This window comes from Juglans microcarpa x Juglans regia, chromosome 2D (genome assembly GCF_004785595.1).
Source record: "Juglans microcarpa x Juglans regia isolate MS1-56 chromosome 2D, Jm3101_v1.0, whole genome shotgun sequence".
Taxonomy (NCBI): Eukaryota; Viridiplantae; Streptophyta; class Magnoliopsida; order Fagales; family Juglandaceae; genus Juglans; species Juglans microcarpa x Juglans regia.
Window position 1 is genome coordinate 38,695,910 of NC_054596.1, and position 67,752 is coordinate 38,763,661.

The 67,752-nt window shown below is 35.6% G+C and overlaps 10 protein-coding genes and 1 long non-coding RNA gene across 12 annotated transcripts in view; 8 read left to right on the plus strand and 3 right to left on the minus strand.

Moving 5' to 3' along the window:
* The window catches only part of LOC121249198 (nudix hydrolase 19, chloroplastic), a 10,879-nt gene extending 7,929 nt beyond the window's left edge, over positions 1-2,950 (plus strand). The window contains exons 5-6 of the mRNA XM_041147921.1: positions 1,729-1,821; positions 2,365-2,950. Of these exons, the coding sequence (XP_041003855.1) occupies positions 1,729-1,821; positions 2,365-2,654 (383 nt within the window). The 3' untranslated portion in view covers positions 2,655-2,950. The remainder of the gene's footprint in view (positions 1-1,728; positions 1,822-2,364) is intronic.
* A 1,226-nt stretch (positions 2,951-4,176) lies between these two features.
* LOC121249199 (broad specificity amino-acid racemase RacX-like) lies at positions 4,177-7,300 on the minus strand. The gene is made up of 2 exons (XM_041147922.1): positions 6,022-7,300; positions 4,177-4,583 (listed from the first exon to the last, which is right to left on the minus strand). The coding sequence occupies exons 1-2, from the start codon at positions 6,721-6,723 to the stop codon at positions 4,302-4,304; spliced, it is 984 nt and encodes a 327-aa protein (XP_041003856.1). The 5' UTR covers positions 6,724-7,300; the 3' UTR covers positions 4,177-4,301.
* An 8,329-nt stretch (positions 7,301-15,629) lies between these two features.
* On the plus strand, positions 15,630-26,837 carry LOC121250331 (NADH-cytochrome b5 reductase-like protein). Its single transcript, XM_041149434.1, has 13 exons — positions 15,630-15,968; positions 17,211-17,253; positions 17,698-17,773; positions 18,861-18,920; positions 19,025-19,075; positions 24,106-24,160; positions 24,275-24,345; positions 24,430-24,481; positions 24,572-24,649; positions 24,978-25,067; positions 25,167-25,280; positions 26,254-26,322; positions 26,418-26,837. Exons 1-13 carry the CDS (start codon positions 15,798-15,800, stop codon positions 26,472-26,474), a joined length of 987 nt encoding a protein of 328 aa, XP_041005368.1. The 5' UTR covers positions 15,630-15,797; the 3' UTR covers positions 26,475-26,837.
* Positions 26,838-28,176: 1,339 nt separating this feature from the next.
* Positions 28,177-32,154, plus strand: LOC121250407 (zinc finger CCCH domain-containing protein 32-like). Its single transcript, XM_041149535.1, has 3 exons — positions 28,177-28,412; positions 29,095-29,205; positions 30,705-32,154. The coding sequence occupies exons 1-3, from the start codon at positions 28,341-28,343 to the stop codon at positions 32,127-32,129; spliced, it is 1,608 nt and encodes a 535-aa protein (XP_041005469.1). The 5' UTR covers positions 28,177-28,340; the 3' UTR covers positions 32,130-32,154.
* A 1,468-nt stretch (positions 32,155-33,622) lies between these two features.
* LOC121249504 (uncharacterized protein At1g15400) lies at positions 33,623-33,988 on the plus strand. Its single transcript, XM_041148204.1, has one exon. It carries the CDS (start codon positions 33,623-33,625, stop codon positions 33,986-33,988), a length of 366 nt encoding a protein of 121 aa, XP_041004138.1.
* Positions 33,989-34,488: 500 nt separating this feature from the next.
* LOC121249965 lies at positions 34,489-42,879 on the plus strand. Its single transcript, XR_005937675.1, has 4 exons — positions 34,489-34,499; positions 40,735-40,738; positions 42,650-42,652; positions 42,750-42,879. It is a non-coding gene; the product is annotated as an uncharacterized LOC121249965 (long non-coding RNA).
* On the minus strand, positions 35,985-38,308 carry LOC121249963. Its single transcript, XM_041148848.1, has 2 exons — positions 37,665-38,308; positions 35,985-36,290 (listed from the first exon to the last, which is right to left on the minus strand). Exons 1-2 carry the CDS (start codon positions 38,076-38,078, stop codon positions 36,129-36,131), a joined length of 576 nt encoding a protein of 191 aa, XP_041004782.1. The 5' UTR covers positions 38,079-38,308; the 3' UTR covers positions 35,985-36,128.
* LOC121249961 (metallothiol transferase FosB-like) lies at positions 42,796-44,315 on the minus strand. The gene is made up of 3 exons (XM_041148847.1): positions 43,861-44,315; positions 43,385-43,490; positions 42,796-43,240 (listed from the first exon to the last, which is right to left on the minus strand). The coding sequence occupies exons 1-3, from the start codon at positions 44,004-44,006 to the stop codon at positions 42,917-42,919; spliced, it is 576 nt and encodes a 191-aa protein (XP_041004781.1). The 5' UTR covers positions 44,007-44,315; the 3' UTR covers positions 42,796-42,916.
* Positions 44,316-46,573: 2,258 nt separating this feature from the next.
* LOC121249505 (mediator of RNA polymerase II transcription subunit 17) lies at positions 46,574-54,603 on the plus strand (the record flags this gene model as incomplete). The annotated part of the gene is given in 13 exon segments (XM_041148205.1): positions 46,574-46,710; positions 47,054-47,094; positions 47,097-47,230; positions 48,589-48,628; positions 48,631-48,689; positions 48,943-49,031; positions 53,150-53,165; positions 53,167-53,538; positions 53,616-54,068; positions 54,167-54,233; positions 54,236-54,265; positions 54,268-54,360; positions 54,460-54,603. Coding segments are annotated over 13 exon segments (1,569 nt in total), but the record flags the coding sequence as incomplete, so codon positions are not given.
* Positions 50,815-52,105, plus strand: LOC121249960 (calcium-dependent protein kinase 19-like). Its single transcript, XM_041148846.1, has one exon. The coding sequence runs from the start codon at positions 50,936-50,938 to the stop codon at positions 52,088-52,090; it is 1,155 nt and encodes a 384-aa protein (XP_041004780.1). The 5' UTR covers positions 50,815-50,935; the 3' UTR covers positions 52,091-52,105.
* Positions 54,604-55,886: 1,283 nt separating the features above from the next.
* Positions 55,887-59,419, plus strand: LOC121249964. 2 transcript variants are annotated; one of them, XM_041148849.1, is made up of 5 exons: positions 55,887-56,252; positions 56,664-57,034; positions 58,630-58,794; positions 58,884-58,935; positions 59,023-59,419. In XM_041148849.1, the coding sequence occupies exons 2-5, from the start codon at positions 56,778-56,780 to the stop codon at positions 59,110-59,112; spliced, it is 564 nt and encodes a 187-aa protein (XP_041004783.1). In that variant the 5' UTR covers positions 55,887-56,252; positions 56,664-56,777; the 3' UTR covers positions 59,113-59,419. The 2 variants fall into 2 exon arrangements, with proteins under 2 accessions (XP_041004783.1, XP_041004784.1); XM_041148850.1 differs by having other exon boundaries at positions 55,887-56,209.
* Positions 59,420-67,752: the final 8,333 nt, after the last annotated feature.

Here is a 67,752-nt window from a genome sequence, read left to right on the forward strand (position 1 = left end):
TTTGCGACACAAATTTGGAAACGTGCTTGCAGTCACTTAGGCATGCCTAATTTGATTGGTCATACTTGGAAAGAACGGGTGGAATGTTGGTTCCGCAGGGTAAAACGTTCATCTTTTGGCGGTCAGATTCTTGGTATTCTTCCTATGATTATCACATGGCATTTATGGTGGAGGAGATGTAAGGCTCAGATGGAGGGCTCCCTTGAATCTATTGACACGGTATGGATTTCTATTAAATATTGGTTGTCATGGGTGGCCTTAAAATTTAAAGATCAAAGAAATCTCAGCAAAAGGGATGAGGAGTTGCTACAATCTTTACATCTTCCTATCCCGAGGCTCTGTATGAGGGGTGAAAAGTTTGTGAGGTGGGAGAAACCAAAGTTTGGGTGGTACAAACTTAATGTTGATGGTTTCTCTCTGGGAAACCCGGGTGCTTTAGGAGTGGGAGGAATAATTTGTGATCATGATGGGGATTTGCGTATGGGTTTTTCGGTGCCTATTGGTTGTGGTTCTAATAACAATGCTGAGGTTATGGGCTTGCTCTATGGTTTGAGGCATGCTAGGTGTATGGGTTTTGATGCTATTGAGATTGAGATGGATTCCAAACTGATTATTGACTGGATTGGAAGTCGTAGGTGTGGTTTGTGGTACCTTGAAGATTACTGGGAGGAAATCATGAGTTCTCTTAGTCAGATTCGTTTCACTAGTAGACACATCTTTAGGGAATGCAATGCACTTGCTATTTTTTGGCTAAATCTGGTGCTAAAGGGAGTAATGTTATTTACTATTCTGCTTTGGAGCTTCCACGGATGGCTAGAGGTTTCCTCAGACTTGATAAGGGAGGTTTGCCTTATTTACGTAGGAAATAAGTCTTCATGCGCTTCGCTTTTAGGCGGTCAATAAGGTGATCTTGGATAGAATAAGAGCCAGTTTAACTTGTTTTATTTATTTTTAGGCTTGTTAGAAGTTTATTATGTTTTATTGGCTTGTTTTCGTCACTTGTTTTTGGGTTAGTTTATAGATTTATATTTTGTAAACCCCCAAGTGTAGTGATGTTACCACGGTATTCCTCCGCCATAAGTGAGGGCTTTATTAATAAACTTGGGACGGGGCTGCTATGTGTGTGGCTACCGGCTCTTCTATTAAAAAAAACCATCTGAAAGATTGTTTATCTTAATCCTTTTTTTCAATTCCCTTGGGTTTCCAATTAAAAGTTTTTGAGTATTTTGATAATTAATAAAATTTATTTATCCTCATAATTAGGCATAGCCCAAATACACAGATAGTATACAAGAGAGAAATAGAGAAATACCTAATTACAGCCTACAGACAAAAAAGTATTTAAGTATTATCAAAATACAGGGCCATGAACACTCTTTCTTCTGTTTTTTTTTATTTTTTTTCCTTCTTCGGATGTTATGTTCAATAATAGAACCATAAGCTCACTGATCAAAAAAAAAAAAAAAAAAGGAGAACCATAAGCTTCCTAATTGTTCTGTCAGCATTTGTTTGTGTAAAGAGACACTTTATAGCATCGGTTTGTTTTGCAGTATCTGTATCTTTTGGATTTATTAGTTGATTTTTCAGCCCCGCGCGATTCTGTAATGGCCATTGAGTTTGATGTCCTCTATTTCCCTGGTAGTATAGATGCAACAATGTAGACAATTTCCATATTAATTTTCAATTTTTGTCTGTTGATATTATTCTCTTGATTTTGTTTATTTCCAGTTGGACCAAGTAGCATTCCATGCCAGTTGATGGTTGGCTTTCATGCATATGCAAAATCACTAGAAATAAACGTGGACAAGGAAGAGTTGGAAGGTATTTTGAACATTCAGCAATGTTTCAATTGACCTTTTTTCTTCTTTTTTTAATTCCTTCGCATTTTCTCGAGAAAAATGAAAATCCTATTTCTAGTTTATGTGAGGGCACTTATCAAAAAGAATATGTGAAGGGTAATTTTTACCTGACCTCATGAAAATGAGTCAGCTTAGTGGTAAGGCTAGAATTACCACATAAAGGTACATTGAGATTCAGTGTTCTTTACAATACGGGGGATTGGTCCATTTGGACGGGGCTTTGTTAATGTGTAATTGATCTGTATCATTTTGTACGGATATTCATTTCACAGCAAAAGCATGGCTTGTGGAACTTCTTGGAGAGAAACTAGAATTAATATTTATTTTGACTGCATAGTTTACTAATGTTTAACTTGAATTGAATTGACAAATAATCATTTTTACAGTGATTACAGATGCGAATACTCGAATAGGCATCTGCAAAGTTTTTTTGTACCCCTTTTGCCCTCACGGCACATGTTAGAAGTTAAAACTATAAATAATCTTGCTATATCTATTTGTCTAGATGCTCAGTGGCACAGTAAAGAAGATGTAAAAAAAGCTCTGGCATTTGCCGAATACAAAAAAGCTCAAGAAACTGCAGCAGTCAGGGTAGAACAGATGTGCAAGGGAGTTAAGAAAGGACAGAACTTGGCTGCGGACTTCAATGTGGAAAGTGGTGAACTTACTCCCATGTTTATCCCTGGGCCATTTGCCATTGCCCATCACCTCATCTCTTCCTGGGTCTACCAAGATGCTATCAATGGCGTTGAAGCTCATTCAAAAGAACCTAGTGGTTCTCTATCGAATTTGTAGTAGTGGCTCAATTCAGTTTTAAGACAGCATAAAAGTCCAGAATCCCCCACTCATGGAGTGAGTTTCTTTTTTTGACCAAAGGTTAGCCTCCCCCACATTGTTTCTCAAGACGGTAAAGGGTAGTCGGAGCCTCGGCGACGTGGATATTCTATCCTGTTCTAGTCATAAAAGATTCTGCCGCCTCTGGAATGATAGGGCGGTTTTCTTTATTTGTTATACAAATATAACTCATTTCTTGTTGAATTTTTTTATTGTTACACCTACTCATGTTCAAAAACCTGTGATTCTATCTTGTATCCACATGTTTCAGTTGTATGGTTGGTTGCTCCATATAGGAATAGAGCCAGCGATGCACACAAGTCCTAATATCGATTTAGAGCATCTGTCTCGCATATCTTTTCTTATATCTGAGCTTCCTCAAAGTGCAAGGATCTTGTGCCTTTTCTCCATTTTTCAATTTGTGCGGCTGATCTAGTAGTCACCCACTTTATTTGAACATCCCAGTAGCATTTCCATGGGACATGCGTAGCTTGGTTGCAGGAGTCAACAATGTGCTATAAAAGAGGGGGGAGAAAGTGAATGATCAGTGTCACAGGGTGATTGTTGTGTATGTTCTTATCTGGATAAAGAAACTGTTGTGATATAGAACTTTTATGCAGGTTCTGTAAGAGTAATATTTTTGACAGATTATGGCTGTTTGGGGTTTGGAGCTTGATATTTGATGACAACATTCACAATATTTGTAGCCAATCTAATGATGCTGCCCTGTGATGCTGGAGTACTATTTAAATGGTTAAATGCAATCTCGCTAGGAATTCCACATAATGTTTAAATGATTATTACCAGAAAGATCAAATGCATGACCTTTTTCGAATGGATGTTACGAGTTGAATTAAGATGCAAAAGATAAGAACCAAAACTTAAAAGTGAACAATGATAAGCTTCAAGTGGCTTCATCTTTGATCTGCTTAGCTCCCTGGCAACACACTCACATACATGAAGCTCCTCACTGCTCAAGAAACACCCTTTTTCCGCTGCAACCCATAGATTTATTCTTGTTCTTATTCTTCTTCTCTTCTTCCTTTTCTTCATTGCTGTCTTGTTAGCTGTACCAAATATAACCTATGCATGGAATGAGTGTACGCCATACATACAAAGGATGCAGATAACCCAAGTCAGACAGTTTTAAGTTGATTTAACAGTGATAATATGGTATGGTCTCAGTACTACTTTGGGGTGGGCTCTTCATGAAGATAACCAAGTGCTTTACATTGAAGTTTGATTTTGATTACATTAAGGACTCAAATTCCACCATTTATTACATTAATTAATTGCTCATATCAAAATTTGATCTTATTCAATAGCTAATCACAGGTTGATAGCATATTACTAGAAGCCCTGATGACACAAAAACTAGACCAAACTCTTGATCATTTTCTGGAATCATAAAACTCTCAAACCATCTCATCTCATTATTACAATTTTTTCAAATTTTTATACAAAATATAATAAACAATTCAACTTTTTCAAATCTCAAAACAATAATAATATTAAAAAATAATATTCTAACAATATTTTATTCAATTCATCTAAAACTATCTCATCTCAATATCCAAACAAGTCCTGAAAATATAATGGTCTGAAAAATCAACAGTCCGATTTGATTGATTTCGTCCATTTTATAGTTGATCTGGCTAAAGAATCCATGGGGTCAATACATTTCTTGAGAAGAGGATCGTCGTGAGGGAGAAGACCCTGCATTTCATCTGAAGCAATGACAACAGTGTTCACAGCCCTGACTAAGAGAATTTGGACAGCAATTCTTAAGAGATTCCTTGCCCCTTCAATGTCCCTTCTATTCAATGCTTCATTTGCAGGAATGACAATGTGCTGCATTGTTGCTTGGTCTGGCAACACCACTTCAAACCCCTGCATGCAGATTAAAGTTTATCATCGTCTCAACTGTTATAAAAATCAATACATTTGTCTACAAAACAAAATGTGGAGACGATAATAATTGTGATGAATAAATTGAAAAAAGAATGTTCATCATCTTTACCAATCAAAATCTCGGTTTTTTTTTTTTTTTTGGTATCCCTTCGGTAGGGGTAAAAAAAAAAACTGATGAACCGGATAAACGGATTGGACCGAAGGGTTCGGTTCGGTACTAGTTCTATTTTTCTCAAAACCGGCCGAAATCGGTCCGCCTCCGGTTTTCCTTTTTGTAACACTAAACCGGACCGGACGGGTTCATATATATATATTTTAATTTTTTATATTGTATAAAAAAAATTTTACATGATTTTGTATATTATATGATAAATTACTAATTACTATAATATTAAATTTTAAAATCTTATATAAATAACTATATATTATCACTATAGTTTATTGTATTAGTAGTTATACTAATTCTATATCAATAATCATTGTACATTATAATATACTATAATGTATCACTATATTATATATTTATATTATATCATTATAGTCTATAATACAATTATAATATACTACAATATATTATCACTATATTATAATATAATATGTATACTATATAATATACTGGAAAAAGACCAGACCGAAAGTACCGGTTTAGGAGTGTAACCGGTACGGTATCGATTCTTCAAATCTCAAAACCGGTATATATCAATTCGATTCTAAAATATATCTAAAACCAAATCGAACCGAACCGATTACACTCTTACAGGATTTTTGTCTAAAATTATTGTTTGTAAAAAAGGATTAGAAAACAGGGTCCCAGATTTCATTGTATCGCAGAATAGGAGTTGTGCCAGAAGAAAGAGAGAGGATATATATGTTTGATGTAAGAACGGTGCTATTTTGTAAGGAGTTGCACTGATCCCAGCCTTTCCATGTCCAAAACTAGATCCCACATTGATGAGAAGCAACCAAATTCTACACTTCATAACACCACATTGAGGTTGGTCAGATTGCCGGGCTTGGCAACGCGAGCCTGTAACCCATGTGGGGGCTTCAAAGTGATGGAACGCTGGCATATTCCATTCGGGTCGGGTTCTGGAGGCTTCTTGCTGGCCTGCCCATTCCAAGCCAAGAGACTGAGGCACGTGATTGGGGCGAAGGCCTCTTGGTCACGTACTTCCTAGAGGATGGGGGTATAGCGTCAGGCTGGTTTCACAGAGCAGCGACAACCCCCCGCTCTTGACGGTGGAAGGATAACGGACCAGTGTCTCTCAGACCCCAATAAGACCCGATGGATTTGACATAGCTGGACCATCACTTTTTTTACTCATTTTTGCAAGTTCATATCCATAAAACCAACGTGCAAAGCTCATATAATTTGTTTGCTAGAATGGTTGGAAAAGTAAAGTTGGGATGGGGATACCTGAGTTTGCAGTTTTTCCTGGTAAAAAGCAGCGACTGAAGTTGCATCTGTAAGCACCCCAATCCGAACATTACTCCCAGCTTCAAGTGGCTTCATCTTTGCATTACTTAGCTCCCTGGCAACACACTCACCTATATGAAGGAAAGGCAAAGAACATCCCTTGGAAATCTCACCGTGCCATGCATGTGACAGATGGCATGGCATGACTATGCAAGAAGCTCCTGACTGCTCAAGAAACACCCTTTTCCGCTGCAAATTTCCGACAATTGGGCCATGATTGAATTGGATTTGAGAGTTTCTGCTTTTAAATGAATGAAATGAGCTAAGAACAGGAAGCTCTTTGCTTAAACCTGGGTCGTTGCACACAACGAAAGGTACACATTCTTGTCCATTTTTAGAACTCCATCGGACGAGCTTTTCCAAGAAAATTAGAGTAGAAAAAACAGATACTCCTCCAATGATTCCAACTGTATTTGGTTGGCTGAGCAGGGAATTTGGGGCCTGATATCTTTTTATAGCCATAGCCGAGCCCAAAACCCTTTTGGAGTCGAGTGATTTTCCACTTTCATCGGTTGGTTGGGTGGCTGAAGATATTTGTGCAGCTGCGGATGGATTTGATCTGGTTCTGTACTGGGTTTTATTCTTATTTACGCTACCTAGAAGAACTGCTGGGCAATTTAACGACTGGCAGGACATTTTCATGGCCACTAACTAACTGCTTCTACAATCTAGTATTTCTTTGTATGTACTCTTCAGCCTTTGCCACTGAAGCTGCAAAATTTGAGTCCCTAAATATCTTTTGCTTGTGACCAAACCCATCGCTTGAATTCTTTGAGACTCTCCATCTTCACACACTAAACACCAAGTAAATATTTCCACCTCTAACAGCAAGAATCTTCTGTGTTGTGGCTTTCAATATACAGATCAGTATGAACCCTATATCACTCCTAAAAACCCCAAATATAGCAAAGAAGCAATAGATCTTGACCCTGTTTCTATTGCTATTCCTTATAAACACAAGTCTCACCTCATAAAACTAGCACACGGTTCATCTATAGAAAGATTTCAGAATCAAAACCCAGAAAAACTGCAGAAACAGAATTTTTCTGGGGCATGGGGACTAAGGAAGGCAACTGAGCATATGATCCACCGACTTCTGAGTTCTGAGACAGTTTATATATGCAGATATCTCATTGCATGTCCAATCACGAGCAGTTAGGAGGAATCTGAATAATTGTTATCGTGTCAGCATTGGCCACTGCAACAAATATAGTTTAAGATGTAATGTTTAAATATCCAGAATAAGACAATATTTATCAAATTGGCATGCATCTACTTTATATGTCTGTCGGATAGAGTAAATATATATATTGTTGAGGACATGTTTCATTATTAGACTCTCGATCTCCTGCAATTAAAGAGTAAGATAACTTGGAGGGTTGGATGAGGGCACTTCTAATGTCTAAGTCAGTAATGATATAAGTCTTCTTAGACCTAATTATTCCAGAGAGCTTCATTAGTGTACCTGGCTTCTTTAAATAGAGGATTTACCTTTTTGGGATCACCCGAACTAACTGTCTTCCCCGCTAGTTGAAATTCAAACCCCGGAGCCTTTGGGTTATCCACTCCTTTTGAATAAGTGAATATCCTAATTGCTCCGAGATAAACAAGCGGACGTTCTTATCTTTAATAAACTAGCTTGAGCTTTAATGGGCCAAAGGGGTTTGAGCCTTGAGTGACGTGATTTGTCAGGCCCCCATCACTCAGGCCCGGGATGGTGAACCGAGCTACCCTATTTCTTGCCTCTTCCCGAGAAGCAGGCAACTCCACATCCTTTAAGTACCTGATGATGTTATTTGCCCATCCTGGCAAGTTTCCTTCGATCTCAAAAACTTCCTCACCTTTGGCCGCCGTGTCCACTGCCTTGGGGGTCACTTCCCATGGCAGCATCTATTCCTACCTTGTCGATGCCACTCGTGCTAACTGATCTGCCTTACAGGATTTCTCTTGTACATGACGGAGGTACCTTATTAACTTCGGTCCATTCGCCGAATATTCTCCCCTGATTTGGCCAACTCATATTTTGTTGGCCAAATCATATTCTACCGTGTCTGCTTTCATTACTACTGTCATTCCACTTGACATTTCAGCTACAACCAATTCCATGCGCACCAACTCATATTTTGTTTCATTATTCGTCACCTTGAAGTCCAATCGGACAACATGAAATGACTATGCACTGTCTTCTATTATCATATGGACGCCCACACCCCCACCTGCCCGACAGGATGAACCATTGACATGCACTAGCCACAGTTCCTTCTTGGGTGCCTTTGGTGTCTCCTTGGGAAAGTTCATCAGTTTTGTGGCAAAATCGGCCTGGACTTGTCCCTTGACAGTGGTTCTAGAGACATAGCTGATGTCATACTCGCTCAACTCGAAGGACCATTTCACCAGTCACCTCGAAGTGTCAGGCCTTTGAAGCACCTTCTGCAAGGGTGTGGAAGTGATAGCCCTTATTGGGTGGGCTTGGAAATAGAGGCGTAATCGTCGTGCCGATGTCACAAGTGCGAAGGCGATCAACTCTAGCTTTGGGTATCTCTTCTCGGCTCCTCTTAAGGCTTTGTTGACATAATACACCAGCCTCTGCTCTTTGTCCTCATCTCTGACTAGAGCAACGAAAACCACATCTGGGGTGGCGGCTAGATATAGCGACAAAGGTTCTCCCTGCTTGGTTTGGTTAAGCAGTGGTGGGTGGGTCAAGTATTCTTTCAGGTGCGCAAAGGCTTCCTCACATCGTGCATCCCATTCTTGAGCCTTCTTCAACACTTGGAAAAAGGGCATGCATTTGTTTGTTGAGGGGGACACAAACCTGATGAGGGTCGCTACTCTGCCTGCTAGTTTTTGGACTTAATTAAGAGTTGTAGGCAACTTTATCTCTATGATCGCCCTAACCTTTTCTGCATTAGCCTCATTGCCCCTCTCGAACACCATGAAGCCCAAAAACTTTCCCAACTATATCCTGAATGTGCATATGGTTGGGTTGAGCTTCATCTTGTACTGATGCAGCACACTAAAAGCTTCATTCAGGTATTCTTTATGCTACCCAAACTTCATGATTTTCACTAAAAGGTCGTCTACATACACTTCCATGTTTCAAGCTATCTGATTCTTGAACATTTTGTTGGCAAGCCTTTGTTAGGTTGCTCCTACATTCTCAACCCAAAGGGCATGACCATGTAACAGTACATGCCCCTATTTATGAAGGCCTTCTTATCCTAGTCAGCACGGCCCATTTTGATTTGGTTATACCTGGAGTAGGCATCTATGAAACTCAACACATTGTGACACACCATGGCATCGACTATTAGATCTATTCGAGGAAGAGGAAAGCTATCTTTTAGGCAAGCTTTGATGAGGTCCGTGAAGTCTATACACATTTGCCACTTGCCATTGGACTTCTATACCAACACAATGTTTGACAACCAATCAGGGAACTGAGTTTTCCTGATAAATCCTACCACCAGTAATCGATCAACTTCTTCTACTATCGCCTTGTACTTCTCAGTGCCGAAATTCCTCTTCTTTTTCTTAACAGGCCTTGTGTCTATGTTAATGTTCAGTTGGTGCTCTATAACCTCTTTGCTGATTTCTGCCATATCTTGATGATTCGATGGGAAGATGTCTTTGTGCTCCAAAAGGAGCTGGATTAGCCGTTTTTTTTTTCCTTCTTTGCGATTGTAGTTTCGATCCTCATGTGGCTATCCAGCTGGGTTGGATCAAAGGGAACGAGTTTCAATTGCTCATCGACTTCTCCTTGTCTCAGCGTTTCCTCGTCCCTTGTTTCTGCCTCTGTCATAAAGACTTCATGCAGAGGAGGTGGGAGTGTCTCATCACGCTCTGTTATTTTGGCATATCACTCTCCTTTCCTCAGTTCCTACATGTAACACTCTCGGGCAAGTACCTACTTGCCACGCACTTTGGCAATTCCCGCTTTCGTGGAAAACTTCATTTTCAGATGGTATGTGGATGTGATCGCCCTCAAGGCATTCAATGTTGGTCGGCCTATTATGGCATCATACACTGATTGCATCCTTACAACTAAGAACTCGGTCAAGGTGGTGGTGAAGTAAGGGTCAGTTCCCACCGACACTAGTAGCGTAACGTACCCTATGGGTTGAACTATATCTCCCGTGAATCCCTTCAATGTGATTGGTGCTAGGTGAAACTGACTCATACTTAACCCCATCTTCGTGAAAGCGTCCCAAAATAGGATGTCTGCGTAACTTTCATTCTTTATTAATATTCTCCGCATCATGTAATTTGCTACCAGCATTGTTATCACCAATGCATCATCGTGTAGGTATACTACCCCTTAAGAGTCCTTATCCCAAAAAGAAATTGTGGGGGAGGTTTGTACCTGTGCCTGCTTGACAGGCTTCTCCACGCTGTATATTTCCTTATATCTTGCCCATCTCGCATAGGCCTTTCTTCCCGACGAGGTCAGTCCACTCCCCGCATAACCCCCAGCTATGGTGCAAATCTCCTCTAGAGGTGGGTTTCTTCGATCCGTATCCTGCATGGGTCGTTGATTCCTCAGTTCTTGCGATCTTCTCACCTTCTTAGGTGAATTTCTCCTCCTTGAGCGTGTGGCAATCATTGGTTCGGTAACCATTCACTCTTTGGTACATACAGTACCTTTGGGTTTGCCACCCGCAGTCTCATCACGCCTAGCTCCCTTCGCCTTGTCACTGTCTTGTACACTAGAATAGTATACATGGTTGCTACTATATCGCCCCACATGTGTCTTTCGTTTCCCCTCATATTGACTATTTCTCAGCCTTACACCACTTTCTTGAACCTTCTTAGGGCCTTCTTTCGATGTGCTCTCCTCTTTCTGTCCTGGCCTGGTGGTAAGGGCAATCAACGTATCCTTAACATTTACAAAATCATCTGTCTGGTCCATAAATTCCCACAAAGTGGAAGGGGTTTTCCTTGCCAATTCAGCCATAAAAGGACTCATTGGCCAAATTCTCCCGAGTAGTGTGGCCAACATGATTTTCTTATCTTGGTTGTCAGCTGTCATTCTTTCCCTATCAAATCGTGCCAAATATGCTGTTAAACTCTCATCCTCCCTCTACTTTACTGTTAATAAGTATGTTATTGGCCGCCTCCTTCGTCAGCTGGCCATGAATTGAGTAATGAACTGCCTACCCAGTTCCTCAAAATTCTCTATAGAGTTTGGCTATAATGCTCCGAACCAACCCCGGGCTGCTCCCTTTAATGTCAAAGGAAAAGCCCTACATGCAATTTCTCCTGAAAATTCATGGAGAGTCATGTGAGCTTTAAAAGACTCCAAGTGGTCCACCAGGTCCTTGGAACCGTCGAACATGTCTATCGACAAAATCTTGAATTTAGTTGGTAGCAGTACCAATATGATCTCCGAAGTGTATGGCAAGTTGGTGCTGGTCAGCAACTGATCAACTGAAGACGAGGTTCCTATCTTTTTGGTCATTTCCTCGTATTTATCCATCAAGCTGCATAGATCGTGGTGCATCTTCTTTGTCTCCTCGTTCTCCTGAGGGGTTTTACTTGCGCCCGCGCTGTGAGCCTCCATCTCCACCCTGTCAACCTGACTAGGCGTCATATCTTCTCCTGATGGCCCGTTCTTTGTCTTGAGAACCTCTTTCTCCTTTTGTAATGACTCAACTTCGGTGTTGAGTCTCCTCACTACTTCTTCCATTTCTACTAGCCTTCCTTCCATGTTTCGCTACGTCTCTTCCTGATCTCTAATTGCCTGAGATCGAGTGGTGGTGGGCATGTGAAAAACACACTGATTGTAAGATAACTAAATCCCACAAATGACACCAACTGTTGAGGAAGTGTTTCATTGCTACGCACTCCCAATCTCTTGCTACCAAAGAGTAAGATGGCTTGAGGGGTTGGATGGGGCCCCTCCTATGCCTAAGTTAGTAACGATATGAGTCTTTTTAAAGCTAATTATTCCAGAGTGCTTCATTAGCGTATAGAGGACTTGCCTTTTTGGGATCACTCGGACTAACTGTCTTGCCTACTATTTGAAACTCAAACCCTGGAGCCTTCAGGTTATCCACTCATTTTGAATGAGTGAATATCCTAATTACTTCGGGATAAGCAGGCGGGCATTCTTATCTTTAACAAACTAACTCGAGCTTTAATGGGTCAGAGGGGTTTGAATCTTGAGTGGCGTGATTTGTCGAGCCCCCATGACCCAGGCTTGTGATGGTACTCTGCGGGCCCTTATGGTGGTATTAAAGTCATTCCATATATATATATATATATATAGCCTAAGCCAATAAAAAATACCACTAAGAAGAACTTTTCTAAACAAGTATATTATAAATATATTTATCAATTACAAGATACAAGAATCAAGAGAGTGAGAGGTCACAATAATCATTTCAAATTAGCTAATACAACACAAAAAAAATAAAAAGAAGAAGAAGAATTTAGAACCAATAATTTGGCCCCACGTATTTTCCATTAAGGAGAGCTGCTTAAAAGTAGCCTTGATACAGTCGAATATATTGACACAGAGCTTGATCATAAACGAACAAAATATTAACACATAATTTGTATTTGAATTGCTTAGAGCAGAACAGAATGAAAAAACTTGTTATAAAAAAATAAAAAAAAATAAAAATAAAAAAAAAAATTTGATGTTTCGTCCTTGTCAGCAGAGACAGACGTGAGTCACCAAAACTTTGACACGAAAGTATTTGATTCATCAGAATACGATGAGTTTTCAAGTACACATGTTCTGAAGTCTTTCTCAGTACGTTTCTAGTTTGAGGAAGTCCGTATTTAAATTCATCTCAATTTATTATTATGATTATTTTAAATTTTAATATAAAATATAATAAAAAAATTTAATTTTTTTAAATTTTAAAATAATAATAATATTAAAAAATAATATTCTAATAATATTTTATCATCTCAACTCAATTCAATTCAATATCCAAATTAAAAAATGATTAAAATTTAGATAATTTATATCAAAAAAATCTCATATTAAATTGAGCATCTTTAAAATAATTTGAATTTCAGTTACAGTATTTTATCAAAGAGAAAAGATATTTACAATTGTAAATTATGCAATCGTCGCATAATAATTTTAAAAAAATGAATAAAATATGAGATTTACATTAAAAAAATTAATTTTTTAATAGTAGACCTTACTATTTTTTAAATCAATTTCGCTCCGTTTACGCACTTCATAATTATATGTAGATCTACTCTTTACCAAATATATCTAATTACATTTATTTCATCAAACAGTAAAATACTAATTTCTCATTCCAAATAAATAAATTAAATTAATTAGAATATAATTATTATTAATTGATAGAACTATAAAATGTGATAAAAGTAAATTAAATAAATAAATGATTAAATTAATAATATTTTATTATGATATAAAAATTAAATAGATAATTTAATGTAAAAATTGAATTTAAATAAAATAAATAAATATAAATTTATATAATATTAACTAAAATTTAAACATACATTTAACCAATCAGAATGCTCTTATAAATAAGTCTCTCGTTCTTATCAAATGTCAGATAGTTATCCCCATAACACCCAAAGGCTGTGAGAAAAGTCGTATTTCTACACATGCTTATCCAAACTTGATATGTCATTGAGCTCAAATAAGCTTGTAGTACAACCACTCTCGTTCTTTGTCTTGCGATTGTGGTGACTTTGAGGCGCCAGAATCTTCTAATTAATGGGTTTTTTCTTCTTGAAAATGATGTCTATTTCGAATAGCAAATTAGAAATAATTAACATGTCATCATTTGTCCAGAATTGATATCCCAGTCTTACAATTCATTATCCTACCAAAAAAAATATGTCATACTGATATGATTTATTATGCGGTTTCATTTTATTCTCTCATTTTAATTGTTCATGAATTTTATTTTTTTTTTTTGGTTTTATTTATTGATTGAGAAAATGACTATTAATATATTAGTATTTTTTTTTATATTTTTTAAAAATATTTAAAAGTACTAAAAAAATATGAATAAAAAAATTAAAAAAAAAATTTATTTAGAGAGCACGTTCAGCGGTCACTGTTGGACAGCACTCTAACATCACTTTATAAAGTTCTAATAGTTTGGAGGTGGGATGAGATACAAAATTCTCATCCCATCTAATCATTATACTTTTTTTAAATCTCCATACAAAATATAATAAACAATTCGATTTTTTCAAATCCGAATTCACTTTTTTCAAATCTCAAAATAATAATAATATTAATATTTTAAACTCTCAAACAAAATACAAAATTCTCAACTCTACCAGCTCTATTCTTTTTCTTTTTTCCTCTGCCCTCTCTTTCTGTGCGAGAGAGACATCTTCTTACTCCCCCGTCGCTGTCTCTCGTGAGAGAGAGGCGCATCTTCTTGTAATGATAAACAAAGAGGAAATAAGCCAACTTTAAGACGTTGGAAGGTAAGTTTTGTCTTTGTTTTGAATGTAGGCCTATTATAATTAGCACCATCAATCTTTTTCACAATTTTAAATATGACCAATCAATAAAAAAGATGTGTCTGGAGATGATGGAACCCAACAAAAAAACCTGGTCCTAAGTCGTTTTCAGACATTAGCTAGTCTGGCTTTACTGAAATCTTAAGATTTGTTCATGTGCTCCTAAGATTTTCAACCACCATAACAAAATATTTTAAACTGTGAAAATATAGTATATTTTTTTTAAAAAAAAAATAAGATAAATTTAAGATCCATATTAAAAATTAATATTTTTTAATAATATATCTCAATTTTTTTAAAAGAAAGTACGTAAATTTTTTTTTTTTTATAAGTAAATAGATAGTTTTATTGAATAGAATGAAATTAGGAAATGCCTAAATACACAGAAAGTATATAAAGTGAGATATCTAATTACATTTTAGTGAGCTAAATAGAAGATAGAAACTCATAGACACTCCCACCCATCAGTACAATAGCAGAAAACTACTGTAAAAGAGAAAATACAAAAAAAATTTCAAATTTTCCCCACTGCACTCTCCTTGTTGTTAAAGCACATATCATTCCTTTCTGATCATAAACACCACATTAGACACAAAGGTAACATATGCCACACTACTGCCAATTGTGCACTATTACTCATTCTAAAGCCCCGTTTGGAAATTGGGCTGAATTGAGATCAAAAATCAGTCTAATTTTAAACTAAATTTAATATCAAAACACTAAACTCTCAAATTATTAAATTCATCTCAACTCAAAACTTCTTTATACGTAGGACTCACAAATTTTTTTTTTAATTCAATATCTCTTTATACACAGGATTCACAACTTTTTTCAATTTATCATAAATACTTCTAAATTTATATTAATTGCCACCACACTCGTTCCACCATCCTAACTTGAATAAAAAACTCATAACTCAAAAGAATATTTGATGAAACTGTAAGAAAAAGTCCAACTTAGGCCCGTATTAACTTTGTCAAGCTTAAGCCCTTCCGTGCATCTTGAGGCCTACTCAGGCCCGAACTCCAAACACACGTAGCAGCATTTCCCTCCTCCGATATACGAGGCCGTACAATCCGTCAAAATAGAGTCCACACCATTTACAATAGGTTATACCGCACTCTATATTTCCTCTTGCTTTCTCGATGAAGAAAGGCACAAACACCGTAGTCACAGACCATAACGGTAAAACCCTCCGACTTTGAGCGTCGTTCTTTTGCTTATTAGTTATTTCTCCATCGACAATGGCTACTTTCTTCAAGAGGCTCGCTAGGGCCTCTCCGATCGCGTTGAACAATGTATTTCCAGGCCAAAACAAGTACAGCTCCACTCCCTTTCGGATACCCTTCGGAGCAATCGCAGCAGTTTCCGGTGGAATCTCCTACTACTACTACTTCTTTTCCTCGTCGAATTTGGTAAAATCTCTTTATAATTCCATATGGGTTTTCTTCTAATTGATCTTGGTTGTTGTTGGCTGTTGTTGAGTATGTTTCTGGCTACATTTATTATGTCGTGAAATGTAATGCTCAGTTGCTGATAATGTGTGCGTGTGTGTGAATGGTGAGGTAAAACCAGTTGTGTTTTTTTTTTTAAAAAGTGTTTGCCTCATTATTTGGATGTTTTTGAACTTGGAATCATTAGCGAGGATTTTTCTGGGATATATGGATTTCAGATATTTGGAACGATGGACCTGTTTAAGTTTATGCAAATAGCATATGTTCCAATTTATTGATTGGTTATATTTTAGGGAAAATGATACTTAGCGCCCCATTTGACCACCGACAATAAAAGTATCTTCTTTTTCTTTTTTCAAATCCCTGGGTTTTTTTAGAGAGTAATGCTACATCTACTTACAATTTTATGTACAAGACCCATTTTGTCAGTTTTTTTCTAAATTGAAATTTTGAATTTCAAATTTCATAATTTTGAACTTATCAATAGCTGGCACGTCGTGTGGAAAGTAAGATTTAAGTATAGTTAGCATTTTTCTCTTTTAAAATGAAAGGTCAATTTCATTTGAGAAAATTATAAAAAATAAAAATAAAAATAAAAAAAACTGAAAAACTATTTTTGTTGATGGTTGTAAAATATGGTCGTCAAATTGGATGCTCCCTAACACGACCCTTATTTTAGATTATGTATATTTTGGAAGTGATTGGGCACTGCTTTGAAATTGAATAAGAGCTTATCCTTATTTGAAAGAAAGGAAAAAAAAATGTAGCAACAACTTCTATTTTGGTTAAATACCAAACAAGATTTACAAAATTTTCTGAGGAATGGTAATTTTCATGACATGATCTTCAAATGCATGCCCAACTCTTCCATCAACATGGGATTTGAACTTGTGGCCTCGCCCTCCACATATCTGTAATGGGCTTTACATCCTTGAAATTTCTATGGTGCAATTCACAGGTATCAATTTGAGTTCCCTAATAGATATATCATAATGTGACATGTTTATGTCTCTGAACGTAATTTACTACTAATATTTATATGATCCGTTTTTATCTGGATATTTCAAGTGTTCTCATGAAGTTTATGGTTTTTTTTTTCTCATGCTCATAATGAGGATTCAACATATAATTTTTAGATTTCTGATTACCATAAATGACCCATGTATGCTAGTCCACTGTAATTGCTATGCCTTTTATTTACAGGTTCATCTAGATCAAATCAATGAAGATTCAGAATCAAAAGCTGGTGAGTCTTTTGGCCAACTAAGCAAGTTCTAACGAAGTTGTAGAAAGAAGGCCGACTTGAAATTTCTCAACATTAATAATTAGAGTGTAGCTACTGGGCCATCTCAAGCTTACCGCTTAGATGACCCTCTTGACGTGGCACCACACGGGGTTTATTAAAAAAAACATATTCAAAATAAAAGGGTGTCCGAAAACACAAAAAGAGGAAGACTGAAACCCTAGGTTCCAAAGGGGCCATCTGAGTGGTCAGCTTCAGATGACCAAGTAACATTATTCTAATAATTAATTTTGAAGGTTTCTCTGATTTCACTAAACTGATTAAGCTTTTAGCAACTTCAAACGACATCATACCAGTACATATTTTCCCTAAAGTGCCTGATACATGATTTACATCCTTTACCATGTTGTATCTATAAGCTCAATTGATATTTTCCCTCATTTTCAGTGCTTAATCCAGATAAATGGATTAAATTTAAGTTGCAAGACACTGCAAGGGTCAGCCATAATACCCAACTATTCAGGTATAATGATCTAGCCTCAATATTTTTTTCCCGGTTTTATTGAAGATTAGCTACTGGGGAATCACCTTGATAGGTGAAATATGAATTTCAAAGTGAAATTACTAATTCAGTTAGGGTTAATGTAGCAAAACTTGGATTTTTTTTTCAAAAATGAAGGAAAACTTGAAACAAAGAATAGAAAAGTGAATGGAGAGAATCACAAAAGGAATTATTTGCAAATGGTTTTTGGAGGAAGTAACATATATTTTGTTATTAAAACATCTAAATGGAGGATTTTGTAAATGATGAATAACTAAAGTGAAGTCTATATCACAGCAATGGAGCCCTTTGTGATCTCTGTCTGGCTTCTTATAACGAACAATTATGTCTCAACATTTACGTGTTTTAAAGTTCACTAAGGCTCCGAGTTTCTCCTGGAGTGTTATTTTCATTGTTAGAGTGCCTTTCTACCTGATGTACTGTAGAGCTTCGGTTAAGTTCTGTTGTATTTGATCATGCTTATATTATGTCCCAAATCCCAGTGTTTGGACATTTTTAACTTAAGATTTTAGCCTTTTTGGGCGGGTATAGCCATGCTTTCTTTTTTAAGAAGCTACATATAGAAGCATATTGGATTTCTTTAGTGTCCTCACTACCATGACTGAATCAATTTGTAACTTGACTGTCAACACCCTGGTCTTACAATTCGGTGTCCGCTTGACACGACGTAATATAATATTATTGTATTAGTCTAGTGTTTTCCAACGTATTCTTCACTGAAACTTGTTATTATCTGACAGAATTTGGACGGTAATATTTAATACATCCATTATATTTTGCATAGCATCTACAGCTCAGGTTGAAATTTGCAACATCATCGCATTTTGAAGATAAAACACCAAGAAAATTGTTTGTAGAAATCGAGTAGTTTCTTTAATTTGATAAACAGAAAAAAGAAAAAGTCATTGGAATGCCGTCAAAATCACAGTACAAGTTTTAATCTATATGTGGGTTTTGCATATTGAATGGGGCTTCCAAATGCCTCGTTGATAGTTTGAAAAGGATTGTTCAGTGTAACTTATTTTTTGTTATTTCTTGCAAATGATAGGTTTTCATTTGATCCTGCTGCTAAGTTGGGTTTAGATGTTGCTTCATGCCTCCTTACTAGGTATGTTCTATTATTTGTGATGAGAGAACTTCACTGTAAAAATGTTGGAGCTGGAAGAAATCTGCCCCTGAATTCAATGTCTTGATGCATTCTTGTCACTGTAGGGCTCCAATAGGACAGGATGCTGAAGGACAGCCAAAATATGTCATACGCCCGTAAGCCTTCCACTCTTATTTACTGATAGGAAACCTGATCTGAACTTATCTAAATGACATACATGCATATGCACTCGGTGCCTGTTTAGGATTGCTATAGGCAATAGAGCTTTTCATTGTAGAATTTTTAATTGTAGAGTTTTGTTAAAAAGCTTTAGTTCCGAAAAATTATTTACTAATCGGTAAACATACGCCTAAAGTTTTTTTTTTTCTTATTTGATAAGTAAGAGATAAATATTATTGATATGAATGAAATAGGCATAGCCCATGTACACGGAAGTATACAAAAGAACCCTAAAGAATTTTTAAAGTTAGTTACGGTAGTTTTTGGCATTTTCTGCAGGAGCTTTTCAACAAAAGCTTCACTTTGGTGCTTTTTAAAAAACTGGATTTTCTGCTTTTTCTTAAATGCTTAAAGCACTTTTTGTAAATTTACCAAAGATACCATTTTTAAACAAAAAATGTTTTAGACTGTTAAAAGTACTTTTTAAACTTCCAAACTCAAAACCAAATAGGCACTTAGTTCCACTTTCCTTGTTGGCTGATACCCACTACTGACCCCGTGAGTTAGGGTTAGCGATCCTTACAATCTTGATTCTGCCTGTAGCCTTGTGTTAGGAATCCATACAGAAGGGCAGATTGCAATGCCTATCCTGGCATTGCAATCTACCCTTATCTTATGGTACCATCATATTTATCATACATAGGCCATTATTTTTCATACATTCAATCACGATCGTGCTTTCTTGTCACATCTTGTCTTATCATATCTTATCACGTCCTTGCACTTCGTTCATGCATGACGTAGTATAAATAGCCTTAATATCACTTCTACCTGCTTTTTGTCAATTTTGTTATTCTTATAATAAAATAGCCATTATATCACATGCAGAAGCATTCATAAAAATCCATTGCATACATTGTCTTCATAGATATTTAACATTGGTGCATGGAACTAGGGCTACCAAAGAATAGGCCATGCAACAAAGTAATAGATCAAAACATGTGCATATCATATAAATTAGAAAAAGATGATCACATTGTTGTACAAAAAGATTGTTATCTTAGCAAAAGGCCGTGATCATGTTTTCTTATATAAAATAGCGATAAGGTGTGTTATCATGGTTACTTACCTTGAAATTTATGCAATTAATCACTGTCACATCAATAGCACGTATACATAAACCTATCATTATGTTAAAATCTACTTAACCGCACCATAAATTTTAAAACTAAGACGACTCTTAGTGAGACTACCCCTGACATTGGCCTATATTGCGTCCTTAAATTATTTTTACATAGCATCATGACCCCATGTTAATCTTCTCCTCATATTAGACATAATACTCCTCCTTACATTACACCAAAATAAAGCCATGCAAAAAATCACGCGCAGCAGAAATTCATAAATCAGCAGATCAGACAAATATATATATATATATATATATAGGTAATCATAGATATCAAACCAAAATCTAAAAAGCAATAAAACAATGAGCACAAGATTTTGGTCATGGAGGCATTTGGTGTGGGAGTGAGGCATTTGGTGAGGGGATCCCGTATTAAGTTTTGGGAGGACATTTGGTGTGGGAGTGAGGCCCTAAAGGAGGCATTTCCAGCTGTTTTCCGTGTGGCTCGCAACCAGGAAGCATCCATTGAGGACCTCATGATTATATCAGGGGATCATGTGCAGTGGAACGTGACATTTAGTAGAGCGGCACAAGATTGGGAAGTAGACATTTTTGAAGCCTTTTTCAGCCTCATATATTCTGTGAAGCCGAATAGACAGCAAGCTGACAGCTTATGGTGGAACCCGACGGGTAAGGGCATCTTCTCTGTTAGATCCTTCTATAAGTCCCTTTCCCACACCACAACCATTCAGTTCCCGTGGAAGAGACTTTGGAGAAATAAGGCGCCTCCGAAAGCGGTTTTCTTTACATGGACAGCAGCATGGGGGAAGATTCTGACCATTGACAACCTGAGGAAGCGACGGTTAGTTATAATAGACTGGTGTTGCTTGTGTAAGAGATCAGGTGAGACAGTGGATCATCTATTGTTACATTGCGAGATAACGAGAGCCTTGTGGGTGGAAGTTTTCAGTCGAGTAGAGTTACCCTTCGTGATGCCAGAAACTGTGGTTGATCTGTTGGCCAGTTGGACACTCCCGAGAGGCGTTCAACAAATTAAGGAGGTGTGGAAAATGATCCCGATCTGTATCATGTGGTGTATCTGGCAAGAGCGCAATGATAGGACTTTTGAAAACAAGGAGCGGTCGCCGGGGGAACTTAGAGCTTTACTTTTCCGTACTTTAACGTTATGGGCCATTGCTATAGATTTTAATGGCCTGAATGTACATGACTTCTTAGCTTCCCTTTCGTTGACCTAGATAGGTTTTATCTCCTGTATCCATCTTGTGTACTTGGGTTTTTGCCTATCTCTATTTATAATATTATCGATTACTTATCAAAAAAAAAAAAAGATTTTGGTCATGGAGGGAAAACTTTTGAAGAACTCTTCAAAAGAAAAAGCTATTCCGGGTGCTCAGCCACCACCTTTAAATTCATTATAGAAGTATATGATTATAACCAGATTTAGATATTCGCAAAACCTTTTCCAACTGTAAATCTGACAGAATCCCACAAGTGACCCACTCGATTTCTGCAATAACGGCAACTCCAGAACTCAGGCCTCTTCTATAGCTTTCTCCATGTATGAACCTTGTCCACTCCAATGGAATTCCAGTAGCATGCCAATGAATCCACTAGCAACAACCCAAGAATAAAGTGATCAAAAGATCAACAGGGTGATGGTTTATATGTAGGAGAGAAACTGTTTGGCTTTTAGGCTCAGTAGCTCACAATGGGTTTCTCTTACCGGAAAAGAAATATTATATCTCTGAAAATATGCCCAAGTCTGTGGCAAAACAATCGTGCATCATTATGCTTAAATAGGTAGGGTTAAGAGTAGGTCAAATCCAGAATGCAGAAGCATGATTTAACTCAAATTCTGTCATGTTTGCTCAACCGAACATCTTACGTGAGGTCTATTGAATTTAATGATGAACCTTTTTGACTTAGTAAACATTGGAATTTGAAGATCTTCACCTTCAATTAGCTTTCCAACACCACCAAGATCGCCTTCATCCAATGATGGGATCAAAAGATATAACTGTTTTACTTTGATTGGGTTGATATCACCAAGTCTAACAAACTTCTATTTTTGCGATTTTTGCTCCAATCTCAACCTAGATTTTACCCAACATATTTACAAACTTGTAACCAGGTGTTCTCTTTCGTATACTTCCTGTGTACTTGGGCAATACCTATTTACTTGCTCAATAAAATTTTATTTTACATCTAAAAAAACATATTTACTACTCAATTGGACTAGGTTTTATCATAAGAATATGTCAACATGTTATTTTTTAAATTAACACCATGAAACCCAATTTACCTGTCCAATCCTGACAATCTGCTGGACCCATGTTGCGTATGCAACCTATACCATGAACCTGTTCGCCCATGACCCATAATACTTAGATAATCACTTAAATAGCTTTTTATCACCTTATCAACAGAACACCCATGTTATCCTCCCTTACACCAATGAGTGTGTTACTGAGAGATGGGGAGAACTGTTCCTGTGAGATGAATGAGACGCATAAGTTTCCAAATAAAAGCTTTCAGGTTATGAACCTGACAACAAATGTTTCATAACTTCTAAACCAGAGAACAAAGGGTGAGTTAGCATAGACTATATGCTTTAGTAGTGGCTGTGTCATTTAAAGCTACTTATTAAAAAGTGTTGTTTAAAGCACTCACCTCTACAGTTTTTTTTTTTTTTTTGTGATCATTATTTAATTATTGATGTTGCTTATGTCATGGATAACTTTATTATCTATGAAATATTAGCAAATATTTCTTATAAGGGTCTGCCACTTATTATGCCGAATCAAAAGGTAGCATTTGAAGTCGATCTTATTTATTTTTTTCTATTCTTGCTGTGCCCATCCTCTCGTTCATTTCGGGGTGCCTGACTTCAAACCATTGCTGATTTATATATACTGTTTGTGTTAAAAAAATCAGAATTCTCTTAGGCCTCAGACACTTACCTTCAATCCCTGAAACAGTTTTTCTGGTATCCTGTTGTCAGTGTCTTCTGATTTTTCATTTGCTTGAGAATTCTAAACTTCATAGATGTAGTCATATCTTGAAATAGAGGGCTTTAAGGAAATGAAATATGAATTGATACTACAATCCTTAGGGTGTTGGAAAAAGAACCTATGTTGCATGCTGTTGTTTTAACCCCTAGGGGTTGGCTCAAGTGGTAAAGGCCTTGGGCTTGGGGGTATGCTCTCCCCAGGTCTAAAGGTTCAAATCCCCTTGGGTGCAAACAATCTCTAGGGGCCATTGGACTAGGAGATTTTCCTTTGATTTTCCTGAGGTGCATTTGCGGAAAACTTCTTGTTGAGGGTCTGTTCACCCTCGGAATTAGTTGGGATGCTGTTCCCAGACACCTGGTGCTAATAAAAAAAAAATGTTGCATGCTGTTGTTTTGAAGTTGCAGAAAGAATTAGCCAAAGCTGCCTGTGGTCAGAGAGATGCTTTTCTAGGGAAAGTTTGTCACAAGTTCTAAATGCATTTTTATTTTTTTATGAATTATTTTCCATCACTTATAAAAAAGTCTTTACCCATCTCTGTCAATCCTTCTTGTATCTCCTTTTTTACTGTTTTACCTGGTTGTGTCACAAAACCTCATTGTTTCTGAATGCTGGATGTCCTGATAGTCTGGATTTGTTGTACAGTGTAAATTAATTTAATATTACTTGTTGAACTTGGATGCATTTAGATTTTATGACAACCATAATTTGAGATAGTAGGTGTTTTTTACTTATAAAAAAAAACGATAGCAGGTGTTTTTTTTTTTTTTTTTTTTTGTCAAGAGCCAACTAGGAAAGAGGCACACATATAGTGTTAAAATGTAGTGATCAGATGGTGATCATTACTTGCCACGTTGTTGTGTGCTTTCAGGTATACTCCTATATCAGATCCAGATTCTAAGGGATATTTTGACTTATTAATCAAGGTATTGGATTACTTAATTCTCACGCTCCTTTCTCTAAATGCTTACAGTCTGAAAACACGCTGGTTCGCACAGGTAATACCGTTTGTATGAAATGCTTTTGTCATTTTCTTTCAGGTGTATCCTGAAGGAAAAATGAGTCAGCATTTCGCAAGCTTAAAACCTGGTGATGTAGTTGAAGTCAAAGGGTAGGGCAGACTAGTCATGTCCACAAATATTAGCCAGATGATATGCCGTATATTATCTTCATGGGGAGCTTTCATTTCTTGCAGGCCCATTGAGAAGCTAAGATATTCACCCAATATGAAGAAACACATTGGCATGGTAAGAGATGTTTATTTTGAACATTGTTGAAAATTTAACTAATGTGTGTGATCTTCTTTATTTGAAGCTTATTCTATTTTCTTCATTCAGATTGCTGGTGGCACAGGCATAACTCCAATGCTTCAGGTTATTGAGGCTATACTGAAAAATCCTGATGACAAAACTCAGGTGATTCCTATCTTCTTGTCTTTTATTTTTCTATAAGATAACTCAGGTGAGTTCTATGTTCTTTTTTTTTTTTTTTGATAGGTAAAGTTCTATGTTCTTGTTATCTGTATAACCATAATCAATGTGCTTTTCTTAACGTATGATGTGTGAGTGCTCGCACACATCTATCCCAATTATGGTGTTAAAGACGTTATGGTTTGGTTTTCATGCACATGGATATGTGCCAATGTCACTTGGTTCTGTAGATTTTAATGTCGATCAATCTTACTGTGTATTCTCTATGCAAACTTTGTAGAATTTTGCTGATGATGGCTTACTGTCATTACAGGTATCACTGATTTATGGTAATGTTTCCCCAGATGACATACTGCTTAAACAGAAGCTTGACATACTTGCCACTAGCCACCCAAATTTGAAGGTGCAGTTGTTACAGTAGGCAAATTCTGCTGCTGTTTTGTCCAAATTGCATATTTTTCTCAAGAATTTTTGTTTATTTTGTTATGAAAAAAAACTTCAGGTGTTCTACACCGTCGATAATCCATCAAAGAATTGGAGAGGAGGTTCAGGTTACATATCAAAGGATATGGTTGTCAAAGGCTTACCTGGTCCTAGTGACGATACTCTAATCCTTGTAAGTGTGACTTTGTTACTCCAGCATCTCCACTTTTACATGGTTATCCACTTAATCATGATATGGCATCAGGTTAAACCCGCAATGGATAGCCCTTCCAAGTGGAAGTAAGAGTAATTGCAGAAAAGAGAAATGCATACAGTAGACCCCAATTGGTTTTGGAAGGGCTCCATGGAGCTGACCCAATTGGTTGGATCAATTTCTTACGACACTTGCACTCTTTTTGTTAGCTTAGGTAATATTCCCCCTTGAGTAATCAAGCCAATCTGTACAAGTTGGATTGGTTTCACCGTGAACATACAGTTATCAACTTACTGCATACATCGACCAGATCTTTGTTCGTGTCAAATTGAGAGGTAACATTGTTTAAATGCCCACCGACTGCTTGAGAGTCAACTGTTCTAGTACTTTCCGATACCACTCCTTCCAAGCCAGATTGAGGCCTTTCAGAGTGATTCATAATTCTTCTACACAGGCTTGACAAGTCCAAACCAAACCATCTCAATCTGTAGTTTATATCAGTATCGGAAAGTAATTCTTATGATTGGCGAGACCATACTGAATAAGTTTTGAACATATGACTTCTTCCACTACATTTTTACCAAGTGAAGAGGTGCCATTTAGTTAGTGTACTAGAATTATTAATTTGTATTATTTCCTCCAAGGATTTCTTTTCTTCCTCCTTTTTCCCAAGTTATTTACTATAATCTCAGTATTATAGAAGCACCATAATATATGAAAGTATTCACTTAAAATAGACAGATTGGGAATGGTATTGTAGTGCTTGGAGACTGATCATGGTGTTACCAGACAAGCCTTGTTAGTACAAGTCCCTGTTCATCAAATCACTTATTTTGAATATTACTGAGTGTTGGGGTAGGGATTGGGATTGGGATTGGGATTGGGATTGGGATAACCTTTTCCAACTTTATTTTCAGCTCCCTGAATGACTGACTTTCTTCTGCTTGTTCAGGTATGTGGTCCCCCTGGAATGATGAAACATTTATCTGGTGACAAGGCTAAAGATCGCTCCCAAGGAGAGGTATGAGAGCGAGCATTATCTGTTCATCAATCTTTCTTTTTCAATCGCTAAAATGTTTTCTAACTTGACTTTCCTTCTTATTTTCATCATTGCAGCTCACTGGCTTACTCAAAGATGTTGGATATACTGAGCAAATGGTTTATAAATTTTGACAGAAGCAACTTAGTTTCTGATGCTTTTGTCCATTCACTTCAAATTCTGCGTTTCATTGTCTCCGAAATAAACATGGGTAGCTTGAACTCCAGCAAATGATCTTCCATAAAGAATGCAGAGTTCAGACATAAGTTCAGATTTCAAAGAACCTTGCAGAGTCTGACATGGATTTCGCAGGCTGCGTCTGTACTAAACATGCCAATCAGAACAAAATTGAGTGTTTTTCAAACAATCATGATCTGTCACTCTTCTAGGATGTGGATTGTTGGCTCTTATGAAATAACGAAATGATATATTTGCAACCAACAAAACCCGCCGATGTATTTTTTTTTTACCTAATGGTTGCGTACGTATTTTTTTAACGAGTTCTTTTAAAAAAAAAAATTAAAAATGTTTGTAAAAAGAAAACAAAAATAGACATTCGTTCGGTGACTTTTCTCGGTGGGTGTGGCAGCATTCTATGAGATGATGTAAGGTGTATGGGTGCTGCCGAAAGTAGTGGCTCAATCGTCCTTGGGATACTCTCTCTGGGCTCATTTGGTTCCTTAACTGCATTCAATTCAGTTGAGTTTGGTTTTAATTTAGACCTCTTTATATTAAAATACTCAATTCTTAAATTATTAAATTCATGTTAACTCAAAATCTCTTTACACGGGAGATTTATAATCTTTTTCAACTCAACACATCTTTATTCGTAATTTTTTTTAATTTTTCATAAATATATTTAAACTTATTTTAATATTTAAACACATCTAAATTCATCTTAGATGAGTTTCACAGAACTTAATCTATTATCTTAATTTATTATTATTTATAGAAAATTTATCTTAATATTTAAACACAACTCAACATCTAAACACAGTCTAGGTTGCCATTATGTTCATGTACCCTCTTACCTTTTTACTTTTATTCAGCAACAAAAAAAAAAAAAAAAAAAACCATGGAAAGGTAGAAATTCAGGTACCATTTTTTTAGCAAAACTTCAAATAATATGCGTATGTACAAATTAAACCCAATTTACCAACCAATGAGTTTCAAATGCCAAGAACAAAAAATAATAAAAATGGCGGGGAATAAGCATCTCATGCCTTGACAAAAACAACACCCTAGTAGCTGGGATTAGCATTTTGATTCTGCTTAGGGAAATCAACGAGGGATGCTGTGACATTGTCATATAATAATTAAATATTTTTACTACAGATAAAAAAAAAAAAAAGTGTTATTATTTTATTATTAATGGATATTGTTATGTAATTAAATTGTGTACTAAAAGTTCTCTCTATCATTTTTTTTTTATAGATAATTTCATAATTTTATAATATGGATTATTGTAAGTGTAAATTTTCAGGCACCATTATAAATTTATATGATAAAAGAAAATATTATCTTTATTTTTAGAGAGATTATTATCTTTTTTTTTAGAGTTTGGATAATGAGATGTGTTTTATCAAATAAATTGAAAAAAATCAATTGAGGATATCTGTTTATGTTTATCTCTCATTTATTGATGTGATACATTTTAACTGACTTCATATATTAAACCGTTATATAAATAATCAGTTAAAATTAAGCATTAAATATTTTAATCGACGATAAATTTTAAAATAAAAAATAACAATTTTCTTTGTTACTATTTACATTAAAAAAATAAATATAAATATTTTTTTTGGAAAAAAGAAAAAGAAAACTCTGAATTCCAAAACCCACCATAAAATACCAAAATAAAACCAATTCTCTCTCTCTCTCTCTCTCTCTCTCTGGTTTATGATTTCTCCGCCAATGTAACCACAATTGGAACATTCATGGCCTTGCCTTGATCTCTTTCTCACGTTTCACTTCTCAAGTACTCTCTTTTCTCTTCGGAAATGGACGAAGAACTGCTAAAAAGGAACACCGACTGCGTGTACTTCCTGGCCTCACCTCTCACCTGTAAGAAGGTCCGGGAAAGCAATGCCGCCGTTTCCTTTGTTTCTATGAATCTTCTTGCTCATCTGATTTTTTTCCTGTGTTTTTTCTTTTGCAATTTTAAGCTGCTTGTTTTGTTTGTTTTTGCTATTTGTTGCATTCGACCTACATTCGAAGAGTCGTGCGCTATGTAAAGTTTCTTGAAAAACGAAGGATGCCTTAGGGTTTTGTGATTTTGCATGAATCAATTTGCTCTTAGTTTTCATGTTATTTTACTTGGAGATAATCTGGCATTTCTATAAATTTTTAAGCTTCTGTACTGGTTGGTATTTCGAGACATTACGAATTTAGTTTTTCAGGCATTCTGCTTTTTTGGTTTATGTGATTTTGGAAATATAAATGTCTCAGTTTTATTTAGTTGGTTTTTCCATGACGATTGCAATGTAAACATCCAAGTTTTCCAATGCGCGAGAGGTATATATTTGAAACAATATAGCTAATGATCATTATTTCTTGGTATTTGGGACATTTCACCAGTTAATTTGTAGAAATTATTTTGTTTGTCTAGAAATGGGTTCTACTTCTAGTCTTCAGATGGTAAGGGTCTAGTTTTAGGGGTTTATGATTCAGGTTTTCTCCTTTTAGTTCATAATCTTTGTTTATGTTTCCTATTGATTTTTGTTTTCAAAATTTTATTTTTAATATCCTTTCCAGGGGATTGATTGTGAGTACCGCCACAGTGAGATTGCAAGGCTCAACCCAAGAGATTGCTGGTATTGGTTGTCTGGGAACTGTTTCAACTCTACCTGTGCTTTTAGACACCCTGTAAGCTGTGCTCCTTTATGATCTTTTTGTTTTGTTTTTTTGGACGGGGGGAGTTAAAACATTCAGCATAAAATCTGACTATGAACCTTGGTTTATTTCCTAAGATTATTTGCACATTCAAAGACCACAACCTGGGTATTGGCTGTGCATTCTTTTCCGTCTATTTTGATTCCTTGTGTGTTGTAGACGGGTTTGCTTTGTCATGGGGTTGCACAAATTATGTTCACGTTAACCCTATTTGACCTTTTACTTTTACCGATAAAAGAAAATTATGTTGGATGATATACCTCTTAGATAAGGCAGTTGCACCTTGTGAGTTATATATCTAGATGATATGATAAATATTTATCATTTCAATGAATCCTTAAAAAACATGTGCTCCCGCATTTAGTTTCCTGCATGACAGATTCATGGGTTCCATTCAAAGGGTCAAGCCTTTTCATTTCAGCATGTTTCTGTTTTTACTTTTCATATTTTTAGTAAAAAAGAACATTTGTACGAGAGAAAGTTCACAATAATTAAGTAGAAAGGTATTCTTTTTACTAATTCGAGGTGCCTTTTTAATTGACTTATTACTCTGTCAGACTCTTTGTGTTTTTCATGTGGGGGAATTAGAAGTTCATTTGGTGTCGTTGGATTTGGGGGGCTAATAATGAGATTTTGATGAGTTTGGGCGGTGATATTCCTGAACCCTCACGTAATAGAGACTGCTAAGGTGGTTTCTTGTTGATTTGTTTAAATTGGAAGGTTGCTAGCTTGGAAATTGGTGGGACAAACACTTTGAAGAATTTGCATGTGCAGTTGGTATCCTTGTTACAAGGTCTTAGTTCCAGTGATATGCCATCACAATTGTTGCACCAAAGGAGAATCTAAAAGGATTATTGGAAAAAGTGTAGTGCCCCACTTTCAAATCTTTAACATTCAAGATATCTATTTGCTGGGTTCTTGCCAGAAGGATGAAAGGGGGTTCTGGCATGATTAGCTTCTTCTAGTAAAAAATTCCTTTGCAAGTGGAAGGAAATTGATTGACAAACTCTAATTGCAAATAAATACCTTCTCCTCAAAATTAGCAGTTGCAATCTTGTAAACTTAAAATCTTGAACAAGTGTTTTGTCATTGTCAGTTCAAATGTCCTGATGGGTTCCAAGAGTTTGAGATTTCCTTGTGCTTCTCTTCAATCTCTTGTGTTTTCTCATGTCTAGGTGCTAATGAACAATCTGGAATTCCCAGGGCTACAATTGGAGTACCATAAATAACTTCTTTTTTTTTTAAACTGATGCACGCAGTAAAATGATCCAGATGTGCTAGTGGTTGCTATCTTCTAGCGCATATTTCACAATTGTGGCATCACCTCGTATTGGGGCTTTTCTTTTGCCCATGTTTTGCTTTCCTTATGTTTTTTTAGGAATTATGTATTAGTGGATTCCTGTCTTTTTTATTCTCATCGTCCCTTGGTTATTTGGTAATGTTATTTGAGCTAAACTCCATTATTTTCATAGCCATTGGATGGGCATGCTGGAGTGCCATCTGAGTCGGCAGAGTGTTCCACACCTGTGAACAAGACCAGTGTTCCATGTTACTTTTACTTCAACGGGTTCTGTAATAAAGGTGACAGATGCTCTTTTATGCATAGTTCTGACGGCAATGCACCTGCTGAGAAATCTATAAAGCCTGCCTCTGTGGGCACTGATGCACCTTTGTTGGAAAACAAGACATCTGCTGGATGTGAGACAGGTTCAGCACTGGTAGAAACTTGTTTGAATTCATCTAAAAGCGCTGCTAAAGTAGCAACCAATTTGAATTGTCTGCCCAAGGAAGAACTTCAGCACCTAGTACCTAAGAATGCTTTCCAGCGAAGTGCCTCTCCGCAAATTGCTGTTTGTGAGTGTGATGAAGCTGCTATGATTAGGTTGGAGTCCTTGCTTCCCATGGAAGGTTTTACCCATGGCAGATCTCCTCTATGCACAGATCAGAGTTCAGAGGAACAAGTGGAAGGCTATATTGAGCCAGAGGAGCGATGGGAATCATCCCCTGGCTTTGACGTTCTTGTGGGTGATAGATCAGATAACATGTATGAGGACGATCCAGAGTTCTTGCTAGACATGGACAGGGAACACAGAGAGCTGAATAGCCATTCCTCGGTATATGATTATGAAAATACAGTGGAGTATGATCCCATGTACCCTGCTGCAGAAATTCTATATGAACGTGATGTATACAATAGTTTTGATCATCTGGATGATGAACATCTTTTCTCTAATGTCAATAGAGTTCTTGGTCATTCAAGAGACACGATGTTGGATTCTATATTGTCCCAGAAAAGGAAACTCATGCCAATGGAACTTGCAGTTGGTGAATGTAATGGCATGGATCTTCGAAACCATCTGAGAAGACGCAGGATGATTAATGATCATCGAAGTACTGGCTCATCAAGAAGACCTCTCTCATCTCATCTTATTGGTCGCAGCCAGGAAAGGCCTCGAAGGCATGGAATGGGTCCAAGGCTTCATGGAAGATTGGCATCGGTGGTGGGAAAGAATGGTAATGAATCAATAGGTGAGAATAGAGCTTTTTTAAATGGTGCCAAACCACGTGGCTTGCTGAGGCACTCACAGCAAGATAGGTCAATGAAGCATTTCAGGAAAGAAAGGCTTGCCAAACGGCAGTTCTCGAGTGAAGTTTCAAGGAAATCAAGTACAAGAGAGAGATGGGCTCAGGAATCTTCAACTTTTACGGGACCCAAGACCCTTGCCCAGATTAAAGACGAGAAAAAATATGCTGAAGAAAATGAGGATTGCGTTTGGAAAGTTGGGCATGCAAGAACTACATCGGCTGACTTCCAGGGTCCCAAACCCTTGAGTGAAATCCTCAAGAACAAAAGGAAGCTGGATTCTGTCACTGAATGTGATACGAGTGGCAGCTAGGAAACAACCCATTGAGGGTGAGAGGAATATAATAAGTAGTAATTTACAAGGGAATCATGATCATTTAGTTCTAACTAGTGATGTTACAGATCAAGATTATGAACGAAAATTGTCCCGAGAAGGAAACCTCTAGCATAATCCCGTGATCCTTGGAATGTCGAGGATTCTATCCACTGATAAAGATACTATTCTTTACAGTTTCATGATGAAGGTAACGAGGAGCTTACCTGCATTAGTTTTCAGACCTATAATTCAAGATCTCGTTTGTAGAGCCCCAAGTACTATTCCTAATCACTGAAAGCATAATATTGCTGGAGCAGGCTATTGGCTAGTTTCTGCGTTGTACACCTTTTACAAAAATCTTTGATTACTGTTATCAATCAGCTTGTCTCGATATCTTGCTTGTACAGAGTTGCTGAAGAATACTCGCATATTAACTGCTCTTGCTGTGTCCATTTTGTTGCTTAACAATGATGTTCCTTCTATCTTCGTAGTTTGACCTCTTTTACGGATTGACCCTCGTGGCTTACTTTTCTTTTGGTTTGCTTATATTTTGTGCTTTATGAGCACCTTCATCGGTTATTTGCGGTTGAATTTTCTTTCTGCAACTTCTGATCTTGTTGTGATATATCGACTCGACTCCGACCCCATATGTTTGCATCCGTCTATTTGAATTTTGGTTTGGCCATTGCCATTCTGTAATCTAAATTCAACCAGAGCATGAATTTTGGTTTGGCCATCGCAACTTCATCAGTTATTGCCATTCAACCAGTATGAATTTAGACGGCTCCGTTTAGATAATGAGATGCGATAAAATAATACGGTTTTAGATGAATTGAATAAAATATTATTATAATATTATTTTATAATATTATTATTATTTTAGAATTTGAAGAAGTTGAATTGTTTATTATATTTTATATAGAAATTTGGAAAAGTTGTAATGATGAGTTGAGAATGTTTCTATATCTAAACGGGGCCTAAATTCCAATGTTGAAGCTATTTCGTTTTCTTGTATTTTTTTTTCTTTTTTTGGCTAGACAATATGGTCTTACTACGAATACATATCATTTCTCAATTTTTAATAATGAGTTTTAATAATTTACTACGGATTGATTTTAATTAATGTAATTGAGAGATAGTAACGTAATTTGCAGCATTTTCTTATTGCAAAACCGACCTGCAAATTGTAAAATTTTAGATTACGTACAAGTCAACAAAGGAATATACCTTAAAAGTTTGGGGAAAGTTTTGAATTACGTAAATCTTAAAGGAGGATTCTCAAATTTGTCATTAACCTCATAGATTCCACCTAATGAGATCTTTCCTCTTATTCTTCATTTGTCATTTTTTCCTTCTCCCAGCGCCTATATCATTCTAGCATGAGAACGTCCACCACCATTTATATAGCTTCTTGTTGCGAACATATTCCCATCCAACAAACAACTCTCTAGGGCAAGGGTAGAGAGAGAGAGAGAGAGAGAGAGAGAGAGATGGCCGGGTTGCAAAGGTCTTCAACATCCTTTAGGAGACAAGGGTCCTCAGGCCTTGTATGGAATGACCAGTTCCTATCAGGGGATTTGAGAAAAACGAGGCATAACAATGATCAAGAAGATTTCAACAAAGAGAACGGCGTTGAATACAGAGACCTGAGGCCATCCCGCAGCGTAGGATCAATCGGCTTGATGGAGCGACGTGGCAGATTCACCGGAGGTACCGAGTGCCGGACGGTCAAGGTCCCACTACCAACCGTCGATCCTCCTTCTCCTAAGGTTGCTGGTTGCGGCCTCTGTGGCATATTTGGGAAGCCAACCATCGTCAACCAACCCAAATCAAATAACATGCGTAGGTCGAAGTAGTGACTTTGTGTCATATGTGATTGCATGCATTTTCCTAGTTTTCTTTTTAATTTCATACACTTCTCTCTTCTTCTTTTTCCTTTTCTTTTTATGGTCTTTTTGGCGCGCTTTGCCATATTGTCATGTTGATGTGTATAGTACGTACCATTTCATGAATTACATCAATATAAACAACAAATTAAACTTAACTAGGCATAAGAATCAATCAGCACAAACCAAACTTGTACGTATGGGGATTTTTTTTATATATATTTTCCTTAAGATTTTGATGGAAAGTTTTGCTCTTTGGGGTTTCTTTGTTCATCCAAGCGAAGGAGTACTGGCCGTAAACGAAACGGAATTTTACTCGTTCTCCATGAACTGATCATCAATGAGCAAACCAATTATGAACAGCCCCATGGAGTTGGAGACCTCTAATTAATAACCCTTGGGAATATTCAACAGCAAATCCTAATTTTCTTTACATCTCCTAATTTTCATCCTTTGTCTCTATCTCTTCCTCTCATGGTACGTACGTATATGATCAGGTCGATGAATCCAAAGATCGACTCATGTTAATTACGTAGCTTTGGCTTTCAAATAAAAACTATGAAAATCTAAATTGAAACAACTTGAGTACTTGTCATGTTGCGATGTATTAACAAGTCATGTTTACGTTTGTCCTAATTTTAATATGTTCTTTTAGTTTTATCGTTTATCAATGACAAGATCGAAGAATATGATCAGATGCTGCCCTTGATCTCCTAGCTAGATACGAGAATATATAATGACCTAGTAGAGCAAGCTGGCTGCTAAGAAATTCTTTAGACAAAATATTCAAATATTAGTCTAATTAAGTCATTATCTGAGGCCATCATGCGCGCTGATCTTGTTTTTTGGCTTTTGGTGTCTGCCTTTGTGTAAGAGCACCATCAATCTATGTCACAATACAGGATATAATATATATATATATATATATATATATATATATATATATACACACACACACATTAAACGTATATACCAAATGCTTTTAATGCTGATTAATTGGGTGGAAATTAAATAGTAAAATACAGCAATTCCAATAATTAGTTTAACCAAATCAAATTTATAAAAATAGTTATTCTTTTTTGCACTCAGGATATTATTATATATATTTATTTAGCTTTAATCCAGTTTCAATATATAGTACCGTTGGATTATCTTGTGTGTGAGAGATATTCGAGTATATTACGACAGTTCATTAATTTCAATAATCTTTTGGTTGGGAAATTTCATTCTAATTGTTCCTGCCAGTGGATATATATAGGTTTTGCGGTGGCATGGGATCGGTTAATTAATATTGATCACATGATCATCTTGTACATGCATGCATGTGATTGTACGTACGTACCACCTGTTGCGTGCATGACTTGCTGCATGCATCGATCATTTCAACAATTTAATTCATTCCCTAATTTATAACTAGTTGAAGTCAATTAATTAGCTGCATGCACTGATCTGCTGGTGGCCGCCGGTGTTGTCCCTTTCATTTTAGATCAGTTTGATTTTGTTTTTCTTTCTTGCAGCTTTCTTGTTAATTTCATGTTTAGGGTAATTAGGAGTAGTCATATATAGTTAATTTCTTGTTAATTTCCCAATTACCAGGTGATCACTAACTCAGGCACGCAACATATAAATAATATATTGCTGAAAGTTATTCTTTTATTTTCTATTTCTTGACAAGTCTGAATTAATATATGCATTTGGGAACACAGATTGAAACTTTTTTTGCAAACTAGTTACGTGAATTACGTACGTACGTTGCAGTACAATATTTAAAGAGCAGTACGTAATAGTATAGCTATAAAGTGATTTCATAAAAATAAGCTAGCAAAATTATGTGAATTTATTTGATACGTTAGATTTGATATGATACGTCAAATTGTAAAGTTACTTTTATATCTATTTATGGCTAATGCAACATTTCTCATATTTAAATATCTGTGCATGCATGCATGCATGTTCAGACATCTAATTAATTTATAAATACAAGTACATGAGCGTCAAATTGATCGAAGTAATTAGAAACTGGTAAAAATATATCACAATATATATATAGCAGAATTATTAGGGTATGATAAAACAAGCGGCTATGTCGATCCTACATATATATATGAATTCAATCCAAATTAGCTGCTTTCTGGATCTTCGTTTTAAATAATAAAATGTAAAGTTTTTCAAGTGAAAAATAAAGGAAGCAGCCGGTGGAGTGGGTCACGAAGGAGCCGAAACTTGAGCCCACGATGCAATGCCAGGCCGGACCATAAACTTTATCGAACTCCTGTGTGCGCATTAATAAAAGGTAAATTATATATGTCAACAAAGATCAGACCAGCTCACATGATTATCCAACAGTGTCTTAAAGCATTATCTTTTGAAAGAATTACGAGAACAACCATTTAGATTCTATAAAAAAAAAAAAGAGAAATTCTTTAACTTTTTGCAAAAGAAAAATGGGTATATAGAAGGAGGATTCTCGATCCTAATAAAAAAAAAATTAAGGGTATGGATCAGATCTTCTGTAAGTGTAAAGGTCATGTACTGTTCTACACAGTAAAATGGTTGGAATTTTGTCATGAATTTCGGGCGGCTTGAGCTCAGAGTGTGGGAGTTAAGTATGTATGTCATGTGTGTATCCATTAATGCGTATGATCACTAAGCCTGTACTAATGACTTTATTAATGTTGCCAATATATATATATATATATATTTGGTTAGTAATTCTCTTATAAATCCTAGTAGTAGTAGTGCAGTACTATACATGCGGTACTTAGATTAATGGCCGTTTTGGATTTAAAGATGAGATAAGATGAGATGAGATCGACGGTTTTAGATGAAAGTTGAAAAAAATATTGTTATAATATCTTTTTTTTAATATTATTATTGTTTTGAAATTTGAAAAAGTTGAATTAAAAATTAAAAAGGTTGAATTGTTTATTATTATATTTTGTGTAAAAATTTTAAAAAAAATTGTAATGATGAGAATGAGATGAAATACAAACAGGCCTAAGAATATATGAAACTTCAAACATTAGTAGTTTAATACATGATTAGCTGAATGATTAGTGAGTACATATATAGGTTATTTAATTTCTTTATCATTCACATGGGATGTCGGATCCTTGCTCCAATACAACAATATCTAGCGATCTAGACAACCTAGCTAGATGGGGGTTGTTTGGTCTAGATTAAATGATCCAGAATTAAGAATTCTTTGATGGATTGGAAATGTTGACACTTGATAAGTGGGTCCCACCTAGCTAGAAAGGAAGAGATCCATCCCCCTGCAACTGCATGTTCAATATCTTTCCATAATCATTGAGGGAAAATTGTCTTTAATTTTTTTGGGTTCCTCTTTAAATGTGAAACATCGATCCAAGAAGGAAAATTCCAAAAAGAAACTCCAAGAAAATAACTTGTCACAAGACACCTTTCTTTTTGGGCTTGACATGATTGAGGCTTATTCTACTCACACTTTCGAAAAGATACATAACAATGAAACTTTAGAGCTGGCTTAATTTCGTTGGCTGATCAGAGCAAATTCTAGCTATATATATATACTGAATCATGTTAATGTTGCATGAGAAATGGATTTCTGCAGAAAATTCTTTTACAGAGAAACTAATGCTGATGGAATGAAATCTCTGAAACATACCTTTTTCATGTTAAAGGCCATGTGCTTAGAGCTAAACTTCTCCAAGCTATCATAAGTACGCCTAGCACACTTGAAGGCATGCACTTGCATGAATTCAGGCATGTCAGTGACCAAAACCTTCACTTGAAGAAATGCTGCAACAGATGCCAAATTCGTTTCAATATGGGAAACGGATTTCCTTGCCTCAACCACTTCTCCCCTAAGCATTCCTCCTCCCTCCATCACCCTCTGGCCACCTTGCTCAATTCCCTTGCTTGCTTTCGATTTCCTTAGCAACCAACTACGCTGGATGGACTTTTTATCCACCATGGCCGGATCGGGCACCGGCATCAACTGGTTTCCAGCGGCAGACTTATAAATGGACATGATGAATCCTTTCTTTTTCTTCTCATGGGCAGCCATTGCTTTTATCATGAGGCTCTTAGAAATGGGTACTGTATAGTTTCCATTAGTGAAGGTGCAAAATATATAGATATTAATGTTGGAAGGAGAGAGTAGTGCTTGGAATCATGAGCACAAGCAAGACCCCATTAAATTAATGGTGATTAGGAAGATGCCATGGGAAACATAAATTAACGCAGCAAACCATGTGTGATAGCCAGTAGTCGTGGATAATAGAAGCTGGTCTTTGCTAGGGATCATCAGAGATAGGATATATTTATGTAGCTTGCTTCATATTAAATGGTATTTTCTTGTCGTTGGTGATCATCACAGATTATTAGTGTGTGGAGCACTTTTGTCTGCAATGGTTTGTTTCTGGACAGCCAGCACACATGCATGCATGGCCCCAAACCCGCCACCGTCTATTTTGTTTGGGGTATCGAACAAAAGTGTCCTTGTCATTTTTATACGGAAAAATCTATATAATCTCTTACTCACAACTTCCACAAACCACATTTTTTTAATTTTTTGTATTTTTTTCTTTTATCAAATATTTAATATATGAATAATGAATAGAAGAATTGAATTAGTTTTAAAAAAATAAACTCAAAAAAAATTTAAAAAAATATTAAAATTAAATAAAAATATTGTGTATGAAGGTTGGGAAGTTGTGTAGCATTGCTCTATACTCCTTGTGAGTCAACAGTATAAACAAAGAGAATTTCTATATATATTAGGAGAAAACGCCTTACCAACCAATAATTTTGTGATATTTAAACTTACACATGAATTGTGATGGTGGTTGTGTTAGTTCAGAAGACGTCGTGATTCGTGAGATGAGATGAAAATTAAAAATTAAATAAAATATTATTAAAATATTATTTTTATTTTAGAATTTGAAAAAGTTGAATTATTTATTGTATTTTCTGTGAGAGTTTAAGAAAATTATAATGATTAGATGAGATGAGATAAAATGAAATGATTTATGAAAACAAGATTAGAATTTATAATTACTTGAAGAGATTCAAACAAGTCCTTGATTTGATCGCGCGTGAGATATCAATAATTGATGTACAGCCAAGATATAATTTCAGACTCACCGTTGTAAATGAAAGAGGGATTAATTCAGCTTTTAATTACCCTATACTCAACCATGCAGCTGATGATCATGATCAACACTATACATACATATTTATATACAAAATCTTTCAACATTATAGAAATTAGTAGAAAATGTTTAGCCACCTTAAAGCTAGCTAGCTTGGTTCAACATGATCATGTGGATGCAGTCTTTCACAAGAATTGGAAAGAGTAAAGCGAGTTTTTGTTGCAGCAGTGACACAAATTATATTATTATAATAATATCATGTTAAAGATGAGTCAAAAGTAGGAGTGCATGCCCTCAAATGATGAAAGCAGGCCAGGGACCGTGTCCTCCTGAAATTTGTCTCAAGTTCGTGCAAGGCAGAAGTTTTGGGACCCTTGCCTTGCCGTGCCTCTCTCACTTTGATACCTCTATTTGATCGCTTGTCAAAATCTCTTTTTTTTTTTTTATTTAATGATTAAAGAAATGATTTTAAATATATTGCTATATTTTTTTTATTTTTTAAAAATATTTAAATGTATTAAAAAATATGAAAAAAAAAAAGAAAAAAAAAACCATTGGGCGGTATGCCCAGCGGTAAAAGTGGGGTGGTATAGTAACTCCACTCTATCGACAATCAATCCTAAAACATTCCTAGCTAGCTTGGAGTATTTACCTATGGCTATATATAGTGACATGAATTGTGCTTATAAAGCTTTTTTAGACCGAATTTGTCAGTTTACTACATATAAGTTCATGATAACCTTATCAAATTAAGATACATGAGTGAGTTAGATCAATTTCCAAAATAAAATGTGACCAAAATTGTGGGGCATGCATGCAGGGGCTGGCATGTTTGTCAGATCAGTCATGCAGTGCCTTATCCTTGGAATTAATAATCAAGCTGTAATGTCCCTTTAATTCCTGTGGTATCCGGGCTTCGGAGCTTTCAGTGGCTCACCCCATTTTTAGGGTTTTGTGGGCTAAAAGCTCAGCAATTGACCGTTCAATATCGTGACATTCAATCGTTGTTTATTGAAGCAATTAAGAAGCCCTAGCTGCCCATTAGGTCGTGGTAGTTAGTTGGTGTTCATTTTTTTATATATGAGTAATGTTAGATACAATTATAAATTGAATAAGTATCATATATTTTTTTTGAAAAAGATGACTATTTGGATAGTAAGTTATATGAGATGAGATGAGTTGGGATGAAAGTTGAAAGTTAAATAAAATTTTATTTTTTAATATGATTATTATTTTAAGATTTAAAAAAATTAAATTATTTATTATATTTTGTATGAAAATTTAAGAAAGTTGTAATGATTAGATGAGATGAGATGAAACACTTTTATTATCCAAATCGTAAAGAGTGAGTATTATTAAAAACTTATTTTTTTATGTGAATCTCGTATTTACTTTTTTTTTTTTAAATAAGTGTGCGACGCATGCACATGACTCTACGACTACAAATATTATTTTTTTATCAATTATTTGACTTCTTTTTTTTATGACTATTCTAAATTCTAGAGGTGTGCACGCACATGACTCCTTTTTTGTTTGGTTTTGAGTTTGGAAATTTAAAAAAGTATATATTTTTAACAATAGAAAAGTTTTTTTAACTGATATATTTGGTAAATCTTTTAAAAAAAAACTCAAGTGCCTAAGGAAACAAGCTAAAAATCGAAATAGGATGAAATGGTGGGCTTAGAAGTTAGAACCGCACGTCCGCTACAGAAAACTAGATAGGATGAAAGAAACGGAAGATGGGCCGTCGATTTTGATGAATTGTAGTGAGATTTATGTTTGGAATTTAAAATCTTTTCAATTTATCATTATAATTTTTTTAAAATTTAATATAAAATATAATAAATAATTTAATTTTTTCAAATCTTAAAATAATAATAATATTAAAAAATAATATTCTAATAATATTTTATCATCTCAACTCAATTCATTTTTTTTATTTTATTACGACGGTTCAAAGTTATTCCAAGCATCTAAAAGTACTTTTGAGATAGTTTTTTTTTTTTTTTTTTCAGAAGAATGGCAAAAATTTCAATTTTATTGATAATTGTCATTGGTGACAGGTTTTATTTTTCACGTTTAATTTGATACTCTAATTAAACCTGAGAACTATATTTGAGATTTTTTCTTTGAATTTAGACACGTCTTTTGCTAATTTTTCTGCCAAGTGCTTTAATTTGAGGATAGAAAAACATGAATACTTTAAAAATCATATTTTTCCTTTTTTTAAGAAAAAAAATATTAAATACTCAATAAATCTAAAAAAAAAAAAAAAACATATCTAATGGTGTCCACGATTCCACGTACGCGTACCCATGGGTACGGTGTCCACGTCATGATAAGTAATGAATTAGAGGAGGTCGGGCAAGGGCACCTAATGCATGCGCCATGCAGTGGTGGCCATGTCATGATAAGGGATGGATAAGTGCTCATTTGAATTGCAAGATTCTCTCATTTTATTGATCTCATCTTAAGATTATAAATAAACATTACAAATACAAACATCTTTAAATTTTTAATTTTTAATTTTTTTATCTAATTATTATCTAATTATTATAAATTTCTCAAAATTTTAAATAAAATATAAAAAATAATTCAACTTTTTTAAATTTTAAAACAAATATAATATTAAAAATTATGTTCTAATAATATTTTAACTTTAAAATTTTTTTTTCAACTCTTTTTTTTCCTTTCTCAAAATCTCATAAAACACTTTAACTCAAACTATTTCACTATTATTTACATATCATCTCATCTCATTAGATTATCCAAATAAGACCTAAGAGCCGGCTAAGGTAGAATAAGTTTTATTTTATTTTATTTATTCCTTGAAAATGGTTGTAAAATGATGCCTTTCTATTTTAAAAAATTAATCTTAACTTTAATTTGCTTGTATATGGTGCTGCATTAAGAGGAATGTTTTAGTCACAAAAATAATGTAATTTGATTTATATAGGATGCATTAGATTGTAGAACTATTTTTATTATAACATAGATCCGATACATCATATAAAGTCATGTCAATTTATGAATTTACTTTTGTAAGATTTCTTTATAAATGTAACACTTCTCAGTAATTAAAGAGTCAAATTTTATTGTAAAATAGATATAATGCATCATATAAAACTATGTCAATTTATGAGTTTATTTTTGTGAGATGTCTTTATGACTGTAGCATTTCTACGTTAAAGAGTCAAGAAAATTTTCTTCTTATTATAAAACTAAAGAAAAGTAGCAAGAGAATTGAAAAATCACAATATGTAAAATTAATTCTTTAGGAATTAAATATTATTTCTCTCAACTTTATTGTTGTGTGCTACCACAAATGCTCCTCAAGACATCCTTTTATAGGCATAAGAAGATACATAATATTAAATGAATACATGAACTTAGGAAATGACAATACATGAATCAAAGAGATATATAAATGAACATGAGAAATAAGAATACATGATGAATATTCAAGAATTCTAATGATCATCCATCAAATACATAGAATGTATTTTACTACATTCATGTATTTACAACACTTCTCTAAAAATGCCGAAGTATATATATACAATTATATATAAACACGGTATTTTTTATTATTTAAGTAAATTTCAGTATGAATAACATGGTACAAAAAAATGCTACTGTCTATAAAATAACATCTTTTTATTCACTATGACATGTATATATACAGGAATAAGACAAATGCTCGATCTTTAGGAATTTGCTTCACGCAAAGGGAGGTCGATAATTCCACTTCCTTTAGTACTGATCATGACAATTGCTGTTGCTGTAGTACTGTCATTTGCAGTAGTACCGCTTGTGCAGTTGTGCTTGAATTTGCAGCTGCTGTTGCTTCTGGACATGATTTAGTGCAATTGAGAAGTGAGCATGATCGGACGATGCGGGTCATGTCATGCTGATCGGCAAGAGGAATAACTGGTAGATTGTCGCAGTTGCAAATTTCAATCATGGAGCCATCGGGGTCGTGGAAGAAAAGCTGATCCACGTAAATGCCACCCTCCTCTACCCTACTCTTTATGTACTCTATCTTCATCTTCTTCAACATTTTCTCCACCGTTGCCATGCTCTCACACTGCATGCATGCATGCATGCCCAACAGATTAATTTTATTTGCTCCTTTAATTAGTCCTTTTGCCAAATAGAAACACAGAGATATATATATATATATATATATAGAGAGAGAGAGAGAGAGAGAGAGAGAGAGAGAGAGAGATACCTGGAAAGAAATGTGGTTGTCCTTGGGATTGATATGGCTAATCTTGGGCATGTTATCAGGGTCTCCAGATTGGATGAGGTGTATGCCAACACCATGATTGAATAGCCTGTCGATCATCAGAATCAAAACCACAAAGAAAAGATTTTAGTTAGTTATATCCCGCGATATCATTTCTAAACATATATAGAAAACAAAATGCTTTCAAGAAAGTTGAATTAAATTTTGCAGCAGATATATATATATATATGCATGCAGCATCCAAAATCTTGGTCAATATTTCATTTCATATATATATAGGGGATCGAGATCAAAGCATTTCAACAAGTTTCCATCAAAGCATTCCCCATAAATTCTTTATGTTCTCAAAAATTTTCTGAGACGAAGCTAGCTTATTACATCATGCATGCACATTCAAATTAATCATCAACAATATATATATATATATATGATATTTAAACTGAGATTACTATATATACCATGCACCATCGAAGTCAAAGGAGCCTGGCCTTCTTATAGGAAAGAAACCGAGAACATTCTGGTAGAAGTCACAAGATTTCTCCAATGATCTGCACGCAAGGGAGATGTGATTCAAGGACTTCAGGCGCAGGGGATTTCCGGCCATTTCCCTTAATCTTTCTCTGCAGTCCAAACAAGCGCTCCACCAATTCTCCAACACTAAACTCAGGAATATACAGTAAATTGATTGCCCGAGGTTGATTATCCAGAAGATCAAGAATAATCGAGGATTATGAAACAAAAAAAAAATAAAAATGGGGTTGAAGATCTAGCTACAAATGCGGGTACGTATCAACGGAGATCTAGAAGTTTAGGGTGAATATTGCAGTGATTTTGCACGGCTCTGATTTGTTCCAATATATAGAAAACTGACAGAGAGAGAGAGATTGGACGTCTCTTAAGAGATTCGGGACATTTCCTAAAGCAGGTTTCAGATGGCGATGCCTGTATATTACACGTAGATTCACGTGGATTACACGTAGACGAATTCTGTCAAGATTGGCTCCATATCTATCCATGCTCTGACACGTAATGTTCCGCGTTCTCTTTTTTCTGCCATTTGCAAAGATTTTGTTGGGTTCTGCCTTCTGGCCTACGTACCCGGCCATCATGTTGAAAACCCATCTGAAACCGGCTTTTTCTTTGCGGCCAGATCTTGGGTACGTATGCCAAATTTAAGGCAAGATTGCGTGTTATTCAGCCTTAAATATAGATTGTTATTTCTCATAAAAAACAATTTTGTTCAATAAATGTATATACCTACATGACCATATATGCATGCATGTCTCCTGCTGGCTGTTTCATTTTTTCATTTTTCTTTTCTTTTTCCTTTTTTAGCAAATTATAATGTAAGCTGCAGATTCATGTGAATCTCCTTAAGGGCTTTCAATCTAATTGACAGCTTCCTCAGCTTTTTACAACACATTACAAAATTACTATATTTTAAAATAATAAAAATAATTTATAAAAGTAACATCACTTTATAAAATATTCTCATTTTAAAATAAGTATTATGAAATCATGTGTTGTGTACGTGTATATATATCATTACCCAACATATAATAAAATCATATCAATTTATAAATTTATTTTTATAAAATTTTTTATAACGATGGTAATTCTCTTATACTTTATATGCATCGTTGTAAAAATTAGTCTACGCATTGCCATGCAATCGCTTGTAATGCATTTCTAAGGTTTTCGATCAAAGCTTTTCTTCACGAGGCTACGTCCAACTTCTTGTTTCCACTAAGGTTTGAGTTGGCAAGGTGGACTTGGATTAAAAGATCATGTTGCTTGACATTTGCATGCTTTCCCTAACTCTAGAAGCAATACCACGAGATCTTCCTAAAATGTACAGCTAGCTAGCTAGCTAGCTAGCCTATATATGTGTGTGTCCTACTCATCAATCTAATCTATAGTATGGCATATATATCTATATATTATATATATATATATATAAATATATATATATATATATATATAGCTCCCTGTTGACCAACAGATTGACATATAATTGGTAGAAGATAATATTTATTATTTAAATAATTTTTTTTATTATTTAATATCATACTAAAAAAACAATAAAAGAACGATGATTAATAACAATCTTTCCAATCAAACTCAAGTTCAAATTTTATTTTTACTTTAAATCCTGCACATAACAATATTGTTAAAATCAGACCAATATTGCATGATTAATCTTTGAATAAGCCTTTAATTTGAATCTTTTTCATGATCTTATTTCCAGAATTTGTAAAAGGTACTGTCTTCATATTAATTGGTATTACATGGCACTTAATTAAAGTCTCATGAAAAAATTATAATTATAGTTTTTGACAACATAATTACATATATATGGATCATTTAATAAATAAAATGAAAAGTTATATTTATAATTCATGAGTGCAGAAATCTTCCGCATCTTGTAAAATATGCATATCCTATACACCAACTTAAATGTAGAAATGAATATTCAAAATAAAACTATCAAATTAAGAAAATATATATATATATATATATATAAGAGAAGATATTATAAAAATAAATTTATAAATTAACGTGATTTCATATAATATATCAAATCTGTTTTATAATCTTATATATATATGTACTATATATATTGTTACATCAATATCAATACATGAACTCTTTTTTTTTTTTTTGTTTGATACTTAAACTCGTTTGGATAGTGAAATGATATAAGATAGATTTAGATGAGTTGAATAAAATTTTATTATAATAATTATTTATTAATATTATTATTATTTTGAGATTTGAGAATGTTAAATTGTTTATTATAATTTGTATAAAAATTTGAAAAAATTGTAATGATAAGATGAGATGAAATGAGATAATATGAGTTGAGAGTATTTCTGTATCTAAACGGAACCTTATATAGTGCCGGATAGAAAAGACAAATTAATGTGATTTTATCTAATATATTAAAAATATTTTATAATATAACATATTATATTAAATTACCTCAATATAATAATAAGATTTTTTTTTTTTTTTTTTTTTTTTTTTTTAAGTGCCGAACACTAATCGAATGTAGAGGGAAGAAAGGACGACTGCACCTGCGAAAGAGTGATTCTGGCTGTTGGGCTAAATGTAAGCAAAGTCCGGACAATTCCATCGGCATGGGCTCGGCTCTTCCGAACCAGGCCTTGACTTTCGAGCAGCGAGGTTTCTCTCCCCGGGGAAAAATCATCGAGAGAAAATGCACGGGAATCTGGACTCTCTCTCGACAAGCTTCCCATCAAGCGCTTGGACGCAATTAAAGTAAACGGCATCGAACGCTTCCCTCCGTATTGTTCTTCCCTTTCCACTGCTTAAACTTCGTTTGGCTTTTGAGAAATTTTCAGATAAGAAAAGGAACCAAACAATGTATTTATCAAGATTCTAAATATCACTTTCTTACTCTTTTTCTCAGGTTTTTGGACTTCCAAAGAGAAGGGTTAAGTGTATTCTACTCTTCAGTTTTTGTAATTGTGTTTATGCTCATCCAGTGACTATGATTCTAAGACTAACCCTAAATGACATAATCAAGTAGTCAGTTTCAATATAATTGACGAAGTTCCAGTTCTGTATTAGTTTCTTTGGTTATCTCAGCAACGACATGAATATTATTGTACTTAGTTTTTCAAATAGAGATGTAGGATACGATGAGGAGCGGCTTTCACTGATCCGGCGGTGGAGAAAGACGACAAGAAAAAGCAGAAGAATATTTTGAAGGAGAGTTCGACACCGTGGCAGTGACAGAGCATGGTGGAGAATTTGCAGTTAGCTCATCAGGAGCTCTCTGTCATCATAGATCTCATCAACACCGTGAGTCCCTCATTTTCAATCCAATATAGCTTCATACTGTATCATAAATTTTATATACATCAGAGGTAACCGTTACGTTTCTGACAATGGTTAGTTGACGTGTTCTGCATTACATTCTTGTGCGGGGAAGTTGGGAACCAGGATAGTGGTGAATGCTAATGATTATGATGATCACCTTAGTTGGTCGAGTGTGTTTGCAAATGGGAATTGTGTAGTGATTGCTTCACGGAGTCTGTCAAACTTGACTTTTTCCATGCAAAATTTTAAAACTTTGAGGGAGGGAACAAAGAAACCTTCCATCTGAACCATCTCGCTAAACAATCCTTAGCATGAGAAAGCCATAACCAAGGAAGGAATAGGTTGTGCAGCAAGATTATGACGTCAACAACCCCCTTCTGCAGGGAGGGAGGGGAAATTGTGTGGCCATTCAACACATAGGTTCCATAAGTAACAAATCTAATGATATATCAGAAAGTAGTAATGCTTGTTCAAGATGAACAGAAGACTTAAATGGCCAACCTATATAATTGATCCACACATATTTTTTATGACAGGGGGAACCACCCCACGGCAGAGCCCTTAGGACTCACCCATGAACCTAAACCCCCAGGGAGACTAGCAGAGCAACCCACCGCCATGGCCTCCCACTTAAATCGCAGCTTGATCCCAGGGAAAATCAAACCTGTGACATGGGGCTCATGCACACAAGTTTGCCCTTACCACTTGGGCTACCCACAGGTGGGTAATTGATCCCCACTTTTTGTTAACCGTCCACTCAATTAAATAAGGCCAAAGGGTGGAAATCCTTTTTACGAGGCATGCGATTCATAAAAAAGCTGGCTCTTAGTTACCTCAAGAGCCACAATTCTTTAAGTTTCCTGAAAATCTACCTAAACTTCTAGTGGCTCTCTTTGGATTCCGGTATTATAAGTTTGCATATATTATGTCATGTCCACCTTGATATAACATGGCACCTTCATAGAACAGCTTGTGGAGTTCCTATGGTCAACAGCCATCTACACTATCTTAAAAGAAAAGCGGACCTGGAAAGTTCTAAAAACCTGTAGACTCAATTGAGTCTAAAAGACCGACCCATTTTGCATTGTCTTTAATATGCCATCCATTGTGATAGCAACTAAAAGAAGGTTATGATTTTAGGTTTTCCACTTTGATCCTATCAATGCCGTGAAGTGGTATGTTTAAGATAACTTATTTAAGTGCTTGATTTTGATTTGGTGTTTGCTCGATATTATAGATGCACAAATGTTGCGAGTACTAATTCGAAAGGAATTTGTGAGCCATGAACAAATCTGGATTTATTTTGCATGTGTAATTTGTCTTTAAATTAACATCCGCAGGTAAAAGTGAATGATGCTGTAACACATGACCAGGCTAAAACCAGCCAAATGAAACACTCTCTGACCTTTCTGTATCTGCAGCAACCAAGCTACAATGCTTCTGCATACTCTCTCTCACTCATTTATGTTGCAATTTCTATCCTTATTCCTTACAATTCATGCTACATATTTAATGTAGTCTGTGGCAAAGTTACACATGTCAGAGTTCACTTATCAAGAAAATAAAAAGTTTACATATGTTGGAGTTGCTAATAGTCATCCAATGAAAAGATTGCTAATGAACTTCTTTATCTTCTTCATATTGTTTTGGGTAATTGTTGAAAGTCTCTTTCTATTTGTTGTTTGTTTCTGATACAGCATCTTGGTAAATATTTTAATCATTCTGCTAAAGCTTTGGAACAGCAAGTTGCTCGGGAAGCAAGATTTTATGATGCTCTTATTAGGTGAGTCTGTCTTTGTTACACTATCAAACAAGCACATTACATTGCTTTAAAGCCTGCATTACATGCTATAAAATACTGGAGTAATAACGATTATTCTTTGTTTAGCTTGCAGTTATAAGGTTACCCAAAAAAAAGCTTACTGTTGTAGGCTTGATGTACATGACTTTGAAAGGCATTGAGACCCATCTCTCTCTCTCTCTCTCTCTCTCTCTCTCTCTCTCTCTCTCTCTCTCTTCACACTTTATTCACAAAGTAAATTATATTACTATATCTGTTATGAATCCCATTAAAGTGGCTGGGCTTGATGTCCAACTTAGTTGAGTAAAGGTTGTTTAGTGGCCCATGGGCCTAGTTAATGTTAGTTAGAATGGGCCAAGGCCTTAGTTAGCTGTTGCTGAAAACACGAGTATATGTAGAGGAAAGGGGATCATTGTTTGGGGACTCTGGAAGATTATTGCTGAAACACTTTCTGGTTTTTCTTGGAGGAATTGGGGACCTCGAATACCCTAAGGCGTAGCCATTATCATCATTTTCTTTATTGTTCATCTCTTGCATGATTGTTACATTCATCTAGTATTATCCCTCCTTTGTTCTTGATCTCCTTTATCTTCTATATTAATGTTTCCTTCACTGGAGGGTTCATTACAAGTGGTATCTAGAGCCACCGATTCTTCCATGGACGGGATAACCTTCAACAACCAGCAAGTAAATTTGCTGCCATTGATGGAAAAGGCTCTTGAAAAAATGCTGCACATCACAGAATTAGTCGATCGAATGCAAGCGAATTATAAGATTTTTAAGCAACAAGTACAGGAATCCTTCTTAGTCTGGGAAGACCAAGCTGTGGAGAATGGAGCAGAAAAGGCAGCTACGGCTTCAATCGAAGATTCACAAAAATTGATAGTGCAGGAAAAAAATGGAACGACGGATGTAGATGAAATCGTGGAAGAAAGAAAAGAGAAGACAGTACTCATGGTATCTGTCCCTAACGAAATGCTTCTTCCCTCTGTTATAGAAAATTCCTTCGACAATCCCATCGTATTGTCTCAACCCTCGGAATTTCCCATCCGTATTTCATGTCTCTCCTCCATTAACACACCTTCAGAAATGGACATTACCAAGGGGGAGCACGTGATCACAATGCACCTCATCAACAATGTAGCCAATTCTATGAGGCCTGTTGGTCGTAGATGCAGAGATGTCGTTGTACGCCTCGTATGGCACCCCCCATGGGAGACCCACGCCCTCAAGTGGCCGTCACTCACCGTTGAGTGGGTTTGGGACCGAAAGGAGCTCAGGCTATTTGTAGATCTAGTGTCACTCAGTTGTAAGTCTCTTCAATTTGATTCCTCATCTCCATTAACTTCTTTGCCACTTCTCACCTCTTATTCCATGGGAGATGAAGCACTTCTTGGAGCTCTTCTTGTGCCTAAGATCGTTGTACACGGTGCCCTCCTTCCAGCTGTTGTTGTCTCCTCGTTGAACCTCTTCCAAATTTCGGCAGCAAAATATTTTTGTGCTATACTTTCAGCTATCTTTTTGCATTTCTCAAGATTTTTCTGGAGGGGATCGATGCAGAAGGATTCGGAGAGCAAGTGCGAGTCTGCGTTGCACCAGCTCTTGAAGGAGAGGGCTAAGAACCAGGTCAATGACCTTGAAAGGGTGTTTAGCTACCTCCAATCTGCAAAGAAGAGTCGAGCTTATGACATTGTGGTCTTAGAGCAGCAAGTACATCAGATGTTGCGAGAGTGGAAATCCAAGCTCAATGAGCCGTCCCTGGTTTTTTCTTTAGTTGTGTGTAGTTTCAATTCAGAGAAATTCGCACTTCTTTTGCGACTTTGTGAGGAGGAAGATGATGTGATTATGTATGGCTGTACGAGCAATGCGCTCAACTTGTTCGATAAATGCATAGGCGAGGTCTATGTTCTGGCATGTTGAAAGTCGTGGTGATAGAGAAATGGGAATCAAATTTCTCAGTGCATTTTATTATTGTGAAGGAAAAATTGCATGCCAAAGTGAAATCTTTCATGACTAAAGGGGAGGTTGCATTGGACCTTGTAGTAATGGATGCTCTTGGTGGGACCAATGAAAAACATTCGGAGCCTGCTGCAACTTACATAGAGGAAAGCATGAAGCATGGCAATCCAGTGGTATTTACCCCCCATTTGCTTGATGGTTTGCCCCTTAAAGTGGTTTTTGAACTCAAGGATGAGAATGCACTTTTGAAGGCCATGGATTTTGGGTTGTCCGTTTTCATTGAAGAAGGGAAGGTGTACTGGGGTATAGTTGGGAGTGCTTATTATGTTGCACCTGAAGGATTACGATGGAGATATGAAATAGATACTTGGAGTGCAGGAGTTATCTTGTATATTTTACTCAGTAGCGTACCTCCATTTTGGGCTGAGATGGAGAAGTGGATTTTTTATGCTATTTTGCAAGGGGAAATTGACTTTGAAAGCAAGCCATGGCCATCTATTTCAAACAGTGCCAAGGACCTGGTCCGCAAGATGCTAACGCAGGACCCAAAGAAAAGGATCACTTCTACTCAGGTTCTAGAGCACCCGTGGATTAGAGAAGATGGAGAAGCATCAGACAAGTCAATCGACAGTGCTGTCCTTTCCAGGATGAAGCAATTCACAGCAATGACCAAACTAAAGAAACTTGCCCTGAAGGTCATTGCTGAGATTTTTTCTGAAGAAGAAATCCAAGGGCTGAAGGCAATGTTTACAAACATTGATACTAATAAAAGTGGCACAATCCTGTATGAAGAACTGAAGGTAGGATTGACTCGTCTTGGCTCAAACCTTTCAGAGGCTGAAGTAGAGCAGCTCATGGAAGCTGCTGATGTGGATGGGAATAGGTCAATTGACTACATTGAATTTATCACTGCTACAACGCATAGACACAAGCTAGAACGAGATGAACATCTTTTCAAGGCTTTTCGATATTTTGATAACGATAATAGTGGGTTTATTACCAGAGATGAACTAGAGATTGTCATGAAAGAATATGCAATGGGTGACGATACCACGATCAAGGAAATAATATCAGAAGTTTAATGATGTATATCTTGATGGAAAAATACTAGAGTTTCTAGTCAACTATGCACACGAGTTTTTGGTCCATGATGTTGGATTTTGACATATCTAACTGGAACCTTGAGGACAAGGTTCTTTAAAGGGGGAGAATTTGTTATGAATCCCATTAAAGTGGCTGGGCTTGATGTCCAACTTAGTTGAGTAAAGGTTGTTTAGTGGCCCATGGGCCTAGTTAATGTTAGTTAGAATGGGCCAAGGCCTTAGTTAGCTGTTGCTGAAAACACGAGTATATGTAGAGGAAAGGGGATCATTGTTTGGGGACTCTGGAAGATTATTGCTGAAACACTTTCTGGTTTTTCTTGGAGGAATTGGGGACCTCGAATACCCTAAGGCGTAGCCATTATCATCATTTTCTTTATTGTTCATCTCTTGCATGATTGTTACATTCATCTAGTATTATCCCTCCTTTGTTCTTGATCTCCTTTATCTTCTATATTAATGTTTCCTTCACTGGAGGGTTCATTACAATATCATAGGGCCATGATAAAACATCTTTTCTCAACTTGCTCATGTGTATAATTTTTGTATAATTTTGGTAAGGAACTAAAGATGCATAATTCAGATACAATGCATGGATTGAAGATTTTCCTGAAATTTTATGAAATCAATGAGAAAATATTTTTGGATGAGTTTTTTCTTTTCATTTTTGTGGTTTTATGACAGTGGTGGGGCCTGTAGAAAATATGTTTGAGTAGAAAAATTATATGTGTATATATATATATATTATTGGGAATTGTAAAAGTAGTGAGACCTATTGAAAATATGTTTGGGAAGAAAATTTTTGTGTGATGTATTTGTTTTGCAGATTTTTGTGAGATTTGGTTTTTTTCCCCCCATAAGCTGGGGCAAATGATTGATTTTTTTAAGAGACAAAAAACTGTTTTGGTGTTTAAAAGACTTAGGATTGAAAGAAAAAATTTTCTCAAAACTTTCTTGAGATTTTTTGCAACCAAACATGGGTTATCTTTTTAGTTTAGTTCTTCTACAGCATCCTTTACTCATGTCCTGATAAGCGGATAGACTGCAGCAAAACTGGGAAAGTTAAAAGGCAGTGAGGGGAAGCGTCAGCTCCTGGAAGTGAAGGCTTCACAATTGATCTGTTTGACAATTCACTTTATGATCCAGCAGCTGTATTCCGTCCATCATCTCTATCTACTGTTCAATTTGACCATGACTCAGCTGGCATGCTTTCAGTAAATTTACCTTCAAAGTCACGCCACTCTCTCCAATTTAGTTTCCTTGGTCGACATTCAGGTGATACACCAACGGAAGCCTACAAAATTAAAACTTATTCCTCATTGGACCATCCCTAAAGAGAAAGTGAGAGAAAATCTGTAAGCGATGACAAGTGTGTTGAAGAAACAAATTCACTCCTTGATGAAGTTAATCAAGCAATCTTTGATGAGCAGGTATATTTTTTTCTCAACTGTGTTTTTCTTTTTTTCATAATTCTCTGTGTTGTTGTTTACCCCTGGTGCTTCTCCAGGTGTTTGATTTGGTCAATCGTGAAGCAATTAAGCCATCTTTAGGTGTTAATGTGACTGGTATACGAGAAAATTATATGCAGTTGAGCATAGGTCAAGAAACCCCTGTATTTATATCACTTGCACCATCTAGTCAAGGAGATCAAACAGCTGAAAGTTTAGGCTCTCAGAATTTAGAAAATGTAATTTTACTTTTGGACTCATTAGATGGACTGAAGTTACCAGAGGAAGAAGATGATACCCTTAGGAAAATATGGGGGTTTCCCAATCATATTAGTTATGCAATATACCTGCAACAGATTTTCCATGAGCATGTTTTTGCGAAGGACAGACCCGATTGCATGTATATGCGAGTATCTGGTCAGGGGGCGAAGTATGGGTCTGGTCTCTTGGGTCGTTTCTGTGTCTCTGGCTCATAGAATTTTTCCAACAAAGTTCTTATGGAGCTGGAAAAGGTGTTATAGACATATTTCTGTTTGACTTTCATTGAACACAATCTTCTCTTTTTATGTGTTTGGGCATTTTCCTCAGTAAATTTAGTTTATATCTGTAGATTTGCAGGGTCCCTTATCTCCAGTTGATATCTCATCCAACTTGGCATTCTCCATGGACACTCTTCATGATTTTCCTCCGTCCAGTCTTCACGCATGCCGCCATCAAACAACCATAGTGTGAAGAGTGTCATTAAGTCACAGTTCCGAACTAAGGTGGTGGTAAATGATGATTACATCAACGCAGAAGGAGAAGGTGCTCCTAATGTTGTTAGCCTGTTCAGAGGGAATTCAGAGGAAATTTCTATAATGAACAGATACGAATGTGACTTGGCAGATCTTCCTGCAATTATTCTGCAACAATTTCTTTTTGTTTTTCCTTTTGTAGAGTAGGTACAACACATTCTGGATTTTTGAACAGGTCGCAATCCAAGTTATTGGTTGGCTTCATAAGGAGGCTCTTTCGGTGGGAATAAAGGCAAACAGGGACTTCCTATGCTATCATTCAAGCAGGAGCAGGGCAAACAATTAGTCTGTTGGTGCATGTGGACCCAGAAGATAAACAAGGATGCATCTCCTGGTGGTTGGTTATGGAGGATAGTTGCACCGAGGAGCGAAAGCTCCACATGGACATTTCTGATGGTGCATCAGAATATAGGAAGTTCTTAGGCCATTTGTCCCTAGATGTGTGATGGACTGACTTGGTGAGCTTGTGCAGTGGAGGTGGTAGCTAATGACCTTCTATGTACTTTCTTTTTCCCTTTCGACACTCAAAAATAGGATAAGCTCCTTGTTGCATGTAATGTCAGCTTTTTAACGGTTTTATCAATTTAGAAGCTGTTTCACTCCTTGATTTTCCCTCTTTACCATGTGATATCACTGAAACAACTTCTTATATCATATCAAAGATGTCTAATTCCTTTAAAATATCATCGCTTTCATTTCAATTCACATCTTACAAGCACCAATGGGATGCTGAGTACATGGGGTGCTGGAAAATGACTTCTAGATTAGAAACCTCCATCTTAAGAAACTCCCAAGATAATGTAGCTACGGGCACATGATTGTGTAAGATGGGCTATGATAAAGCTGCTCGGATACCAATTAGGCTCTGTAATTGCTTGGACAGATACGTTAAGAGACTATTATTGTATTTTCGTAGTCAGAATTAAATGTTTTAGAGTTCTCTCTCTCTCTCTCTCTCTAAAATTGCACCTTTCAATTTGGTCCAATAATTGAAGAGGATGATAATTGAAGAACAGCCCAATTGATTTTGATCAACGATTTGAGTGTAATCAAAGCTCAATCCTTAAAAAAGGAAACCTGACGCAACTTGAGCCAGAAGATATCAACAGCATATTTGAGTGGAGAGCAAGCACGCACGCACACCCCTCTAATCCACCAATGTTGGTTTTGCGTATTCTTTATACACTTCACTGATATGATTGATCAAAATAATTATTTTATATTAAAAAAAAGTGACGCAGCGAATCATATTAATAAAATATGCAAAAATATTCAAAAATAACCGTACATGTATTTTTTGTCCACCAAATGCGTGGTTGCTTGCTTGCTTAAGCACTATGCACCATTAACGTTGCCTTAAGAAAAGACCAGGAAGGAGAGAAAAGTTGCCTTCGAACTTATAACAGCTCAGATGCCATAGAAAGTAGCTTGACTTCTCATTTCCTTCTAATCCAATTTCAACACGTGGAAAAATAAAATATATATATATATATATATAAATTTCTTTTTTTCCGTTGGAAAAAAAAAGGTTCTTTTCAAAGAAATTATTATGGAAGATTCTACTACTCCTACATTCTTTGCACGAAACGTATCGCTTGCAAACTCCCCCGCCTATCACATCTTTATAGTTGAAAGTTCTGTCACACAGATCCCTCTCGTCACCTTACAGGCATATGCACACACAACACGCTCTGGACCCAATGACCGCAAGACCCTTTTTGGATTCTAGTTATTACTGTTCTTGTTTTCTTGTTACTACTACTTCTTCTATTCATTCAAGACTGGGATTGGAGAAACCGAAGTAATTGCCGTGTGGGAATCGAAGAGATTCTGATATCAGAATGTGGGTTCGAAGAATCGTAAGCATTTGTTTTGGCGTGGGATATCTGGGCCTCTAAACGGGTTTGTTTTGTGAAATTTTTGTTCTTGGTCTTTGATTGTTTGTAGGGAATAAATTCCTGATAAGGGTTTTGCCAAAAAAAAAATTGTGTTTTGAATTGGGTTTTATTGATTGGCGAGAGTATTTTTTATATTCCATTATCTTTTTTGCTCTATTCGGTACGCGGTTTTTGGTTTGATCGGAAATTGGTGATTGGAGGGACGTGTGGTTTACTGCACTTTGTCTCTTGTGCATTCAATCGCTGGAGATTATTGTAGGGATTTTCTGGTGATATTGATTGGGGATTAAGGTGGTGAAGTGATACAGATACTCTCTAGATTCTTTTCGGAACTGAATTCATTAGTGATTTTGAAACGGGAGAAGCTTTGTAGATTGTCGTTTTACATGTGAGTTTGGTTGTTATCTTCTGCTAGGTTCGTGGAGCATTCAATTCATCGGTGGATTTGGATATAGGAGAGGTTTTGTTGATTCCGGGAAGAGATTCTTGTGTTGCATGTTGTTTGTGTAGTTTTCCTTAGTGTGTCAATATGTCTGGGGGGACGCCGGTTGGGGGTGGATACATGAGGCAGAGGCACAGCCAGGGATATGCCTCAAGTGGTGATGACCTTGAGGATGATGCATGCTCAAGGTCCCGTCCTGCATCTCCTGCAAGTCCAAGAAACAGGAAGTGGATTGAGATTATGGAGAATTTTCTTTGGCTTGCTTCAGCAACTTTCATTATTTACTATGGTGATGGGCACTCCAATCTTATATATCTCTTGTGGCATGATGGCAGAATTAGAAGGTAAAAAATTTGCCTTTTTCCAAATTTGAATCCCTATTAATTTTTTTAATAGTTTGCGTAATCATTACCTTTTGATATATTTTTATTTTTTTTATCTTATGCATTTGGATTGAACCAAAGTTTAAATTTTTATGAGGTGTGTCGTTTCTCTTAGATTTCAAATTGTTTCGGAAATACATGGAGCATGCATTGTTTTGTGTCAAAGTACGCAGTTGCATTGAAAACACTTGAAATACATGTTGTTGTCTGGCTATTAGTCATAACATAGAGAGACATCAACATGAGACTATATGGTTGCGAGTATGGTTTGTTGTGTCGTTTCTCTTATCTTCCATATTCATTTGATGCCCAATTGACCAATTCTTATGCCAGAGCAACGAGTTATGGGTTTTTTTTTTCCCTAATTAAAATACCCTATGGATTTTTTGTTTGGGTGGGGCTGGGGGTGGGGGTGGAGTAGACAGCATGTCAGCATGTATCTATGTCGTGCTCTTGGATGCACTTATTAAAAAAAAAAAAAAAAGCATGTATCTATGAAAGTCTTCTCTATGTTGTTGTTGGCTTATCGCATCTATATCTAAATTATACATGTTCAATATAATCTATTTGGATTTTGAGGTCTACTTTATATCAGCAGTATTTTCTATCTTATATCCTGTGAGAAGAAATAACAAATTAAATGATATCACACAATAGAGTTAGGTATTAAAAAATCAGAATACAAATACTGTTTCGCTTAGAATGGACTATGATATTACTTGGTTTTGTAATTTAGTCTTTGCATAGTTGCGGTATTAGAATAACCGAGGTATATAGCTCTAGACAAGTGCTTCCCAATTGTACGTTAGGAAGCTTATTTAATAGCATATTCAACATAGAACTTTGCATGCAATTAAATAAATTCAAGTTTTTGTGAAGTTATTTTTGTTGTGCTGATTAGTTAATTGCGACATTAGGATTATGCCTGGAGCTTATAAAAAATAGTTGACTAACCTCGAGGATTATTGAGGTGTGAAGAGTTGTACTGATTAGTCAGTTCATATGTTTGGATTATGCCTAGTGACTTGGACAAAACAAATGACTAACCTCTGGGGTTATTGATGCCTCCACTATGAAGTTTAAAAAATGAGGCACTTTGGGTTCATGCTTGTGATTTATTGCTAAAGTTTGTAATTCATACAGTATAAAAAATTATGGATACTCTGAGACTTGAAAATTGTGAAGTGCGTGCAATTCATATAGTGGTTCTACTTCCATTACCCGAACCATGTGCATACTAGCATCTCACTACCCCTACTAATTTGAGTGATTTTTCTTTATTATTTGTTCTTTTTTAGAATAAATGGTGAGCTCCTGAGGCGTTAGACCTCACACCCTAGGGATGGGAGCATAGACATTTTATACATTTTTACTGGATTGATGTTGTGTGTTGCTGATCAAAAAAGAAATTACTGTATTGAAGTTGTGTGTGAGTAGGTGTTGTGGGGGCTTCATCCATCTTTGAAAGGAGAACTACAATAGGTTATAAGGCCATTGGTGAGATAGTATTATTCATTTGATACAAAATGATTTTTAATATTTTATTTCCCTTGCAGATTGCCGTTGTACCTTGGGATGGTGGGTGTTGGTTTGAATATTGTCATCTTCTTTTATTCAAGTATGTCAGCTTGGAGTGTCAGGAGGTTGGACGAGAAATGGGAACTGAATAGTGCATCTGTTTTGCCATTCGTTACTCTTCTTGGACTAGTCTCCTTTTGCTTGTAAGAGGAACCATCATGCTTAATCTATTTGAACTTATCAAGTGTTGTGCTTGAAAGTACTCCTGTATTGCTGAGCTTTTCTCTTGCAGGTTCTCTTTTGCTTTATGGCCAATATGGAGTTTCCTTACACTTCCCCTGCTGGTATTCTAACATGCTTTTGGTTTGGTCATCGCTTGTCATCCAATATTTTATGTGTAGTAACTATCTTATTTCTCCACATTTATGCAGTTCACACTGTTTATGGCTTGCATGGTTATATTCCCCTACATTTCGACTGGGACATTCCAGCCACAATATGATATGTTCCGTACAGATTAATCCTCTCAGGGTGCAAGTGAGAAACAACACTGACATAGATGAAGAGTCGCTAACTCAGACATTTGGTGGTTGGTAGCAGGGCCTATAGAATGAAGTTTTGCCTCCATTGCATGACGCAGCCCTTGCCTTATTTGGCCACATTCGTGCTACTGATGATCTAGTTTATTGTCTTTTAATCAGTCGGCTTACATGTCAACCTGACCTTGAAGGTTGTTACACGCTGCTGGTACAGTCTCATTTCAATTTACATTGTACGCCCAGAAAACTCTCATTGAAATGAAATTAGTACTCAGTTACATCTTTGGCATATGGCTTATTTTTTTTGTCCCCTTCAGGTTTTCAAAACTCATCTTTGGAATACAAGGTTGTGTCATTTTTTTATGAAATTGATTTTCACCTTTTGCTGGTAAGCTGTTGACTTGTTTGAGTACAAAAGATTCAATATATTGTGGTAAATGTTGGACCCGGGACCGTTTGTCAGAACATAGAATGCTTAGTGACATAACCTTTTGTTTTCCCTGAGCTGACGACAGTAAGGTGCATTGGTTGGGGAAACAGGGTGCTAGAAAGCTATTCTTTTGCTTGATGTTTCATTTTCAAGAGAATGAATGGGTATTACATGGAATAACCATTACTCACGAGGAATAGCTATTCCTCTAAATTAAAATGGGAGGAATAGATATTCCTTGGGTGGCCAGTCGCCACTTTTGGTGGCTAGCCACTCGCGAAGTTATGGGTGTAAATTGACTGATAGTTTGAGGTAAAATCAACTGATTTAAGAAAGACTAGTTGTTGTTTGGGGTGCAAAATGAAATAACTTTTCAAAAATTATATAAAGTGTAGCTCATAATCATATATCAATACTTGTCTAGTTATTTTGAGATGTTGTGATCTGAACTTTTATTAAGTATCTATTAAGCATTCATTTGAAATTTATAAAATGAAATAAAAACGTTTTTAGGTGAATACCATATAAGATGTGAGTACAAATTGGGTAGGATGTAAAAATATTCTTGGTGGCCATGTCCAACATAGCACGGTAAACGAGGAAGATATTTAAACTAGTACTTGCTCCATATATTTACATTTACCTTGTGCATCATGTGATGAATTTGGTCGGAAAGAAATGAGCGGTGTTTTGAAGATAGAGAGCATGCAATGGCAGAGTTGTAGAATTTTTCTGTACACACTTTAATGCTTTGGTTTTATGTCATTGTACTTAATGGAAACAATGTGCATGACTTCTTGATTTTAATCTTTTGAACTTAGAATGTATTTAGGTGTTCTTTTGTATACTTTATGTACACGGATTATGCCTATTTCATTCGTATTAATAAAATTACTCTTACTTATAAAAAAAATATATCAAACATTGACCTTCTGATCATAAAGAGCACTGCACAATGTCATTCATCAGAGTGGGGAATATGGTTTTTTATGGGTATCAATAGCCTCTTGCAATAGCCCCCATGAATTCAAAAGAAATTGTCTTTTCTTATAAATTCAAATGGAATTGTTTTTTTTTTTTTCTCAAAGAAAGAAGCGTCTCTCTATAATTTTATTGATAGGCCTCATTTGTAGAAGAATGGCATGGTAAAAAATAAAGCACCTTGGTGGAAGTAATTTGAAAAAATATAGAAACTAAGGAAGTAAGAATATCTAATGACTATAAAGTACTTCAAGATTTGAATTTAAGGATTTGAATTTAAGGAGAAAATGTACAAATCTAGAGTAGCATTATGAGAGGTTTGGGAACTCTCTAGAAAAATGGAGGATCTAATTGGTGCAACTATTTTATCATGTATAAGTACAATGCCATCTTGTTTGATTACGTAGTTAAAATAAGATGATCAGATGATATATTTTATTGAAAGTTGAATAAAATATTATTATAATATAATTTTTTTTTTTTAATTTGAATTTGAAAAAGTTGAATTATTTATTATATTTTGTGTGGGAGTTTAGAAAAATTGCAATAATTATATTAGATGAGATGAGATTTATTGGTTTTGTGTAACCAAACCAATGAGCTAAAACCATTGTTGAAAAGATTTCTTTTTGCTTTAAGAAAGTTAAGGTTGTTTAATAAGTAATGATCTGGAACCATGAACAAGAATGATTGGTCAAAATGGGTAAGAAAATTCAAAGTGAATGTCCCTCTAAATGAATATCAAGTTCCTAAATAGCATAAATTCATATGTTCTATTATTCTTGAGCCTTACTAGGTACAAGCGATTTGACGCACGAGTTCAAAACGAGAGAGAGAGAGAGAGAGAGAGAGAGGTGAGATTCACACGAGTTCAAGAATAAAAAGTTTTGAGATAGTCAAATAATTATAATTTTTTAATGATTATTGATATAATATCGAGCAACATATATAGGTCCAAATACATATATACCAATAATCCTAATTTTAAGCCAATTTTGGGGTCAAGATCAAGAGTTCTAATTATTATTATTTTTCTAATGATTTGAAAGAAAAATAAACAGTTTTCAAGTGAAAATAAATGCATCTCCCATTCGACAAGTTTGGTCATGACTAATAACCTTACAACTTGATGACATTTACCCACCCTCCCACCAGAGATGACTGAGGATCGAGTCTCATTAATTATGGATGTGAAATCTTAGAAAGTCAACCACGAATACCATTGTTGTCAACAACATTTCTCTAGTGTCTTCTTTGGAAGACAGTAAAAGATGACCTTAAAAAAGACATGATGCAAAAGTTAAACAAGAATCTCTGTTTCTCTCTCTCTCTCTCTAGCATATATGTATTAAATCTAATAACATGGAGTCGTTAGTGATATCATCATGTAGAAGAAATATTTCATGGAAGATTTGCATTACACAACCATAATCTTCTCTAAAGTACACTCCCTTGACCTTTCCCATGATTTCAGAGTAGGCCTATCCTTGGCTCAGTCATGTGCAAGCACATTGCCACTGCCCTGCAATCTTCTGCTTTCTGAGATTTTATCCCATGCCTGGACTGAAAAAAGAGTCCCATGTTGCCCAATGACTTCACCCCAATAAGCTTTTTTCCACTTAGACTTAACTATCAGCACTTATCTATCTATACCTTCTTTCAACCGGGTTTTTACTTTTCATGAAGTAATCATCAGTCGTTCATGATCCTAGTAAATGCTGCTAAATTGGATTGGCCGCTCGAAAGTTTTCAGGAGAGGATATAGAAAACCATGCACCGCACCCACCCTATATATATCTGTAATATAAGGTTGCTGCTAGTACTTTTATTGTTCATGCGTTTTACCAAAGTAAGTGTGTGCATGAGAAAGTTAATGTGAACCCCACTGCAATGACTTTCTTAATCTTCCCAAGGACCCAACCATGCCTTGTCCCCAAGTTGAGAAGGACATCTTTCAACATCCTCCCCCTCCAAAAAGGAAAAGTAACCTAATCATTCTAATCTCAGTGCTCGGAATAATTTGTGAGTTTTCATGAAATTATTGCAACACACTGAATTTCTGATGGCAGAGACTGTTTGAGATAGTGAGGCACCGAAAAAGATGCTTTCTTTTAACAAGATATATAGAATATGCAGAGGATAAAGTGATCGTGACTATATATATATATATATATATATATATAGGTGAGCTAGCTCCAAATTTGAACGGACTTGTTTATCGCAAAACTCTTGTTTTTGTTTAATGCAGCAGTGAATGAATGAATGGCAGCAAAAAGATGGATGACTTTTAAGGCAAACGATAACATTGAATTTAGGCAGCTCTTTGAAATGTGCACATGGCCTTGCGTGAGCTACTGTTGTTAAAATTTCTAAATCACGAGTAAGTTAAGCTGTAATCGACAAAATTAGTCAGCAACCATACATCAATCAATTCAATAATAATTTTTATATATTTGCAACAGAAAGACCCTCGTTTTCTGCAGTGAATCTGCTGCAGAATAAGGGTCGCAAACAGCTTCTTTTGCATGGTACTATGATAAGAGTTATGCAAGGCGGGTCAAGCAGTTCAGGTAGACTTTCAGTATTTTAAGATGATGTTGTCAATGAAAAATGGTGATTACTTAACACAAAAATATTCTATCAGCTGCAGATCTGCCTAAAACTTTTGTAGCTTGTGGAGAAAAAAGCTGCAAAACAACTTAGTGGGTCCACTTCAATTACCTCATATGAATTGGCTTTGCTTGCTTGGATGTTTTGAATTGTTTTTCAAAAAGAGAAGTAAAGAAAATGTGTGAACATGATACTATCATATAACAATCAGACAAAAGAGCTGAGACAGATGGTTAGCAGTGCCCAGTTGAGATGACTTTTGGTGTGGAAGGTTTAGCAGAAAGAATGGAATTCACAGGCATAAAGGGGAAAGTCCACATCTTGGAAAAACATTATGTTGGTATTTTTTTAATAAATGGTATTTATTCGTAACGTTTTTATCATTGCCGTTCTTTTTGTCATTAAGGCCATGTTTGGATTAAGAGATAGTTTTATCTCGTTTTATCTCATCATTACAATTTTTTTAAATTCTCATACAAAATATAATAGACACTACCGAGAACATGACTGAAGCACAAGTGAAAACTCACGAAAAAAATATTAAAAAATATACCAAAGATGAGTATAACTGTCAATGTTATCTTTTAAATTGTCATGCGGATCAATTTTATGATTACTACAATACTACTTACACCTTTGCAAATAAAGTTTGGAAAGCTTTACAGAGTAAATATGATATGAAAGAAGCTGGAGCAAAGAAATATGCGGCAAGTTGCTTCTTTCGATATCAAATGATAGATGGAAAGTCCGTCACGAAGCAAGCGCAAGATTTTCAAATTGTTGTAACAGAAGTTAGATCCAAAGGCATCCAGATTGGAGACAATCTAATTGTTTGTGGCATTATCGACAAGCTACCACAATCGTAGAGAGAGTTTCAAAAATCGATGCGCTATAAACAAAAGAAGACATCAGTAGAGATCTTAATCACACGTATTCGCGAAGAGGAGGAAGCTAGAAGCCAAGACGATTTGGTGTTTCAAAATGGTAATAAAGATTCTATGACAAAGGTACATTTAATTTCTGAAAATTGTAGCTTGCCCAATTTATATACAAGAAATAGTTATTTGAAGCCGCAAAGAAAAGATTTCAAAAAAATTAGTAGACCTCACAAAAAGGATTTTCAAAGCCAAAAAGATAAGAACTAAGGACCCCTTCACAAAACCAAGCTTGTTTTGTCTGTGTCAAAAATGGGCACTTTGCTTAAATTTGTAAGTTTCAGAAGCGAGAAAATCTTCCTCAAGTTAACATAGTTGAGGAGTCGTTTGTAGCAATGATTATAGACATTAACATAGTTCAATTTGTTGAAGGATGATAGGCAGATTCTAGTGCCAATATGCATGTAAGCTATGATAAATATTGGTTCAAAAATTATACTCCATTTGAAGAAGAGAAAACTATTATACTTAGTGACTCGAGTAAAACCAAGGTCATTGGGAGTAGTGAGGTTGAGTTGAAATTCACCTCTGAACATATATTGATACTCAAATATGTACTCTATACACCATCTATTAGGAAGAATTTGATGTCGAGTTTTTTACTCAACAAAGCCGGCATCAAACAAATTATGGGATCTAGTCAATATGTAATTACAAAAAATGGAACTTTTGTGGGCAATGACTATGCTTGTGATGGAATGATTAAATTGAACGTTGAGAATAAAGCATTAAATGTTACTATTTATATGATTTTTTCTTTAAAGTTTTGGCATGCACATTTATGTTAATATGTTACAATCATGAGTAGTTTATGATTAATTCTCAAACTGACAAAGGATTTAAAAAAATGTGAAGCTCGTAGTCAAGTATAAATTACAAAATAGCTTTATAAAAGTGTTGATGAGAAAAATACCAAATAGTTAGATTTAATTCACACCGATCTTTATGAATTTGAAGAAATTTTAACTCGTGGAGGAAATGGATATTTTATCATTTTTATTGATAATTTTTCAAATTACTTGTATGTTTATTTATTAAAAATAAATAAAAATGATGCTTTTGAAAATATCAAAGAATTCCTCCATTGAGTTGAAAATCAATTTGATGGAAAGTTTAAAGATTTAAAAGTGATAGAAGTCAAGAATATGATTTAAATGAGTTTAATTCATTTGTCAAATCATTGAGAATTATCCATAAAACTACAACTTATCTTTTTCTTGGATATGAAAAAATAGCAGAGTCCATAGATTTTTTTTATGTTGGAATATAAAGTGATTTTTGAATGAGGTGCATTTTTTTATGATAAGAAAATTTTCTTTTAAATCTTAAAATTAGTGGGCATCAAGAATTTAGAAAATATTTTTTTAGAAGACTTAGGCTCGAATGTCTTTCTTCAGTTTTCTTTTCTTTTAAGTTTTTTGGAATAAAGCCGAATGTTATTAATTTGTTGGTGTTAAGTATACGTTCAGTGCATTTAGATGCACGAAAAATCTTTCCACAGAACCATAACTTCACTATTACTTAGGCATTTTCCTTCTCTCTAAAAAACTCAATCACTTTGAGTGCCTTCGCTAGAGAAAAGGGTGGAGCAATAGCTCTCACCCTCCTTTCTTTTCCCTTTCCATTATTGCAATTCGTATACACTTTCATGGTAGTATTTTTTTCTCCCCCTCCACCGGTTCAGTTTTAGTCAGGTCTATTACACTCCGGCCGCCATTAGTTGACACGTGCCCCACCACGCCATCCTACAGTTGTCGATCTACTAGGATGGAGCGAAATTGCGCTAAAAAGCTCGGAGTGTGGCCCTCAAGCGCGGCTTGTTTCCGTGTGTGGTCTTCACGCGCCGCCTCGCCACTACGCCTCTGCCAGTCACACGCGCTGTACCAGCAGATTCCCTATACCGAGACCTTCCAGATCTGCCTTACCTTGCCTCCCTACCACCGGCGTGTGGTTGCCATGTGCCACCACAGATGCTCGGGAAGACAGATGACTGGCCACAGATCAGTCTATTCGATATCGTGCTTTCAACTATGTTATCGTTTTTCCTAACCGATGATCTTAAAAACTAGACTACGGATCTCTCCAAAAAAAATCTAAAGACAACAAACTGCAATACACCCACAACTTCCACCAATTACAGCAGAGGTTCCACTGCCATCAACGATGGTTCCATAGTTCATATGACTTCGCAAACTGCTAACTACCTTCTTTTAAGACAGCGCCCTCTTTGTAGGGCATAGGTAGGAATCAAGAAATTGATCTCAAAATCTATTTTATTTTTCTTTTTTCCATCACTTTTACACTGTAGTTATTATACTGGGACATTTGTTGGGGAACCCTACCCCCTTCTCATGTATCATCCTTTCCGTTTCTAATACAAATTTACTTACTTAGAAAAAAAATGCACAAAAAAACTTTTACGAACGATTTTTATTTGCATCGGATATATTTATTATCTTTATTGCCGTTTCGTTTGTTTAAAACGTATATGGTATTAATTTTGAACTTAATACCATAACCAAAAGTTTTTCAACGTTCAGATTTTAATATCAAGCCATTTTAGGATTTAAGTGCTTTATTGCTTTGGTTGTCATTACGGCTTCGATCGGTTATGCAGTTAATATGAGATGAGATATTTCATTAAAAGTTAAATAAAATATTTTTATAATATTATTTTTTAATATTATTTTTATTTTATGATTTGAAAAAATTAAATTATTTATTATATTTTGTATAAGAGTTTGAAAAGGTTATAATAATTATATGAGATAAGATGAAATAATTTAATTTTGTGTAACCAAACCAGTCCTACGTCAACTATGGGAGTTGCTTCAATAAGGGAGGAAGCAAATTGGTTGAAAGATTTATAACATGAAATTCCTTTGTGGGAAAAACTAGCTCCACTCATATTAATTTATTGTGATAGTACTGGTACAATTGGTAGAATACAAATTCGTTATTATAACGGTAAATTCATATTCGTAAGAAGAAAATACAGTACTGTGAGATTTTATTTGATTGATAGTGTTATTAATGTATTATGTCTTGTGAAAATCTTGTGGATCCACTAACCAAGGCCTTGACAAGAGAAAGGGTATAGAATACATTGGGAGAATGAGATTAAAACCCATAATTTAAGAGCCATGTACGAGGATACCCAACTTGGGAACTAAAAATCCTGAGAACTAGGTTCAATGGAAGAAACGAATCATATGATAGTCGTAAGAAATGCACTATGTATTATTACTAAGTCAATTATGAGAGTTGAGCTTATAGTTTTGGCTTCAATAAGGGAGGAAGCAAATTGGTTGAAAGATTTATTACATGAGATTCCCTTGTAGGGAAAACTAACTCCACCCATATTAATTCATTGTAATGGTATTGCTACAATTGATTAAAGTACAAAATCGTTATTATAATAGTAAATCCAGATTCGTAAGAAGAAAATGCAGTATTGTGTGATTTTATTTGATTTATACTATTATTAACATGGATTATGTCAAGTTTTGTGATAATCTTGCATATCCATTAACCAAGGCCTTGACAAGAGAAATGATATGGAATATATCGAGGGGAATGAGATTAAAATCTATAATTCAATAGCCATGTATGAGAATACTCAACTTGAAGATCAGAGATCCTGAGAACTGGGTTCAATGAAAAAAA

What these genes read in the sequence shown, in the direction of transcription:
- LOC121249199 (XM_041147922.1), bottom strand. Translation starts at nt 6,723, where the DNA reads ATGAAAATGTCCTGCCAGTCGTTAAATTGCCCAGCAGTTCTTCTAGGT. An exon ending in AGGAAAAACTGCAAACTCAG is followed by an intron (nt 4,584 to 6,021) that starts GTATCCCCATCC and finishes ATCTGCATGCAG; the next exon opens with GGGTTTGAAGTGGTGTTGCC.
- LOC121250331 (XM_041149434.1), top strand. Translation starts at nt 15,798, where the DNA reads ATGGCTACTTTCTTCAAGAGGCTCGCTAGGGCCTCTCCGATCGCGTTG. An exon ending in GCTTCATGCCTCCTTACTAG is followed by an intron (nt 18,921 to 19,024) that starts GTATGTTCTATT and finishes TTGTCACTGTAG; the next exon opens with GGCTCCAATAGGACAGGATG. An exon ending in CTAGCCACCCAAATTTGAAG is followed by an intron (nt 25,068 to 25,166) that starts GTGCAGTTGTTA and finishes AAAAAACTTCAG; the next exon opens with GTGTTCTACACCGTCGATAA.
- LOC121250407 (XM_041149535.1), top strand. Translation starts at nt 28,341, where the DNA reads ATGGACGAAGAACTGCTAAAAAGGAACACCGACTGCGTGTACTTCCTG. An exon ending in CACCTCTCACCTGTAAGAAG is followed by an intron (nt 28,413 to 29,094) that starts GTCCGGGAAAGC and finishes TATCCTTTCCAG; the next exon opens with GGGATTGATTGTGAGTACCG. An exon ending in CCTGTGCTTTTAGACACCCT is followed by an intron (nt 29,206 to 30,704) that starts GTAAGCTGTGCT and finishes TTATTTTCATAG; the next exon opens with CCATTGGATGGGCATGCTGG.
- LOC121249504 (XM_041148204.1), top strand. Translation starts at nt 33,623, where the DNA reads ATGGCCGGGTTGCAAAGGTCTTCAACATCCTTTAGGAGACAAGGGTCC.
- LOC121249963 (XM_041148848.1), bottom strand. Translation starts at nt 38,078, where the DNA reads ATGATAAAAGCAATGGCTGCCCATGAGAAGAAAAAGAAAGGATTCATC. An exon ending in TGGCCTTTAACATGAAAAAG is followed by an intron (nt 36,291 to 37,664) that starts GTATGTTTCAGA and finishes ATGCGCACACAG; the next exon opens with GAGTTCGATAAAGTTTATGG.
- LOC121249961 (XM_041148847.1), bottom strand. Translation starts at nt 44,006, where the DNA reads ATGGCCGGAAATCCCCTGCGCCTGAAGTCCTTGAATCACATCTCCCTT. An exon ending in TTTGACTTCGATGGTGCATG is followed by an intron (nt 43,491 to 43,860) that starts GTATATATAGTA and finishes GATGATCGACAG; the next exon opens with GCTATTCAATCATGGTGTTG. An exon ending in ACAACCACATTTCTTTCCAG is followed by an intron (nt 43,241 to 43,384) that starts GTATCTCTCTCT and finishes GCATGCATGCAG; the next exon opens with TGTGAGAGCATGGCAACGGT.
- LOC121249960 (XM_041148846.1), top strand. Translation starts at nt 50,936, where the DNA reads ATGCATAGGCGAGGTCTATGTTCTGGCATGTTGAAAGTCGTGGTGATA.
- LOC121249964 (XM_041148849.1), top strand. Translation starts at nt 56,778, where the DNA reads ATGTCTGGGGGGACGCCGGTTGGGGGTGGATACATGAGGCAGAGGCAC. An exon ending in CATGATGGCAGAATTAGAAG is followed by an intron (nt 57,035 to 58,629) that starts GTAAAAAATTTG and finishes TTTCCCTTGCAG; the next exon opens with ATTGCCGTTGTACCTTGGGA. An exon ending in GGACTAGTCTCCTTTTGCTT is followed by an intron (nt 58,795 to 58,883) that starts GTAAGAGGAACC and finishes TTTCTCTTGCAG; the next exon opens with GTTCTCTTTTGCTTTATGGC.